The sequence below is a fragment of the Lissotriton vulgaris genome, chromosome 7 (assembly GCF_964263255.1).
Source record: "Lissotriton vulgaris chromosome 7, aLisVul1.2, whole genome shotgun sequence".
NCBI lineage: Eukaryota > Metazoa > Chordata > Amphibia > Caudata > Salamandridae > Lissotriton > Lissotriton vulgaris.
The window spans coordinates 1,035,129,819-1,035,201,907 of NC_141695.1; positions in this window are offsets into that span (position 1 = coordinate 1,035,129,819).

The window sequence follows — 72,089 nt, forward strand, 5'->3', positions numbered from 1 at the left end:
GAAATTGTTTTTAACAATATGTATTATCATATTCTCAGGATTGTTATTGATAACGTGTTTTCTTTGGTTTTGGTGAATTTTTAAAATAACGTCCCGTGTCAGGACGTGGATAATATTTTTAAGTCTTTAGGATGTAACATAAAATCTATGGTGGAAGGTAGATCTAGAGAGGTCGGCGTTATAAGGGCAGGAGATTTTAATTGTTCCTTGTGTGTAAGAGGAGAGAGAGGAACATGTGGTGTTATGTTTGATAAAGATACTAGTCTGAGCCATTTTGAGCATACCAAGTCTGGGGACTATCTAAATGAGGTCATCTTTGGAGGTGACATGGGTTTCGTGAATAGACTGGCTAGCCCTGAATGTCCTTTGCTCCCCACCTTTAGTGGCTGAGGGCTCACTTCAACAATTGATTTATAATTATGACTGCGAGACATGGGGGTATGATTCAGACATTTAACACCCTTGATAATTCATTGAGTGATCACTTCCCCCTTAGTTTAGTTCTTCAAGGTAGACCTAGGGCCTTACGTGGTAGAGATATGCCTAAAATACGAATAAATAATATCCCTCTGGCGAGTTAAAATGGGTACGCTTTAAAGTGGACAAAAATAGTCCCTGAAGATTTTCTCCAAAAACTAGTAAGGAGTACCATGCCCAAGTTTAATGCCTGTACGGATTCGAATACCGAAGATATCCATTTTATAAAATACTTCTTATTAATTGTCTCACAAATTAAGAAGTTACTATGGGTAGAAACAAAAGGTGTTAAGAAAACTCCAAAGAGTTGGTTTGACAGGGCCTGTATCAAGGCGTATTCAAACCTAAAACATGCTTTAAATGCCTGTTAAAGATAGTATCATAATTAAGGACTGCAGAAATGTCTATAAGCAGACCCAAACAAAGAGAAAAGATTTTTTTTAAAAAGAAGCTTGGGATACTTTGTGCGAAGCATCACTAAGTCGAGATACAGCAGCTTTCTAGAAAGCTGTAAATGCCCCTTTCCTGAATTGTAACGCCTCAGCTGCAATAGAAGTAGATATTGCTGAAAGAGAGTGGGTGAACACCTTTTCTGAATTATATTCCATTGAAAGACAAGTGGGAGCTTGCTTAATACAGGAAAATATAACTGGAGATTCTTGCCATTTAAAGAACAATTTGGTATTTGATGTCTCTGTAACCAAAGGGAATGCTAGTATTAATGCAAGCCTGGGGGTCAAGGCACCTGGCCCAGATGGGGTCCCGGTGGATCTTTATAAAGATAACTAGCAGCCTGTCCCAACCTTGTCCGGGAGCAATCAGGCTTCCCCGACCCCGCCTGCCCCGACATTGGCCATCAGCCCGGGCCCCCGTCCAACCCGACCCCCGCCTGCCCTGACATTGTCCTCCGGAGGCTTACCTCCCACAATTATGCCAGAGGCAGTGGTGGCCAGCAGCAGCGCCTGAGGCACTGGGGATCTTTCTGGGTAAGTGGGGCTCTGGTGCTCTGTTTGCAGGGAGGCGAGGATGAGCAGAGGTTGCATGGATAAGAGTAGGAGTTCACAGAGTATGGAGCGGCCGGCGGGAGTCGGGAGCTTGAGCACAATTATGCCAGAGGGTCCCCCACCTGTCCCGACCCCCGCCTGCCCTGACATTGTCCCCGGAGCCTTTTTGTTGTAACTCCCTGTCCCTCGCATGCCCCGACCCCTGCCTGCCCGGACATTGTCCCCCGGAGCCTTACCTCAGCCGCCGCTCCTCAGTTCAGTGCTCCTCGCAGCTCCACCTGTCCGCTGCTGCTCACCGCCTGTGTGCCGCTTGTCAGTGCTCCTACCCCGCGCCATGTCCACCGCTCAGCCGCCGCTCCTCTGTTCAGTGCTCCTCGCCGCTCCTCCGGTCTGCTGCTGCTCACCCCCTGTGTGCCGCTCATCAGTGCTCCTCCCCCGCGCCATGTCCGCCGCTCCTCCTCGCATTCCTCTGCGCTCCTGGACGACATCAGCACGCAGGTCGCGGCCGGCGCTACTTCGAGGGAACTATTTTTTTTGAAATGTAAATTTTTTAAATATAATGTATTTTATAAATTTATATAGCCTATGTCCATCTGCATACCCTGAGGATTCCAACGATGTATCCGGTGTGTGTATTGGCGCTGTGGTTCCCGAGTTTACCCGCCTCAAAGCCTCAAAGTTCTTCCTTTATAATAGTAGTATAGATATAAATCTCTGGGCCCCGATCCTCACCCGACTTTTTAATGCTACGTTCCGAAATGGTCTTTTCTCTTCCTGTTGCAAATCATTGATAGTTCCAATATTTAAGAAAGGGGACAGAGCTAGCTGTCAATGCTATCACACGATATCACTTCTTGACTCCATCATCAAAGTCTTTCGGCGGGTGATTTTAAATAGGCTTCAGACTTGGGCTGACGAAAATATGATAATCAGTGATTTACAATATGGTTTTATGAAAGGGCTCAGTACAATTGACAATTGTTTAAACTTGCATATTTTAATAGAAAAATACACAACAGCCAAGGAGGGTTGAATGTTTTTAACTGTTATAGATTTAACTTCGGCATTCGACTGTGTTTCACATAGTAAACTTTGTCTGGTTATGGATAAACTGGGGATAGATATATCAATTATTAGTTTCCTACGGGAACTTTATTTAGGTGAATCCGCTAGAGTTAGATTTGGAAAAAATGGTGAATGTACAGAATCCTTTGGCATTGCAAGGGGTGTACGACAAGGCTGCGTCTTGGCCCCATTCCTTTTCACACTTTATATCAACAATGTGGAGAATATACTATTGAAGGAGTGTAGGGATATGCCAATGGTGGGGAAAAGATCAGTCCCAGCATTGTTGTATGCCGACGACGCAGTCTTGATGGCCAGAACTCCACTGGCCATGCAAAGCTTAGTCACCTCCTTTGCAGACTTTATCTCAGGTTTAGACCTAAAGATACATTTTTCAAAGACTTTCACCATGACTTTTGGCTTGGGTGCACACAAAAAGAGAAAGGCGGTTTTTATTGGCTCTTCCCCAGTTGATTTTACCCTAACTTTTTCTTATTTAGGAGTTTTGTTCGATCACACTGGTCTAGGGAACACCACAATCAAGACAAGAAAGTTATTATACTGTAAATCCATAATGGCCTTAAAACATTTTTTGTCCGAAAATTGGCAGGAAACCTATCGGGGAAATGTTAACAGTGTATAAAGCTAGTTGTGTAACAATTGTGACATATGGCACAGGATTGTGGGGACATGCAAATGTATCATCATTACAGGTAGTCGAAAACCTTTTCATGAAGTACCTTCTAGCCGTTCCAAAAGTGTTTCCACATACGTCTGCCATGCAGAACTTGGGGAACCTTATTTGGAAGACACTATAAAGACAGCCCCGGTACTGCTGTGGCATAGAATTTGGACGACTGATGAATGTGGGTTAAACCGCTTGATTATGAATAACATGGTCGGCCTAGAAAAGAGCGGCAAAATTGGCTGGTTGTCCTACGTGAAGAGGTTCTTCACGGAATTAGGCACTTCAAATTATTTTAACGAACCATCCTCTTTGTGTAACATCTCTAGGAAAGCTTTGAAGGAAAAGTGTATGATCTACCTGTATGAGCGCAGAACGTTAATAGAAATGAAAAAAATAGCAGTGGTCGCCCATGAGGAAATTGTGATTTCTAGGAAAATGCAGCCATTTGTTAAATTGCAAATGAGTGACTACGAGAGGTTTTTATTAACTCGTTTTAGGTTTAATTTATTGTTTAGGTCACTTAGTTTCCCCGATATGAATGACTGGTCGAAAGTCCTGATTAAGTGCCCTTGTGATGATGTGGCAGAACAAACAGATATGCACATTCTTTTCCTTTGCAAATTTTATACAAAACCTAGACGAGGGTGGGTTGTTCCTTTATTGAAGACCATGGAAATATACCGCTGTCGCCCTGCCTTTTCAGCTGTACAGAAACTTGATAATATTTTAACTATCGTATTTCTTTCTACGTTTAAAAAAAATGTTTTTAAATCACGTAAATTGATTGTATCCTGAACTATGATGAACTGACTTTGGTGCATGGGATGAATTTGTTAAATTGTGATTTTTACTTGAACGTTTATTTTTATTCTGTTTTAATAACCGAATAAAGAAAGAATGGAATTGAATTGACTGTTTTTGCTGTGGTTCCTGCTGCGCTTGCAACCGTTGTTGCTGCTGTGGTCCCTTCTGTGCTGAAGAATGTTGTCACATCACTTTGATGATGTGTTTACAGCATTTGCAGCTGCTGTTGTCTCTTTTGCAGTATCAGAAAAAAGGGGAGATAGAGGGAAGGCTTAGGCTCACCCTCCAAGACCATATCAGTCACAAAAAATCTCTACAACAGAGACCAAGAGCCTAGCCGTTAACTGTTAACCTATTCACAACGCTCACTGGGGTTGGAATAGCATGTACAGTGGAAGAAACGGAGAAATTGCTCTTTTTCTTGGTGTCCCCTCACTCACCAGGGTTTCCCCACGGTGACATGCTTCATCATGGGAGTCCTCCCAGTCCTCTACGGACTGGACCGTGCTGCGACTTGCGGAGTTACGTAGGAGCACTTTAATTGATGACTATGTGTGGTGCAAAAGGTAGTGATGTGGTGGAGTGGATTATGTGTGATTAGTAAGCGCATGGACGAATTTTGCGAATTCGTGATTCGCGAATTTGCGTATTCATGAATTCGCAATCCGCAAAATCCACGAACTTTTGCAAATTTGCAGATTTTTTCTTTTTTTGTGTTCGCAAGGGTTTCTCCCAGTTCCCGAGGGTTTTGTACCAGTTCGCAAACACAAACTTACTTGTCGGGTCCCAACGGTCGCGACCATGTTGTTTCTACGTCTGGTTCATCACAGCACCCTCTGTTTCACCACTGCCACCCTCTGGTTCACCCATGCCACCCTCTGGTACATCACTGCCACCCTCTGGTTCATCACTGTAGATTATGGGGGGAAAAGCACACCTGGCCTGCTTCAACTGACATGAATTAATTTGGGGCTGATTAATGTGTCACTGAATTTGAGCTGGCACCTGCTTCCTTAGCTGTAAGTGTTTCCTGATTAATGATGAGCTTGAACTTTTGCACCTGCTAAGTGCTTTCAGTTTTGCAAAATTCTTTAGCACACCTGCCCTGCCTCAACTGACATGAATGAATTTGGGGTTGATTAATGTGTCACTGAATTTGAACTTCCAGTCTGGCACCTGCTTCCTTATCTGTAATTGCTTTCTGTTGCAGTGTAATTTTTTTTAACAGGACCTTTGTGGCATACTTGTAGCTATTTTCTGAGCCTGCTGTGAGGTTCAGAGCAGGGTCATAGAATAGTTGCAAGTAGGCAACTGAACTCTGGAGGGGGCCCTCAGGAAGCACTACAGGGAATGGTTACTAATGATGAGCTTGAACTTTTGCACCTGCTGAGTGCTTTCAGTTTTGAAAAAATCGTTTTTCTGCAATTTCGCGGGATTCGCGGGGCGCGAATTTGAGCGAGATCGAATTCCGAAGCCGCGAATTCGTGCGAATATGTGATTTGTTTTTTTGCGGCTTGTTAGTTCGCGTGGTTTTTTGCGTTTTCGCAAGCCGCTGGTAGCGCAACGACGCCAAGTTACCCTAGCGGTCGTACATGGGCGCAGCCATCTTGTTTGCGTGATATATTTCTGTTTCCGGGCGCTAAGTGTAATCTCGCAAAGTGTGTGGCTCGCTAGTACAAGTTTGCATGTGATAGTGGGGGAAATCTCGCGCGAACTTACCCAAGCGGTCGTGAACGGGCGCGTCCATCTTGTTTTTTATTTGCTGCTATGGTTCTGGGCATGCTTTCTGTATCCTCTCTCAATCTCTGCCATCCTTTGCTTGTTTAAAGTTTTTTTAAAATCTATTTTACTTATTATCTATCCCTCTATTATTTTAGCTCTATATTTTTGTGTTTTCTGCTACTTTTGGTTAATTTCAAACTACTTTTTTAAACTCTTTTCTTTTCTTCTTCTTCCCTATTCTATTTCTTATTTCTTATTTACCTTCCTTTCTGCTCAGACCATGGTAAAGGGAGCCAGGAAGCAGCCCGAGAAGGAGAAGCGTCCCGCACCCCGTGCCCGGCTCCTGTGCGGGCGTTAGAGGGGGAAGCTAGTGATGCCACAGGAGATCTTTAGCACGGAGGAGGTGGCCGCACTAGTGTTTTATGTACAGCGCCGCCTCCTCAGGACCATCATGGCAGGCGGCAAGATCGCAAGCGGCTACGGGCTCCGGGAGCGCCGAAAGCGGTGGGAGAAGGTGTGCCGGGCCATGTATTCTCACTCTCGGGTCCGGCGCACCTACAACCAGGCCACCCACTGTTGGACAGATCTCCTGGACTGGGAACGCGACTTGCTTGACCTGCTCGGCATCGAGATCCCCGGGCTTGGTGAGTAGTAGTAGCTATTTCATCACAACACTGTTTTCTCCTGCTCTGTGTGTTATTATATTGCAAATTTTTATTTTTTACCAAGAGCAATAATGATGCCGATTACATTGTAGGTAAATTATATTTCAAAATCTTCTGTGCATTTCAGGTGCACTGCTCTCCTTTTGAGTAGCGTTACTACTATGCTTATTTGTTTTCGATTTTGTGTTCATTTCATAGGCCTGAGAAATTATGTATGAGTGTAGTTTACAGAACTGCATAATGCTAGACACTAAGGGGCAGATTTGCAATTACCGGCGCATCCCTGTAAAGTAGCAGGGATGCGCCATGGGCCCAAAACGTCACCGAAGCGTTACGCATCTGTGTCGTAAAGGCGGCACATTGCTGGAGTTGCGTCGCAACGATTGCGCAGCTCCAGCAATGCTCTGGGGTGCCCTATCTCCCAATGCTGCGTCAAGCCGTACGTCTGCTTCAAGCAGGCGCAGGGCTTGAGTGACGCATCATTGTCCTAAAAGTGACTGATTGAAATCTTGTAGATTTCCCTCAGCCACTTTTAGAATGCGTTCCTGCGCAGTAACGCCCTCCATTGCGCCGGAACGCCCCCTGATGGCGCAGGGCTTTACAACGTGATGCATCTCCCATATGCGTCACGTTGTTAATATACGCCGCACCATGGCGCCTCTTTTGTTCTGCCGCTGCGTCACAAAAGTCACGCAACAACGGAGCAAAAGAGCCGCAAGGGGCTTGTAAATTTGCCCCTACAGACTCAAGTCCAGTCCTTCCTTTGTACACCTTGCAATTAGAAGAAATAGTGGTGATGGATTGATAGTTTGAGTGTTTTAATGACTGGTTAATGTAGTAGGAAACTTTTTAGTGTTGTCACTGATCTGCAATCACGATGGAGTTTGTCTGGCACTTCCCGTGCTGCGGACTGCTGCCTGCCAGTCCTAGGCAAACCTTTTTAGTAGTTTGTTTAGTGAGTTACATAACTTTCAAAGTCGACGGTCCGCAAATCAAGCAATACTAATATCGTAGTAGACCACATGATATAAGTCAATATATCCTGTGGAATAGTTGTCTATTTGCTATTTCGCCAAAATATTTTGTTATTGTTCTTTTGAAATGTTTCATTTGGTTGACAACAATCATCCATATTTTGGGGTCTTTCTTTCTTTCATTTATTTATTTATTTATTGGATTTATATGGCGCGTTATAACCACCGGGGTCTCTAAGCGCTGTCATGTTGTACATCAGCTCCCCTCAGGGGCAAGAGGACAGAGGAGGAGGCTGCTGCTGCTGTTCAAGGCCAGGATCGGTCAGGCGAGGGCTCCTTTGCAGGCCCCGGTAAGTTTTAATTTTAATATAGAGTACCTATTTTTTCCTAGCGTTCCTCATTCGTTTTTTTCTAAATCGTCTTTGATCTTCTTGTAGACTGTATCTAAATTCTTATCCTGCCTCTACTATGACTCCCTGTGGTATTACTAGATTATTCTAATTAGTCTGTATGTGTAGCTAACTAAGATTGCACATTTGGCAAAAGGTGTTAAACGAAACTCCCATTCTAGTCAGCAATAGCTCTATGCACTGAGTGCAGTCCTCTGGGATTGTCCATAATCTCTTTTCAAGTCTTCTAAATGTTTATGCTTTGACAATTACCAACAATAAAAAGGTGAATGACCACCAAGAAAGAATAAGATACTACTTTACTTTTGGTTTGGATAGGAGGACAATCCATACTTCTACTGTTGCAGGGACAAATCTGCACAAACAGAACTATGGCTCCTAAATAGTGCATTGTTTATCAATTATAATAGGCGCAGGTAGACTTTCCACATACCTCAGTGATATCACACTTTGAAGAACCCCCAATCTCCTTACTGACTAGATAGTGTGGCAGAGTCATTTAGCTCCCGAATTCATCGATGATTGATCCCCAATGATGATTATCCAATGCAGGACAAGAGTACGGAGTCAGAGTCCAGGAGTGTCAGAGGCACGGACTCATGCTTGCAAATTGCAAAACCTTTTGCTCGTTCACTCTTGACCAAAAACCACAGAGTCTATTTCAGTTTTAAAAATATTTATTAAAATCAAGCTTGTCATAAAACATAAACGGTTGATTAAAAATGGAAAAATGCTTAGTGATTTATTTCACACATTTATTGTGGGCGAGCCGAGCCCTCACCTGGTTTGAACTTTAATTTTTCTTTTTGGTGCTGAATCGTTAGTCACTCTGTCCTAGTGATGATGATTTGTTCTTAGAAGTGAAGCTTCTGTCTGTTATGAGAAAAATGGTGCGTGTTAAAAAGCAAGCATTCATCAGTTGTGCCAAAAAGTGCAGCAAGACAACACCCTTCCCTGGAAAAAGGGACATTTTTACTTTAAAGTAGACAGTCACAAATTATTAGATTGTTTTCTGTATTCACATTTCTTCATTCCTAGACAAAATACTAGTGAATGGTGTATGTCTATGACATCTAACATTCTTAAATGTACTTTGTAGGTGGAACATCTGGTGCTGGGCCCAGCGCGGAGGTGGAGTAGGACACTTCTGGGGAGGAGGTGGTGCAAGTGCTGGAGGAAACTGCTGTGCGGGTTGCCACGGTAGTGGCGTGCAGGGGAAAGCTCTTATATTCCTTACTTATTGAGATTGCAGACTGCAGAGTGTGCTCTCTGCACGGGTGTAGTATATATGTTCTACAGTTAAGTTACTATACTGTTAAGCAGACTTTCAAATTTAGAACAAAGTTTTTATCAATCAGGTAGTAGCCTCCTCTAAATTTACTTCAACTCAGCGGTGAATTTATTTTCGAGAATCCAAATCAGATCTGAGATGAACTTGATGGATGGGATGAACGAAAAGCGAAAGAAGGGTGTAAGTAAGTGTGGAAGGACAAGCAAGTTAAAAGTAATGATGACTGACAAAGAAGAATGATACATGTTTGATTGGTGCCCGAGGTGGCCTGGAAAGAATATGATGCATGGCTGGGTGAAGGATGAAGCAAGGATGGGTGGAAGGAGAAAAGCCTGGGTGGGTGAAACAGAAACTGTATGTGTGCGCAATATATGCTTTGGTTGAAATTCAAATGCAAGTCAAGCACGGATGTATGGCTTGCGGTTTCCCAAATAAAATGAAAAGGTTGTTTTCCCGTGAGAAAACGTAAGGTTTTGTCCAAATGAGAGACATGAAGAAGAATGATTGACATATAGTTTGAATGGATGGATGCCTGGATCATGGTACTATCTGACTCTTAGATAGCATATGTGTATCTAGAGAGAGTAGACGGTCACTGGATGAACAAAGTGTTACTTTGAAGAGCATGTAACACCGCACCCGCACGTCCGTCCCAGTGTAGGAACGGCAAGGAAAAGAAGTTGTTATTTTGTCCGAATACTACCATGAATAGTAGCAGTAGTTTGTATTGCAAGCACAGCATATATCCGGCAATTACGATGGCCACTCACTACCTCTGTTAATAAGTTTAGTAGAACTTGGTCATTCATGTGTGGATGTATCACTGTTCACTCAATAAAAAGAAAAGCACCTAAAGTCATCCCATATGTAAGCAAATAAATACCATGTGCAGTGATAGATAATCAGATTATTTATCTTCTTCATTTTCCTTTTCTAGTATTCATTGGCACTGTAGGGTGAAAGTTAAATTAATTAAGCAGTAGCCCTTGTAACAGAGTATTCTCAGTGCCACCTGTAATAGAAAAGTAAGAGCATCACCACCTGCATGTACTGGACTGGTACAGTAACGCAAGTCCGTCTCACTCATCATGGCGGGCGTCAGTTTTTCTCGGGTGCAAGTTGACTGCGCTGGCATTATGCTGGCTTGCAGAAGTTAACATACCAATTTTGGTAAAACAAGAGAGAAGAAGAAGAATAAGACTGGTGTACTGTCTTATTACTTATTACTACCGCTCTCCGAGTGTGGGGCCGTCCGTGCGAGCGGACCCGCCATCTCTGGAGGTAGCGGTCTAATCTTCCAACCTGGTGGGGCATAAAAAAGGGATGACGGCGCGAGCGCGCAGCGGATGTGCGCAGTGGACGTGCTCAGCGGGCGCACCAAAGGCAAGCCCGTCTGCGCCCGTCCGCGCTAAGGACGCGCTCAGCGCCATACATGCTGCCGCTTCCCGGGGAACTCTAGAAGATAATGGGGGCTCGTCCATCATAAGGTATACCTCGGCCGAGTTATGTGATATAGGAGTGTTGGGAAGAGGTAGGGGGTCCATTAGACTTGAGGCAACAGCCTCTACGACCTCAGACTTCTTTAGCAGCGACTTGTTATCTTGCGGGCTTTTGAACGTAAGATCCCTGCCTAAATATGGGGTGGAAACCCAATTGCTGCTGGAGCATCATGGGTTGGAAATCCTGTTCTTAACTGAAATGTGGACTCGTCTGGACTGTGATGTTGACCCGGGGGTGGCCTGTCCACCTGGGTTTAAATTTTGTCACAAGCCTAGACTTGATGGGAGAGGGGGGTATTGGAGTAATTTACAACGATACCTGGGATTTGGTTAATATTGATATTGGTGAGGCTGAAGGAATAGAGCTGCTAGGGTTTGCCATCAAAAATGCCCATGCCCACGTGTTGACCAGGATTATATGTTACAGGCCCCCGGGGGTCTTTACATGTCCCCAACAGCAGCAATTATTGGAGACGATAACAAATTTGATTGCCGGTCATCAGAGAATTGAGATATTAGGGGATTTCAACCTCTGGATGAATGGTCCCCTTAATTCAGGGTATTTGAATGTTTTGCAGTCATGTGAGGGCCTGGGTCTTGTTCAACAGGTGTCTGGAGCAACCCATAAGGGAGGCCATACACTTGACCTGATCTTTGCTGAAGAGAATCTTCTTACTATTAGTGAGTATCTACCTTTGGTCTGGTCAGACCACTTTGTAATTAAATTTGCAGTGAACACGGTCAAAAACAACCTCCGTTTAAATGGCGCTACTAAGACTTATGTGGGTTGTGATTAGAAGGGTATCTTACGCAAGCAAAGCTCTGTCTCGCTGTTTGCAGTAGACAGCTGTTTCTCAGCCTCCAAATCAGTAGATGAGAACTATTCTGCTCTGTGTGCAAAGATTATGGCAGACTTGGATGTTGTGGCTCCGATGAAAAAACATAGAACTAGAGGTAGGCCTTCAGAACCTTGGTTCAATGACAGTTTAAAAACTATGAAACAGGACTGCAAGCAGGCAGAGAAAAAGTGGAGAAGGAACTATACTGTGTAGGATAAATTAGTTTGGAAAACCAAGATTGCGAATTATAAAAAGGAGATAACTAGAGTCAAGGCAGAACACTTTGCAAGTTTGATTTTGAATGCCCCTAATGCTGCTAAAAGTATTTTTACTATTCTAAGAAATCTTACTAACCCGGAATGTACAATAAAACAGACACCCCCTTCTCAGGATCTTTGTAATAATCTGGCAATTTTTTTTTCATCTTAAGATCAAAGCAATTATCGACGAGTTAGGGGAGAAGAACGATCTTCTGATACCGGGTACCTCTGACTCGGTGGGTAGAAGATATTTGGAAAATGAGTCAGAGAACACTGTGGCTGACTATCTGGACAGTAATAGCGAAAATGAACTAACCGGGTTTGGAGCACTGTCTATGGAGGAATTTTGTAAAATAGCTAAAGGCATTTCATCCGGTTCTCCTCTTGACCCCGTTCCTCATAAAATTTGGAAGACCTTTGAGGCAGAGCTGTTTTTCACGCTTAGGTGTATCTGTAATCAGTCTCTTAATAGCGGGATAGTTCCGCTGCAGTGGAAACAAGCTTTGGTAACTCCCTTGCTGAAAACGGCCACCCTGGACCCAGAATGCCCTAACAACTACAGGCCGATTTCTCTACTACCCTTCCCGGCTAAGATCACGGAGAAAGTGGTTAGTGTAACCCTCTCTAGATACCTGGAGCAGCACAAACTGCTGGATGAGGTGCAATTCGGCTTTCGTCCTGCCCATGGTATAGAGCCGGCCCTGGTGGCCGTGTTGGACGAACTTCGGTCGCGTGCAGACAGGAATCAGGCAGCGGTTCTCATCCTGCTTGACCTGTCTGCCGTGTTTGATGAGCAGGCTGGAGGAGGTGGGAGTGAAGGGCTGTGCCCTGCAATGGGTGCATTCCTTTCTTACCGGTCGAACTCAGGCGGTGTCCCTTCCTCCATATCGGTCTGAACAGATTAACATCTCTCATGGGGTACCTCAGGGCTCGGCTATCAGCCCGATACTCTTCAATATTTACATGAAACCCTTGATTGCGGTTGTCAAAGAGCATGGTATTAACATCACTAACTATGCCGACGACACGCAGCTCATTTTTTCTCTGGAGGGTGAACACTCTGTGTCTATTGAGGAGTTTCATTGCTGCCTGCGTGACACGGCTCAATGGCTGAAAGATAATTCACTACAATTTAATGCTGGTAAGACGGAGGTCCTCTTCTGTCCTGTGGACAGGATTCCTTCAGCGCTGCCGAGCAATTTCTGGCCTAGTGATATGTCATTTGCAGTGAGACCAGTGCAGAAGGTTTGTAATTTAGGCATTATGTTTAATAATAAACTGACTATGGAGGCCCAAGTAACCAAAACGGTGGGAAACTGCATGGCGATTATTAGGTCTCTACTCAAAATTCTCCCCTTACTACCTCCTCAAGCACGGGCACTAGTTGTACAGAGTTCAGTCTTGAGTAGACTGGACTACTGTAATGCCCTTCTGCTTGAATCCCCCAAGGTCCTGCTGGACAGACTTTTGAGAATCCAGTCTGTCACAGCTAAGCTTGCTTTGGGTTGGCCGAGACGTTCCTCATCCTCTAGGGCCCTTGCAGAGCTTCACTGGCTGCCCGTGGGACAGAGAGTGAAGTTCAAGTCCCTTTGTCTTGTGTTTAAAGCTCTGCATGGGATGGGTCCGGCTGTGCTTCAGAGGAAATTTGTGTGGTACGTCCCAGGCAGGGACCTCCGCTCTGCATCAGCCAGATTGGTTAAGGTGGCCAGCTTTAGGAAAGTCAGAACTGGTGGCAGAACTTTTACGGTTGCTGCGGCCAGACTCTGGAACTGACTCCCCCTGGAATTAAGACAGATCAGCCAACTCCTACCATTTAGAAGAAGGTTAAAAACCTGGCTCTTTCCCAGAGTGTAACGGCTGCTGTTTTGTACCAGCTGCCCGTGCCTTTCCTGTCTTTTTTTCTCTTGCTACGTACCTTCGAGCTTCTCAGCGCCAGGATGCCATCAGGTGACAGAGCGCTTAATAAATGAAATCAATAAATATATACTGTCATAGTCGACTCTAATGGAGTGAGTCCATAGTGCTCGTAGAATTGATTCTTTAAACTCCCACTAATGTTAGAGCAAGGATGAATAAGTGGGAGGTTAGATAGATACTGGCCACAATAGTTATGTACTGTGCTTGCAAGTTGCTAGTTCTACTGTGACAGAACTTTCTGCTGAATCATTTTGTGTTATTCTTAAAGAGCATTGGTTACAGACTATGTCTTTCTTTCTTCATATAGATGCTCCTTCCAAACCAACACGGAAGGAGCTGGCTAAGAGGGCCCGGCAACTGAGGCTGGAGGCAACTGTTACTGAATATCGGCGGCTGGTGGCCCAGGAGGAGGAGGACACGCAGAGTACATCAACAACAACCACGGTGACACCTGCATCCTCCTCCGCGCTCCCTGGGTCAGCCAGTCAGCGCAGCAGGTCTCCAGCGGTATGGAGCCGGGGTACCGCAGCCACCCGCCACTTCCGAGCAGCAAAAAAATCAGCTGCCCCCCACTGCAGTACCAAACAAAGGTTGCACCGCCTTTCACTCAGGGTGTCCTACCTCGAGCAGGAGCTGTTAAACACCAAAACCCTGCTCGAGACCCTCCGCAAGGAGCATGCCGACCTGGCCCGAAAAGTGAACAGCAGCCAGCAGTAGGAGGCGACTGTCCCTTGCCCCTTTTTTAAAGACTTCGGGAGTTGGGAATTGAGAGTTGGGTTTTTTGGACTTTTCACGGACATTCGTTGGGGTTAGGGAGTGGGGGTGGGTTGGGTCTTGCGGGAGATTATTTATGTTAGGGATATAAATATACTTTAAACGTTATCTTATACGTGTTTTTTTACTGCTTTTGAGGCTGGTGGGTGGGGGTTTAACAGTAAGTTTGTTTTCCTGAAACTTTAGTGGCATCTTGATTCAAGTTGTGTAAGTAATTGCCCAAATGTTTTCAAAACTAAGTGCCTCTCACAGAGTAAGTGAATTCAATAGTCCTCTCACTTTACTAGTACTACCGTCAGTCTCTCGTCTCTCCTAATACTCCATTATACTACCTCCCCCAAAGCTTATCTTACCTGTAATTTTTTGTGTTTGGAAATAGGGCTAGGCACTGGGCTGGCTGCACGGGAAATGGCGATTTAAGGTTGGCAATCTTGGGCGGATGAAATGTCATCATTGCGGTGGTACTAGTGGTGTTACACAGTGGCAGTTGCAGCATATGAAAAAAAAGAAAATGAAACCTTGTTTTTCCTTACCGTAGCATTAGAACGGTACGATAGAGAATATAGCAGGTGACAGTACACTAGAACAGTGCCCCAATGTAGCTTAACAAATGGTAAAGTATTGAAAGTATAACTACTACTTGCGTTGAATTTCTTTGACATTGGCTACTACTACAAGAAATAGTACTGAAGGTGAAGGACACAGCAGCGTAATCATTCGTTTGCCACGTCTAGGAGGAGGATGTTCTTGATGATCAATCAAAATGATGACGCATATGAAAATCTGCTTTCATTTGCCAATAGTCATGAGTCTGTGTCAAGCTGAGTAAGAATATATCCTCGGATTCCTTCACCAGCCTGTTGCTATGACCTTATCCTCCCCAGCAAGTATGTGGAATTATTGCTGTCATTTAGTCACACATCAATCAAAACCACAAAACCCGGGGGGAAGAGGGTTAGGGTTTGGAAAATGGATGGGAATGGGGGTTTTTGGGAAAGTTTTGTTGAGGGAAGAAAAAAAAAGCACAGCATGGACAAACAATAATTGAAGATAAACAAATCTTTGGGTACAAAGCTATCCATAAATCTTTTAAGTGACATAAAGGAAGTGCATGCACTACTGCATGCATGGTTACTGAAAGTAAGTAGTACTTTCGACAACCGTGAATGAAAGAATGCGACAGTACAGGGCTGCAGTAATAATTGTGTGTTTTCACTTGCCTATCTCTGCACTCAGAGAAACACTTCGTACATTAAATTAGGTTTGAAAAATAGCAGAAGTAAAACCTATACAATGGCTGTAGGGATGAATTTAGAAGCAGAGATCAAAGAAATGCAGAGTGACACTCATAGAAGTTTACAGCAATAACATTACTTAAAAGGTAATTAGAAAAGAACGGATACTGTATCTGTATGTTGTTGTAGTTGTCCTGTTGAATTTGGTAAGTTGCATGCATCCAACCATTCGTCTTATTAGCGGGACTCCTCCATTCCATCTGACGCTCCGTCCATCAATGTTGGTGACCAGAAGACACCCTGTCCACTGCCTGCCTGGCGGATGCTGAATTGTGGCTCGCTAATGTGAAGCCTGACTTCATCCTTTTTTTCTCCCATTGCACAGGCTGAAACCCGGCCTGTAATTATTGATGGAAAAACAGGAAGTGATATTAGAACACCACTGACAAATAAATATAAGGTATGTTCGCTGTGTAGTGCAAAAAGTCACACTTTGAGTTTCCTTAATAGACAGTACAATATTTTTGAAAGTGCGTACTCTGTCTGAGTCTCTTTTTGAAGGATAAATAAGTATGGATGAATTAATTTAGCGGATCTTTCCCCTCAAGCTAGGTGTACTGTAAACTGTGTTTTAGAACAAAATTAGACCTTCCCAGCAGTGCTCCCAGACCATTACTAAACCCAGTCGCAAAAATGTAGAAGACCCCCAATCAGATCCCAAAAACGAGGCCTAGTAGAAAATGGTGACAAAACGTACTTTGCAAGTAAAGTAGGCCCAAATCCCCCCTTACCCACCATGGATTGTATTCAAACCACTTGCAAGAAAGGAAAAGTATCCATACCCAGCATTGCTCCAAGACTCGCAAACCCCCCCACAAACACCAGGAACCCCCACAAACAGCCCCCCGAAAAAACGGTAGAGTGAGCGAAATCTCAGAAAATGCACAAACCTTTTCCCCAGGGATTGTCTCCAAAACACTTTCTTTCGGGTACTAGACCTTCCCAGCAATGGCCCAAGAACTGTCAACCCGGGCGAAAACAAGTTTAACACCCCCAACAAGCCAAAAGGCAAAACCCGGGAAAAGCCACACTTAGAAAACTTTGGGCCTACCTGGAATTCAGTCCAAATGCGCTCTGCAGCTAGGCCCCAACTCCCCTTTTCCACCATGGATTTCCTGAAAAACAAATGCAATCAACATTAGACTGTGCCTGCAGTGCTCCCAGACCCCAAAATCCACCCACAAAAAGCTGGAAGCCCCCCAAAGACAGACAAGTGAGCAGAAACGCAAAAACTTTTTCACCATGGATTTGGTCCAAAACACTTGATTCCGATATTAGACCTTCCGAGCTATGCCCCCAGACCCCTGCAGCCACCCGCAAAAAAGCAGAACACCCCCAAACAGGCAAAAAGCAAAAATGGGCCTACCTTCAATTCAGTCCAAATATGCTGTGAAGCTAGGCCCTAACTCCCCTTTTCCACCATGGATTTCCTGTAAAACAAATGCAATCAACATTAGACTGTGCCAGCAGTGCTCCCAGACCCCAAAACTCACCCACAAAAACCTGGAAGCCCCCCAAAGACAGACATGTGAGCAAAAACGAAAAAACTTTTTCACCATGGATTTGGTCCAAAACACTTGATTCAGATATTAGACCTTCCGAGCTATGCCCCCAGACCCCTGCAGCCACCCGCAAAAAAGCAGAACACCCCCAAACAGGCAAAAAGAAAAATGGGCCTACCTTTAATTTAGTCCAAATACGCTGTGCAGCTAGGCCCTAACTCCCCTTTTCCACCATGGATTTCCTGTAAAACAAATGCAATCAACATTAGACTGTGCCAGCAGTGCTCCCAGACCCCAAAACCCACCCACAAAAACCTGGAAGCCCCCCAAAGACACACAAGTGAGCAAAAACGCAAAAACCTTTTCACCATGGATTTGGTCCAAAACACTTGTTTCCGATATTAGACCTTCCGAGCTATGCCCCAAGACCCCTGCAGCCACCCGCAAAAAAGCAGAAAACCCCCAAACAGGCAAAAAGCAAAAATGGGCCTACCTTCAATTCAGTCCAAATACGCTGTGCAGCTAGGCCCTAACTCCCCTTTTCCACCATGGATTTCCTGAAAAACAAATGCAATCAACATTAGACTGTGCCAGCAGTGCTCCCAACCCCCAAAACCCACCCAAATAAACCTGGAAGCCCCCCAAACAGCCCCCCAAAGACAGGCAAGTGATCAAAAGTGCAAAAACTTTTTCTGCTCCGATTTTCTCCAAACCACTTTTATCCGGTATTAGACCTTCACAGCAATGCCCCAGACCCGTCAACTCACCTGCAAAGAAGTAGAACACCCCCACAAGTGCAGAGTCTTTCTTCATTGGGCGTAATACAGCCATCTGCTTTGAGGGAAATAGGAGTCTGGAGGAGGATAGAGGAGCATGTTCTTGTGAACTTGTGAACCTGAGGAATGCAGACTGCGGCACCTTCAAATCAATAAGCAAATAAGTGAAGACAGTTCTGCTGATGTGCTTGTTTTTGTGATTAGGTGGTTAAAGTTTTTTTATATTGATTTTGCAAAACAAAGAAAGACAGACACACAGGAATAAAAGCGAAAAAGGAAGAAAAAGAAAGTTAGTGATTCATTGACTCATTTTCAGGGCTCGGTGTCAGGGAAGAAGAGCTCGTCGTCAAACTCTGCGAATTCAGACGGGAGTAGGTCAGTTAACAGAGAAGAACTTCCCTCATCTAAGTTGGTGTCCTCCTCATCTTCTTCCTGTGCGCATTTTCGTATTTTGTAATCTGGTGGTATGAGGTGCTGATTCATCTTGATCATTGTTAACCTCTCCACATTTTTGGGCGAGAGACGGGTCCTTTTGGAAGTTACAATGCCACCAGCAGCACTGAAAACACGCTCAGAAGACACGCTTGCAAGTGGGAAAGACAAGTAATTTATAGCCAGGTTGGTGATCTCTGGCCACACATCTATTTTCCCATGCCAATACACCAATGGGTCAGCATGAACATAGACCTCTGTTGAGTCATTCAGATAGTCCTGCACCATCGACTCAAGGTTCTCCAGGGTTCCTCCACTTTGCTTACTTTTTTCTGGGACCTTTTGAGAAGCAAACCCAAGCTGAGTTAGCCAATCCTCTTCTTCACACAATGTTACTGTTGTGTCTGATGTAGATGATACGGTTGCTGGTATCGTTAACGGCTGAGAGGGAAAATCACTCACTTCTGCCACAGCCACAGATGCAGAATTTGATTTTTTTGACGGTTGGCCTGCTGATGCTGATGTACTGCCTTTTCCTTCAATTTTCTGCCGTTCTCTTTCAAACCGACTGGCTGACACAGCTAGCCAATGTTTGTACTTTGTAACATCTGTGTCATCAAAAGGAAAGAATACTCTTCCTGCCACTGCCTTTTTTTTACCGTGAATCCAGAATAGAAGCAGAAATTTAATGCTGTTCTGTGTGGATCTTTTGAAGACATTCATCGTAAAGTAGGCGCTGTAATAACTTCTCCGCCAACTCAAATGCTTCTTGCTTTCCATCTTTTTGAAACGTAGAAGACACCGCCTTCAGTTGGTGCTCTAGCATGCGCAACAATGGGATAGCTTTTCCCAAATTACAGTCCTCCCTGCTGACTGCACGCATGAAGACCTCAAAAGGACGAAGCATGTCTGTCAGGCTTTTAACTAGCTGCCATTGTTCCACCTGGATCCTCAGGTCAATCATGCGTGTACCCAGTGTAAAGAAATTCTGATCGACTACCGCATACTGCTCATACAGACACTCAAGCATGTAGAAGGTTGAGTTCCAATGTGTTACCACCTCCTGGATGAGTGCTTTCACTGGCACTTTACGTTCATATTGCAGGCACCTCAGCTGCTTCCGGGACTTAAAAGAATGGTTGAAATGTGTGCACATTCTTCGGCAGGTGGTCAGTAACTCGCACACTGGACTTTCTTCACTCAAGAATTTTTTAACAACCAGGTTTATACAGTGCACCAAACACGGCACTCTGAAATAGTTACCCTTATCCATGGCCTTAACAACATTGGCGCCATTATCCGTGGAAACATAACCAATCATGCGTTTTCTTGGGGACAGCCATTGAAAGACCTTTGTGTTAAACTCATGCAAAATGTTTTCTCCTGTATGATTTTTCTCCATGGCAAACATGGCTAGTGTTGCATGTTTCCGAGCAGCTTTATAAACTTGGTCCGGGTCAACACCTGCGTTTACCTTTGCTGTAACCCCTGAAAAAGAGACCCAGTATGCAGTGATGCACATGTTATCAACGGCTTGGCAACTGGTCCACATGTCTGTTGTCAGATGTATAGTGTGAACAGCAGTCTTCCGCAAAGCTGCCCCAATTACCTCCAGCACATCTTCATGTAGTGCTGGAACCGCAACTCTGGCAAAATAGAACTTGCTAGGAACCTTCCTTTTAGGGCAGAGCGTTGCCACTAATTCAAGAAAACCCACCCCTTCCACAAAAGAAAAAGGGAGAAGGTCCAGAGCTAGCATTTTAGCCAGCTCAGTGTTATACAGACGCGCCGTTGGGTGGTTGCATTCAAATGGCGCATCTGAAAACAACATGCTTCTAATGGTGGGCTGGACCATTTTACGGGATGATGATGATGACTTCTTCGACCCAGTTACGCTCGGTGATGATGAAATTTTTCGCATTGGTGTCTCACTCTCTCCCACACTCTTAGTGTGGCTCATATATCTTGCAGGGGGTGTGCTGCTGACAGGGGTACTGGGTGAAAGTGAAGAAATGTTTGACGCTTCTTCCTCCTCGTCATCATCAGATGAAACATCAACGGATACAATTTGTTGAATTGCAATTTGGGCTGCCTTGATCTCCTTGAGGTGCGCATGCCATTTGACAGTGTGCTGTCTCTCAAGATGACCTCTCTGGCCTCCGGTACCATAGTTGGTACCAAGCTTACCACGACTAACTCGAACCTTACAAATGGTACAAATGTTTATGTTTTCCCTTGTTGGGCTAACACTAAAGAAGTCCCAAACTGCAGACTTCAAATGTCTGTGGGGGGCGGAGGAGGCGATACTGGGAATGCTAATGCCAGATGAAGTGGAAAATGTGTGTGACCGAAGTTTACTACGTTGTGTACTTACAGCACCACTAATTGAGGAAATGGAGGTCGAGGTGGATGGAGGTCCCTTCTGGCGAGAAAATATGGAAGCGGTAGGTGGTGATGTAGTAGTTAACTGCATTGGTGGTGGTCCCATTGCCACGTCGCCAACATCATGCTCAGCAGCATTTCGGGATAGGGTAAAAATGTCTGTTTGCTGCATGCCCGCTGAGCCTGGAGTGATGACTGCGTCGTCGTCGTGAGAGTCTTCATCAGCAGGAGTATACGCAACTTCTTGTTCAGCGTCATCATCACACTCCATAACTATGAGACTTTCGGGGACCTTCCTTTTACGCTTAGCTACCTTTGTCAGACTATGGTGTGCCTCACTCTCAGACAGTAGTGGTGGTTCCCAATTTTCATCCATATCATAAGAAGGAAGGGGGCTTCAAGAAGATGTAGACACCATCCCTGATCTTTCCCTTGCTGGGGATCTGGAAGACAATGAATCATCAGGAGGAGTGGCTCCCTCAGATGATACCTCGGCTTGAATTTTGATTTCCTGATGTACCCCTACTTCGGGAGGAACAACTATTGTGGGCACTTGGGCCGCTCCATGCACCTCTGCTTGCGCCTCTCCTTGCGCCGCCTCTCCTTCCACATATACTTGGGCTTGCACTTGCAGCACTTGTGGTTGTTGTTGCAGCTGTGGTTGTTGAACACTCATCAGATGAGTTGCAACAACCTGTGTTGATTGAGGGATGCTGCTACTTTCTTGCGATGAGCCAACATCACTTGTCGATGATGATTGAACAACTATACTGGCTGCCTCTGCAGCACTCAAGGGCTTGGACCTAAGTTGGCGTGATGGTGGTGGCACTGAGCCCAATGGAGCGGAGGTGCTGCTCCCAGCATGGTCCCCAGCAGACCCCGCTGATGCTGCTGGGGTACTTTTTTCCCCCAAAAAATGCGGCGGTCGGCACACCAGTCTCCTTTGTAAGTGGGGCCACTTGCTTCTTCTGCTCCTTACTGGAAACTTTCTTACTAGAGGAGGTACAGGCAACTTTTTTTGGGGCCATCTTCTTCAGATGTCAGAACAGCAGGCCGCAGTTGCACAAGTTGCAGAGTTGTCTGTGGTCACACGTGACGTTGTGCTGCACGCACCGCAGCAGGACTTGTTCCTGGCACTGATGAGGAACGATGAGGCTGATGATTCGTCTTTCTGCACCAAAAAGCAAACGAAGCCAGAGGAACATCAGTTAAATAAATGTTGCATATGTAGCGCATCAATTAATAGTTTGCAAGTAAGCGTTTTTATTATACCCACCCCCAAAAATGGAAAGACCAATAAAATGCACCACTGACAGAGTACCCCTGGGCATAATGGATGAAAGCATGGCAGACTGGGTGCAGGCCTATGGCACAACAAAGCACCCTGCCTGGCTTCAAAATGGCCCCTAGACCCCCACCCACATGGCCAGGCCCTGCCTGGACCAGGCCTCAAAATGGCCCCCACCCACATTGACAGGCCCACACAACAGCAAAAAAAATCGAAAAACACACAGAATTCACCACAATCCAATGCCATCCATGCCCTCCATGATGTTTCCATTCAAGAGACCCCTCAGAAAGACTCAGTCCATGCACCACTGAGTACCCCTGGGCAAAAGGCCCCAACAACAGCCAGAAAATCGAAATACACACAAAAATCACCACAATCCAATGCCATCCATAATGTTTACATTAAAGAGACCCCACAGAAAGACTCAGTCCATGCACCACTGAGTACCCCTGGGCAAAAGGCCCCAACAACAGCCAAAAAATCGAAAAACACACAAAAATCACCACAATCCAATGCCATCCATGCCCTCCATGATGTTTACATTCAAGAGACCCCACAGAAAGACTCAGTCCATGCACCACTGACTACCCCTGGGCAAAAGGCCTCAACAACAGCCCAAAAATCGAAAAACACACAAAAATCACCACAATCCAATGCCATCCATGCCCTCCATGATGTTTACATTGAAGAGACCCCACAGAAAGACTCAGTCCATGCACCACTGAGTACCCCTGGGCAAAAGGCCCCAACAACAGCCCAAAAGTAAAAAAAAAACATAAAAATCACCACAATCCAATGCCATCCATGCCCTCAATCATGTTGAAATTCAAGACACCCCACAGAAAGACTCGGTCCATGCCCCACTGAGTACCCCTGGGCATAATGGATGAAAGCATGGCAGACTGGGTACAGGCCTATGGCACAACAAAGCACACTGCCTGGCTTTAAAATGGCCCGTAGACCCCCACCCACATGCCCAGTACCAGGCCTCAAAATGGCCCCCACCCACATGGACAGGCCCCAACAACAGCCAAAAAAATGAAAAACACACAAAAATCACCACAATCCAATGCCATCCATGCCCTCCATGATGTTTACATTAAAGAGACCCCACAGAAAGACTTAGTCCATGCACCACTAAGTACCCCTGGGCAAAAGGCACCAACAACAGCCAAAAAATCGAAAAAACCCACAAAAATCACCACAATCCAATGTCATCCATGCCCTCAATCATTTTGAAATTCAAGACACCCCACAGAAAGACTCGGTCCATGCACCACTGAGTACCCCTGGGCATAATGGATGAAAGCATGGCAGACTGGGTGCAGGCCTATGGCACAACAAAGCACACTGCCTGGCTTCAAAATGGCCCCTAGACCCCCACCCACATGACCAGGCCCTGCCTGTGTGTGGGTGGGGGTGTGGGCCTCAAAATGGCCCCCACCCACATGGACAGGCCCCAACATCAGCCAAAAAATCGAAAAACACACAAAAATCACCACAATCCAATGACATCCATGCCCTCCATGATGTTTACATTAAAGAGACCCCACAGAAAGACTTAGTCCATGCACCACTGAGAACACCTGAGCAAAAGGCCGCAACAACAGCCAAAAAATCGAAAAACACACCAAGATCACCACAATCCAATGCCATCCATGCCCTCCATGATGTTTACATTGAAGACACCCCACAGAAAGACTCGGTCCATGCACCACTGAGTACCCCTGGGCATAATGGATGAAAGCATGGCAGACTGGGTGCAGGCCTATGGCACAACAAAGCACACTGCTTGGCTTCAAAATGGCCCCTAGACCCCCACCCACATGACCAGGCCCTGCCTGGACCAGGCCTCAAAATGGCCCCCACCCACATGGACAGGCCCCAACAACAGCCAAAAAATTGAAAAACACACAAAAATCACCACAATCCAATGCCATCCATGCCCTCCATGATGTTTACATTCAAGAGACACCACAGAAGGACTCAGTCAATGCACCACTGAGTACCCCTGGGCAAAAGGCCCCAACAACAGCCCAAAAATCGAAAAACACACAAATATCACCACAATCCAATGCCATCCATGCCCTCAATCATGTTGAAATTCAAGACACCCCACAGAAAGATTCGGTCCATGCACCACTGAGTACCCCTGGGCATAATGGATGAAAGCATGGCAGACTGGGTGCAGGCCTATGGCACAACAAAGCACACTGCTTGGCTTCAAAATGGCCCCTAGACCCCCACCCACATGACCAGGCCCTGCCTGGACCAGGCCTCAAAATGGCCCCCACCCACATGGACAGGCCCCAACAACAGCCAAAAAATTGAAAAACACACAAAAATCACCACAATCCAATGCCATCCTTGCCCTCCATGATGTTTACATTAAAGAGACCCCACAGAAAGACTCAGTCCATGCACCACTGAGTACCCCTGGGCAAAAGGCCCCAACAACAGCCAACAAATCGAAAAACACACAAAAATCACCACAATCCAATGCCAGACATGCCCTCCATGATGTTTACATTCAAGAGACCCCACAGAAAGACTCAGTCCATGCACCACTGACTACCCCTGGGCAAAAGGCCCCAACAACAGCCCAAAAATCGAAAAACACACAAAAATCACCACCATCCAATGCCATCCATGCCCTCCATGATGTTTACATTGAAGAGACCCCACAGAAAGACTCAGTCCATGCACCACTGAGTACCCCTGGGCAAAAGGCCCCAACAACAGCCCAAAAGTAAAAAAAAAACATAAAAATCACCACAATCCAATGCCATCCATGCCCTCAATCATGTTGAAATTCAAGACACCCCACAGAAAGACTCGGTCCATGCCCCACTGAGTACCCCTGGGCATAATGGATGAAAGCATGGCAGACTGGGTACAGGCCTATGGCACAACAAAGCACACTGCCTGGCTTCAAAATGGCCCGTAGACCCCCACCCACATGCCCAGTACCAGGCCTCAAAATGGCCCCCACCCACATGGACAGGCCCCAACAACAGCCAAAAAAATGAAAAACACACAAAAATCACCACAATCCAATGCCATCCATGCCCTCCATGATGTTTACATTAAAGAGACCCCACAGAAAGACTTAGTCCATGCACCACTAAGTACCCCTGGGCAAAAGGCACCAACAACAGCCAAAAAATCGAAAAAACCCACAAAAATCACCACAATCCAATGTCATCCATGCCCTCAATCATTTTGAAATTCAAGACACCCCACAGAAAGACTCGGTCCATGCACCACTGAGTACCCCTGGGCATAATGGATGAAAGCATGGCAGACTGGGTGCAGGCCTATGGCACAACAAAGCACACTGCCTGGCTTCAAAATGGCCCCTAGACCCCCACCCACATGACCAGGCCCTGCCTGTGTGTGGGTGGGGGTGTGGGCCTCAAAATGGCCCCCACCCACATGGACAGGCCCCAACATCAGCCAAAAAATCGAAAAACACACAAAAATCACCACAATCCAATGACATCCATGCCCTCCATGATGTTTACATTAAAGAGACCCCACAGAAAGACTTAGTCCATGCACCACTGAGAACACCTGAGCAAAAGGCCGCAACAACAGCCAAAAAATCGAAAAACACACCAAGATCACCACAATCCAATGCCATCCATGCCCTCCATGATGTTTACATTGAAGACACCCCACAGAAAGACTCGGTCCATGCACCACTGAGTACCCCTGGGCATAATGGATGAAAGCATGGCAGACTGGGTGCAGGCCTATGGCACAACAAAGCACACTGCTTGGCTTCAAAATGGCCCCTAGACCCCCACCCACATGACCAGGCCCTGCCTGGACCAGGCCTCAAAATGGCCCCCACCCACATGGACAGGCCCCAACAACAGCCAAAAAATTGAAAAACACACAAAAATCACCACAATCCAATGCCATCCATGCCCTCCATGATGTTTACATTCAAGAGACACCACAGAAGGACTCAGTCAATGCACCACTGAGTACCCCTGGGCAAAAGGCCCCAACAACAGCCCAAAAATCGAAAAACACACAAATATCACCACAATCCAATGCCATCCATGCCCTCAATCATGTTGAAATTCAAGACACCCCACAGAAAGATTCGGTCCATGCACCACTGAGTACCCCTGGGCATAATGGATGAAAGCATGGCAGACTGGGTGCAGGCCTATGGCACAACAAAGCACACTGCTTGGCTTCAAAATGGCCCCTAGACCCCCACCCACATGACCAGGCCCTGCCTGGACCAGGCCTCAAAATGGCCCCCACCCACATGGACAGGCCCCAACAACAGCCAAAAAATTGAAAAACACACAAAAATCACCACAATCCAATGCCATCCTTGCCCTCCATGATGTTTACATTAAAGAGACCCCACAGAAAGACTCAGTCCATGCACCACTGAGTACCCCTGGGCAAAAGGCCCCAACAACAGCCAACAAATCGAAAAACACACAAAAATCACCACAATCCAATGCCATCCATGCCCTCCATGATGTTTACATTCAAGAGACGCCACAGAAAGACTCAGTCCATGCACCACTGAGTACCTCTGGGCAAAAAGCCCCAACAACAGCTAAAAAATCGAAAAACACACAAAAATCACCACCATCCAATGCCATCCATGCCCTCCATGATGTTTACATTGAAGAGACCCCACAGAAAGACTCAGTCCATGCACCACTGAATAAATAAATAGTTAATGCTGCAAGTAATAAAGCATGCATATGATACCTCTGTAACAATTTATCACGTGGTTCCTGCAAGAAAAAACATAACATGCTGGTTATGGGGTCTCAAGAACCCCCACTGAGAGCACCAGCACTATACAAATGGCACACAAGCTGTACATGTTGTATTTCACAATATCCCAGGTATTATGTGCCTGTTTTAAAAGAACGTGGTTAGCACCCTGTGTAAAACACAATCAACACATGCACACCACACACATTAGGTTACATACATGAAAAGGGGTCTAGCTGTGCCCCATGATCTCGGAGGGTTAAGTATCCCGTCTCTCTGGTGGAAAGAAAACAGAGGTCATGTTTGATCTCCCCGGTATGGCTGCTTTGCCTGGAAAGGAAATGTCAAACGATGCGTGTTTGAGTAGGTAATGATCGGACTCTATTCAGGGAGCCGCGGCCCTTGCGGGAACTGCGATCGGCGAATGCACTTACTTGATTAGCAGAATAACTCCGGCAAATAGCACCTACACTGTACCCCTCCGGACCGAATGTTAGTGGTCCGGCGAGCTGCCAGTATGTATAGGATGGTTTCCGCATTGTCATTACGGTGCCTAGAGCGCGAAATGCTATGCATCCCATTTGGTGGCCATGTTGTGTGTAGCGCGAGGTTCTGTTTCTCTAAATGAAACGGGGGGCTAAAGTTCGTTATAACTTACGGCAATAATTTTATGGTGTACTACTCCTCTTGTGTTAACTAGTGATTCAATTTATAAAATTTTGGGAAAATTATAGTAAGCGTCGTATTTTGCCACAAGGTAGCATCTGTTTCAGACTACAAGTGCATATAATAAGAAGTATTACTGTCCCAGTCGTGACAAAAAACCACAAACACAAAAATCCTCTAGATCATCACAATTTGAGATGGCCACTGTGGTAGTGTAGGTCTTATTGGATTTATTTTGCTCCTAAGTGGTCTCGGGCTTATATTGACTGCTCTGTCATGTCGCCATTGTGAGTGGTTGGTCTTATTGAGTTGTGGGTTATTGCTGCCACAGAGTGCTAGTAATTATATGTGTAGTCTAGTGCAGTCATATTGCTGTAATGTTAACGGGCTGGAAAAAATGGGGTCCCACAAAACAGCAGGCATAGGAAAAATAAAGAAGTTAGTTGCTGCCCATCATTACACAGTTAATGGAGGAGTTGGTCATTGGGTTATTTCCCCCAAGGGATGTCATCATTCAAGCCATTGATGTGGGAACGCAGTTTGGAAACCCAACGTTGTTCTTTTTCAAACAGTTTCTTCTCCGAATCGGCATGTGTCTGTATAGATTCCAAAAGAACCCATCGCATGTCATTCGGGGTGTGGCTCTTCTCTAAGAAATGGGTAGTCATTTTGGTATTAGAGTGTTTGCACCTAAAATTGCTACGGTGCTCAACCATGCGTGTGCTGACCTTCCTAGTGGTCATGCCGATGTAGTGCAAATTGCAAGTACAGGTTATCATGTACACTACACCTGTAGTGTTACAATTTGTGAAGCTTCTTAGGTCCCACACTACCCCGTTGTTGCAAACCACCTGCTTTGTTGCTGTGGTCAAGTGGCAAACTCTGCAACTCGTGCATGGATAGTGTCCCAAAGGTAGTGGGTGTAGGAGGCGTTTCGGGCCTGCTGTTTCTTTTGGGCATGTATGGACCAATAGGTCCTTCAGGTTTTTTCCTTTTCTGTTGCTAAACATTGGTTGTGTCTGATTGAGACCACCACTGTTGAGAGTTTTCTAATGTTTTTTCACAATCTTCGTTACTCTATCGAAGGCAACATTGTAAGTTGTGATACAGATCGCTCTCCTATTTTCCTCCTGTGCAACCAGATCTTTTGATTTTGTCTCCAACAGGGCATCCCTGTTATTGTTGGATGCCCTCTTCTTAGCCTTTGATATTATATGTCGGGGGTAACTTCTTTGTAGTAGTTTGGTGCTAAGTTCCTTTGCTTGTGTCTCATAGTCCTGTTTCTCAGAGCAGTTACTTCTTAAGCGTAAAAACTGCCCGAAAGGCAAGTTTTCCCTCAATTGTCTGGGATGAAAACTGTCAAATTTCAACAAGCAATTCCTGGCCGTGGGCTTAAAGTGCGTGGTAGTGATCAGTTTTCCATCCTTGGCTTGTATGTTTAAGTCCAAGAATACCAATTTAGATCTACTCTGCGTGGATGTGAATTTTAGGAAGTGGTCTTGTGAGTTCAGCCAGATAGGGAACAAATCGAATTCACTCTCATCACCTTCCCATATGAGGAGGACGTCGTCAATATACCGTTTACATATGTGAATATGCCGTACGTGGGGGTTGTTGGGGTTGAGGATTTAGTTTTTTTCCAGTTGGTGTACATATAGCCCCAACAGGCACTCTGTGTTGGTTCCTCTTTGAATAAGGACTCCAATTCAATTTCTTTAACAATGTTTTTATTATTTCTTTTGTGATTATATTCATCACGATTGTCCTTCAAGCATTCTTATGAAACATATTTTTCTTTTTCAAACACATTTCCTTTTTGAGACAGATACATATCTATGAGCTCCAATGCATTTCGGGCATCTCTTGCCCTTCCTCAGGGAGCAGTGGCTGTTAAAAATACAAATGTAATCAAAATCACAACCCTCATTTCTGTACATGTGCATTGCTGTTATCAATGAATCGGGTTCACACCATGCAGGGATCTCAATAATGTGCCATTGTGTGGGTTCGGGATAAATGTGTCAGAACCAACACTATACAAATGGCACACAAGCTGTACATGTTGTGTTTCACAATATCCCAGGTATTATGTGCCTGTTTTAAAAGAACGTGGTTAGCACCCCGTGTAAAACACAATCAACACATGTGCACCACACACATTAGGTTACATACATGAAAAAGGGTCTAGTTGTGCCCCATGATCTTGGAGGGTTAAGTATCCCGTCTCTCTGGTGGAAAGAAAACAGAGGTCATGTTTGATCTCCCCGGTATGGCTGCTTTGCCTGGAAAGGAAATGTCAAACGATGCGTGTTTGAGTAGGTAATGATCGGACTCTATTCAGGGAGCGGCGGCCCTTGCGGGAACTGCGATCGGCGAATGCACTTACTTGATTAGCAGAATAACTCCGGCAAATAGCACCTACACTGTACCCCTCCGGACCGAATGTTAGTGGTCCGGCGAGCTGCCAGTATGTATAGGATGGTTTCCGCATTGTCATTACGGTGCCTAGAGCGCGAAATGCTATGCATCCCATTTGGTGGCCATGTTGTGTGTAGCGCGAGGTTCTGTTTCTCTAAATGAAACGGGGGGCTAAAGTTCGTTATAACTTACGGCAATAATTTTATGGTGTACTACTCCTCTTGTGTTAACTAGTGATTCAATTTATAAAATTTTGGGAAAATTATAGTAAGCGTCGTATTTTGCCACAAGGTAGCATCTGTTTCAGACTACAAGTGCATATAATAAGAAGTATTACTGTCCCAGTCGTGACAAAAAACCACAAACACAAAAATCCTCTAGATCATCACAATTTGAGATGGCCACTGTGGTAGTGTAGGTCTTATTGGATTTATTTTGCTCCTAAGTGGTCTCGGGCTTATATTGACTGCTCTGTCATGTCGCCATTGTGAGTGGTTGGTCTTATTGAGTTGTGGGTTATTGCTGCCACCGAGTGCTAGTAATTATATGTGTAATCTAGTGCAGTCATATTGCTGTAATGTTAACGGGCTGGCAAAAATGGGGTCCCACAAAACAGCAGGCATAGGAAAAATAAAGAAGTTAGTTGCTGCCCATCATTACACAGTTAATGGAGGAGTTGGTCATTGGGTTATTTCCCCCAAGGGATGTCATCATTCAAGCCATTGATGTGGGAACGCAGTTTGGAAACCCAACGTTGTTCTTTTTCAAACAGTTTCTTCTCCGAATCGGCATGTGTCTGTATAGATTCCAAAAGAACCCCTCGCATGTCATTCGGGGTGTGGCTCTTCTCTAAGAAATGGATAGTCATTTTGGTATTAGAGTGTTTGCACCTAAAATTGCTACGGTGCTCAACCATGCGTGTGCTGACCTTCCTAGTGGTCATGCCGATGTAGTGCAAATTGCAAGTACAAGTTATCATGTACACTACACCTGTAGTGTTACAATTTGTGAAGCTTCTTAGGTCCCACACTACCCCGTTGTTGCAAACCACCTGCTTTGTTGCTGTGGTCAAGTGGCAAACTCTGCAACTCGTGCATGGATAGTGTCCCAAAGGTAGTGGGTGTAGGAGGCGTTTCGGGCCTGCTGTTTCTTTTGGGCATGTATGGACCAATAGGTCCTTCAGGTGTTTTCCTTTTCTGTTGCTAAACATTGGTTGTGTCTGATTGAGACCACCACTGTTGAGAGTTTTCTAATGTTTTTTCACAATCTTCGTTACTCTATCGAAGGCAACATTGTAAGTTGTGATACAGATCGCTCTCCTATTTTCCTCCTGTGCAACCAGATCTTTTGATTTTGTCTCCAACAGGGCATCCCTGTTATTGTTGGATGCCCTCTTCTTAGCCTTTGATATTATATGTCGGGGGTAACTTCTCTGTAGTAGTTTGGTGCTAAGTTCCTTTGCTTGTGTCTCATAGTCCTGTTTCTCAGAGCAGTTACTTCTTAAGCGTAAAAACTGCCCGAAAGGCAAGTTTTCCCTCAATTGTCTGGGATGAAAACTGTCAAATTTCAACAAGCAATTCCTGGCCGTGGGCTTAAAGTGCGTGGTAGTGATCAGTTTTCCATCCTTGGCTTGTATGTTTAAGTCCAAGAATACCAATTTAGATCTACTCTGCGTGGATGTGAATTTTAGGAAGTGGTCTTGTGAGTTCAGCCAGATAAGGAACAAATCGAATTCACTCTCATCACCTTCCCATATGAGGAGGACGTCGTCAATATACCGTTTACATATGTGAATATGCCGTACGTGGGGGTTGTTGGGGTTGAGGATTTAGTTTTTTTCCAGTTGTTGTACATATAGCCCCAACAGGCACTCTGTGTTGGTTCCTCTTTGAATAAGGACTCCAATTCAATTTCTTTAGCAATGTTTTTATTATTTCTTTTGTGATTATATTCATCACGATTGTCCTTCAAGCATTCTTATGAAACATATTTTTCTTTTTCAAACACATTTCCTTTTTGAGACAGATACATATCTATGAGCTCCAATGCATTTCGGGCATCTCTTGCCCTTCCTCAGGGAGCAGTGGCTGTTAAAAATACAAATGTAATCAAAATCACAACCCTCATTTCTGTACATGTGCATTGCTGTTATCAATGAATCGGGTTCACACCATGCAGGGATCTCAATAATGTGCCATTGTGTGGGTTCGGGATAAATGTGTCAGCACCAACACTATACAAATGGCACACAAGCTGTACATGTTGTGTTTCACAATATCCCAGGTATTATGTGCCTGTTTTAAAAGAACGTGGTTAGCACCCCGTGTAAAACACAATCAACACATGCGCACCACACACATTAGGTTACATACATGAAAAAGGGTCTAGTTGTGCCCCATGATCTTGGAGGGTTAAGTATCCCGTCTCTCTTGTGGAAAGAAAACAGAGGTCATGTTTAATCTCCCCGGTATGGCCGCTTTGCCTGGAAAGGAAATGGCAAACGATGCGTGTTTGACTAGGTAATGATCGGACTCTATTCAGGGAGCCGCGGCCCGGGGAGATTAAACATGACCTCTGTTTTCTTTCCACCAGAGAGACGGGAAAACACAATCAACCTGGGATATTGTGAAACAAAACATGTACAGCTTGTGTGCCATTTGTATAGTGTTGGTGCTCACAGTGGGGGTTCTTGAGACCCAATAACCAGCATGTTATGTTTTTTCTTGCAGGAACCACGTGATAAATTGTTACGGAGGTATCACATGCATGCTTTATTACTTGTAGCATTAACTATTTATTTATTCAATTGTTCTTTCACTAGCTCATTGAAGCATCTATTAGGAGTGGTGAACACAGGGCTGGTCCCTGTGTAGTCATGAGGAAGTGCTAGGGGGACGCACAAAACTAGTTGACAGTTAGAAAAGGATAGGTACACCTGAATGCATTGGCTTTTAGGCACCCTATTCATTCTACCCCGTTTTTAACTATACCTCCTAGGAGCCGGAATAAAATTGTTTAGAGCTTACTAGGCAGGTAATTTTAAACTAATCACACATAATCCACTCCACCACATCACTACCTTTTGCACCACACAAAGGGCCAGATGTAGGTAAATGTAATATACCGGATCTAAAATACCGAGTCATACCGAATCAGTATTTCAGAATCGGAAAATGAGATGTAGATAAAAAAATCGGTAAAAATTACCAATTCGGAATCACCCGGTATCTGAAATCGGTATTTACCGAATCGGTATATATTCCGACTCGGTAAAATCCGAATCAGTAAAACCCATACATTCCAACGGACCCATGGCCCATAGTAATGAATGGGTAATACTGAATCGGTAGGTACCGATTCGGTAAATACCGAATCGGTAAATACTGAATCGGAAATTTGAAACTGACAAACATATGAGCCTGTGAACCAATCAGGAACACCAACCACACCCAATCCCAAAGGTACTGGGGAATCAACCAATCAGAATCAAGCACCCCTCCCCAGTACCTGGGACTGGCCACGCCCATGCAGGTGCAGAAACCAACAGTCAGGAGAGCAGGAGGACAGACTGAGGAGCAGGCTTCCCTGAGCTAACCTGTACAGCACCATGGAGAGTCAGGATGCACAGAGGGATGCTGCTGAGCGCAAAAGGAAGATGAAGTTTAGCCCTGAAGAACTGCAGGAGCTTGTTGCAGAGGTCGTCAGACATTATAGCAAGATATTTGGGAAGCAATCACTGCATGTAGCTGAGTCCATCAAGCGCACCACCTGGATTAATATACAAGGCAAGGTAAATGCCATTGGTGTCACCCACCATGAAATAGATGATTTGAAAAAACGGTGGTATGATATCCGCATCATCACCAAGAAGAAACTAGCTGCCCACCGCAAGGAATGTGCTGCAACAGGGGGAGGAAGAAACCGAGCCCCACGACTCACCGACATAGAGGAGCTGGTGGAATCCACCCTTGAGCCTGAATCCATCCACGGCATCGGGACGCTGACAGCTCTGCAAGAGCTGCAAAGAAACAAGGTAAGATGCAAGTACATTGTCATTAACCCATTTACCTATTCCCCTCACACACTCTGTGTGCCTACATCATACTCCAGAACAGGTTTTACCAATGTCCTGCAATGCATCATGGGAAATGTAGTCATGGGTAGATAGCTCTAAGCAGTCAGCATGCCATGCAGCAAGGGAAGCAACAGACTACTAGCATAGGCAAATGAGAGACAGGCAAATGTGCTATAGTACTGTGTTTAATCAGGAGACACAGGTGAACCACTCCACTGACACAATGTCCATGTCTGTCCACAGGAGAGTCAATGCGCAGCACAGCAAAGGATAGGGAGAAGAGGAGGGAAGAAGCTGGACCCAGCATATTACACGGAGGGAAGGACAAATAGCAGGCAGCCAAGTCACATGAGGAGCCAACACCACCACAGCCACAGTCCCCTCTGTTATTTGGGAGTCAGGAGTCAGGAGCGGCTGCACAGTCCCCCACCCCCACAACTCCATCCCCAGTGCTGGAAAGGGCAAGGCGCCTTGATGTGCCCCCTCGCCGCATACTGGAAACATCTGAGGAGGAAGAGGATGAGGGTGACATGGCCATCAACCCACTGGATTCAGCCAACACTGATCAGCTGCCCACTCCCAGAGCTGTGCGGGCCAGTGTCCGAGGACGAAGGCCACGGGAGGCAGATGATGTGCATCAGGATCAGGGGGTCTTCTGCGGACTGGAGGCCACCATGGTCAAAGTACAGCGCCTGCAGGCGAGAGCAATGATGGGGGTTCAGAGGCAGGCACGCACACCCAACAACAAGCTTGATAGGCAAGGGCATTGGAGACATATCCGAGAGCATGCAGTCAATGGCATCTGGCATTTCCGACATTACACAGTGCATGACTGTCCTGTGCGACAAGTTGGACAGGGACCATTTGGAGAGACGCAAGGCTCGTGTTGATGTGCGGCAGCAGACAAAAGCCCCGAACAGATTTGCAACTGCTACCACCGTGCTGTGCAGACGGTCAGTGGCGATGCAGGATGCCATTGTGCAGTGCTGTACCAATTTATCAGTGGGAATGGCCAGAATGACCTCTGCAATGGAGCTCTTGCTCGCACAACAGACTGCCACTTGAGGCGACACATGTGTGGGGGAAAGTGAGGAGTCCACCAGCAGGAGTGGCGCAAGCACTCCTGTACAAGAAGTACGTAGGAGCGGCAGGCGGCATGCAACTGAGACAGGCCACACCGAGAACATTGACACACAGCCACAGCAGTCCCGCCCTGTGGTCCGTGACCGTAAACATTGACTATGCCCTCCACCCAAGGAACAGGTCACAGTGGTGTTAACCCTGAGAACACAGCCATGGACATTTATATATCGTGTAACCAAAGTGTGCTATCATTGCACTTGCTTAGTGAAAATTAAACTACGTACGTCATGAACTTTGCCTGTCTGTGTCTCATTACTCCCTCAGAAATATTGCTGTGTGACCTCTGCCCGTCTCAGTCTCCCATCTGTAGCTGCTGCTGCTACTGTACCATAGGGCTCTGGCAGTTCTGTGTCATCATCAATGTCCTCATGATGTATGATCTCCACCTCTGTGCCTTCCTTGGTGGTGAGATTGTGTAACATTGCACAGGTCGCAATGATTTTTCAGCACTGGATTGGGGTGTATTGGCGTGCTCCTCCACTCTTGTGGAGGCAGCGAAACCTGCTCTTTAGGAGTCCAAATGTGCGCTCCACAACGTTGCGTGTAGATCTGTGAGCCACATTGTACTGCCTTTCACTCCTGGTGGATGGGTTGAGGTAGGGGGTGAGCACAAAGGACCGCAGGGCATATGCACTGTCACCTAGGGGGGAGAAAGAATGACATTAATTGCATGTACATGATACATTGATCTGCTGTGAGTGTCATGGTGTGTCAATTTCATTTACCTAGCAGGTATCCGTTTCCAAATTCTCCCGCAAGTAGGCGTGTGTATATTCCACTATTCTGACATATGTACGAATCATGGGTACTTCCAGGGAACTTTGCAACGATGTCTGTGATGATGTTCCCTGCGTTGCATATGACCTGTACGGTGATGGAGTGCGTTGACTTGCGGTTTCTGTATATGTGTTCTGTGGCTGCAGGTGGACAGAGTGGTTCGTGGGTGCCATCAATGCAGCCTATCACGTGAGGGAAGTGTGCCAGTTTATAGAAGTCAGTCTTGGTTTTTGCTAGTTCTGCTGGTGTATCAGGGAATGAAATGTAATGCTCCATCCTCTGCATCATGGCGTCAAGGAACCTCCTGAAGAAGTGGGACAGGCAGCTCTGGGACACACCACCCACTGCAGCTATCACACTCTGGTAGCTCCCGGAGGCAAGCAGGTGTAAGCTACACAGCACCTGCACATGGGGTGGGATGGCATGGGCCCTGGGTGTTGGGTGCTCCAGGAGTGGGTGTAGGTCCCTGATCAAGTCCTGGATGGTTTGGGGATGTAGCCTGTACCTCTGGAGTATTTCAGGCTCTGTCAGTTGGAACAGTGTTATCCTCTGCCTGTACACTTGTTCCTCCCTTTGCCATTCTCTCTCTTCTGCTGTCTGTAGTCTTTGCCGCCTTGCAATGACGTAGAAAGCCGCCATTATGGTTCCACAGGTGCATTTTGGGACTCTTTTTATGGCCTTCAACTGGTTACCACCTGCATTCAATCCATGGTAAATACCGACTCATAAATACCGAGCTTCCGTAAATTCGGTATTTTTGAGCTTTCCTACATCTCCATGACCATTTGTTACCGTTTCTTATTTACCGATTCGGAAAATAAGAAATCGGTAAATATGAATTCGGTATATTCCGCCTCGGTAAAAATACTGACTCATATTTACCGAGTCGGAATTTTACCTACTCATGTTTTCCGAATCGGTAAATAATATGCTCCTACATCTCATTTCATGGATACCGGTCGGTAACGGCCGAAATTACCGATTTTCGGCCGTTACCGACCGGTATTAGGCTACCTACATCTGGCCCATAGTCATCAATTGCACAGAATTACTTGTACTTGTATTTTAAAAGCGCCGTATTTGCACCACCCTTCCCACGCAGCAGACTGCATGCTGACGTAGGATAAGGATTCCCAGCTGTAACGACGGGATTGGCCTGTCGCCAGGACACGCCCACCGCCGTAGCCACGCCCCCTTTGACCCCTCCTCCCTCTGCTACAAAGCACGTGCCCCCATCGGAAGCGCAGCGGACGAGCGCAGCGGGCGCGATGATTGCGCGCCGAAGGCGTGCTTAAGGCAAGCTCGTCTGCGCTCGTCCGTGACGAGGCCGGGCCCAGGGCCCCCCCCTACCCGTTGCACACCAGCCCACGATGCACTCAGATATAGCAGGAGCACTCTCATGCTACTGAACACACAGGCAGGAAAAACTGAGTGCCCACGCTTAGCTCCCCAAGCAGTATATCAGGATGACAAAGCTTGCCCTCACTGTCAAGTTCGGCTTCCAAATATCAATCCCCTCCCCCCAAAATCAATCTTGAGGCCTTATCCTAGTCCTGACAACTTCAAGACCCATTCCCTATCAACCCAAGTAGGAGCCGAGCCCAGTATCAAAGGGGAATTAATCAACGGACTTCTAAATGTCCGATCCCTTCCGAAACACGCCACCGAAATACAGCTTCTGATCGAGACTAACAACCTCGACATCCTGTTTCTAACCGAGACATGGATGGCTGAAGGGATAGAATCAAAGCTAGGCCTAGTATGTCCAAACGGGTTCAAGATCATTCAGAAACCCAGACACTCAGGTCGAGGAGGAGGATTGGGGGTCATTTTTAAGGAACATCTAAACATCCCTACCCTGGAAGTTGACACCGTCTCCTCTGTTGAAATCCTCGGGATTTCCATAAAACATGATTCTGAACACTGCCTCACGGCCCTCGTATGTTACAGGTCTCCGGGGCACTTCAATGCCTCTCAACAGCAGGAACTAATCACGGTCATTAGTAATATGTCAATCTCCCACAACAGGCTGCTGATATTGGGTGACTTCAACATATGGGACAATGACCAACTACGTACAGCCCTGCACAACATTACCCAATCCTGCCACAATCTAGGGCTGAAACAGTGGATAAACACTCCCACACATATATTAGGAAACACACTAGACCTCATTTTTGCGGCAGAAGACCTACTGACCCTAGACACTATCCTCCCAGTAGACTGGTCAGACCACTACCTCCTCAGGTTCAAATCCCACATCCCGTCCCACACAGGATCCAAGAGATCGCAAGTCAAAACCTTCCTAGGTCGTGACTGGAAGAACCTGTTGAAGAGGAAAGAGGAGGGAAAGCTCGACCTACGCCAGGTTGGGGCCTCGTTCAAAATAGAGAATGATGTCACCACAAATTATCTCTCCTTCTGCCACGAGACTACAAAAAAACTCGACGCCATCGTCCCACTGAAAACAATCACAAAAAGGGGAAAACCCTCCGCCCCCTGGTATACAGATAAACTGAAAGATCTAAAAAATACCTGTAAAAAGGCGGAGAAACTCTGGAGGAAAAACTACTCAGACCAGGAGAAAGCACGTTGGAGGCTCACCATTTTACAATACAAGAAAGAAATAGTCACAGCCAAATCCAACTACTTTGCTGAGGTCATCCTCAAAAGCTCTAATAAAACCCGGGATACCTTTAGGATCATTAAAGAGCTCTCTCACCCCGCCTGTGCTAATAGCCAAATCAAGCCCTCACAAGAACTCTGCGATGGCCTAGCAGTGTTCTTTCAGGACAAAATCAGCAAAATCGTAGAGGGAATGAACAGCAATCCTATCTCCTCAATGCAAGATAACAGTTCTCAAACGAACAAAGACGAGAAGGAGGATCCTGACACTCACCCCCTTTCAAATGCCACCCTGTAAAACTTCATGATTCCTTCGGAACAGGAATTCCTAACAACAGCCCTCAATACGTCTTCAGGCTCACCTCTAGACCCTCTTCCCCACAGAATAGCTAAGAAATTCGAGGACGATATCCTACCAGCTCTGCATCAACTATGCAATCAATCTCTGCGTACAGGCTCCGTGCCCAAAGACTGGAAACTGGCAATCGTCACCCCGCTAATAAAAAAACCAAACCTGGACCCCAACTGCCAAAAGAACTACCGACCCATATCCCTCTTACAATACCCAATAAAGATCATAGAGAGGTGGGTCAGCAGATCTCTAGCCCTCTTCCTAGAAACCAACAACATCCTGGAAGAGGAGCAGTTTGGCTTCAGACCAGTACATGGAACGGAGTCAGCCCTGCTGACAGTCATGGATGACCTACGAATGAGGGCGGACAGGGGAGAATCAGCAACTCTGATTCTGCTTGACCTGTCCGCCGCGTTCGATACGGTGAACCACGGCATCCTGATAGAACGACTGAGGAACATCGGAGTTGGAGGGGTCGCGCTTGACTGGTTCCGCTCCTACCTGACAGATAGGTGGCAGGCAGTAGCTATCCCTCCCTATCAATCAGAGTTCACCAAAGTCCCGCACGGGGTCCCACAGGGGTCCGCTATTAGTCCCATACTCTTTAATATTTATATGCAACCCCTGATGCGGATCATTAAAAGCCATGGCATCAGCGTGACAAACTACGCAGACGATACCCAGCTGATAATCTCGCTTGACGGATCCCAAGCGAGCTCAATGGAAACTTTCCACACTTGTATGCTGGAAATGTCTCTTTGGCTCAATCAGAACTCAATAAAATTTAACAGTGAGAAAACTGAAATACTGCACTGCACGGTAGGAAAAATCCCCAAAAGTCTACCACCAGACTTCTGGCCTCAGTCGATAGGGGACTCACCCACCCCAGTGAGCTCAGTAAAAAATCTCGGAGTCACCTTCAACATCAAACTAAGCCTAGAGACAAACGTCAATAAGCAGGTCAGCTGCTGTTTCGCCCTATTGAGAGGACTTCGCAGACTGCTACCTCTCCTGCCCCCACAGACCAGAGCCGACATAGTCAGGAGCACCATACTCAGCCGCCTGGATTATTGCAATGCTCTCCTGCTGGAATCCCCTGCCTATCTCATTTCCAGACTCCAAAGTGTCCAGGCAGCTGCAGCCAAACTGGCACTTTCCCGTGAGCGAAGATCTTCTACCACTCTTGCCCTGGCTGACCTACACTGGCTGCCCATACACCAAAGGATCTGCTTTAAATCCCTATGTATCGTCTTCAGGGCAGTTCACGGACTAGGGCCCCGACCACTCCAGAACAAATTTAAGTGGTACGTGCCCACCAGGTCTCTCCGATCCTCGTCCTTAAACTTCATTAGCATTCCTAGGATCAAGAAAGCAACCTGCGGGGGACGAGCTTTCAGTATAGCTGCCGCCCATCTTTGGAACAACCTCCCCATCGACATCAGAAAAACCAACGACCTTCTGACCTTTCGAAAAAAGGTAAAAACCTGGTTCTTTCCAAGAAATCCTCCCAAAACCCATCACAATAAATAAATTCACTCTGCTCCTCATCTTTCCACGCTGCTGTCCCCACAAAGCTTTTAGCTATGCAACCAAGCGCCAGGATGCCTGCAGGGGTACAGAGCGCTCTATAAATGCTATAAATAAATACATTAAAGTGCTCCTACGTAACTCCGCAAGTCGCAGCACGCCCCAGTCCGTAGAGGACTGGGAGGACCCCCATGATGAAGCATGTCACCGTGGGGAAACCCAGGTGAGTGAGGGGACACTAAGAAAAAGAGCAATTTCTCCTTTTCTTCCACTGTACACGCTATTCCAACCCCAGTGAGCGTTGTGCATAGGTTAACAGTTAACGGCTAGGCTCTTGGTCTCTGTTGTAGAGATTTTTTGTCTCTTTTGCAGTGTCTTTTGTGATCTTTGCTGTAGTCTCTCCTCTTTCACACTAAGTATAGTGTGAAAGGGTGCCTTTCATGCATACAGCTGAGGTAGAAGCTGTCATTATTGCTTTGGTCCATATTGTGCTTGCAATTATTGTGCTTGCATATTTTATGCATCTGTTGGTGCTACTGTGCTAGTTGGTCTGGTCATAGCAGTTGTTGCTGCAATGTGGTAGAAGCTATTGATGCTGTGGCAAAGCTTTTTTGCTCTGTTTTTGCTATTTTATGGATGCTCCAGTTAATGCCTCGTTCTTACTTTAGTTACAGCTGTGATTACAGCTGTGGTCAGAAGTGTGGTCACAACTGTAGTCTCTGCTCTGATCCGTGCCATGGTGGCATCTGCTGTCTATGTTGTCATTGGAGCTGTGTTCATTGATGTGGTCACAGCTGTTGGTGCTGCTGTGGTTGCACTGTTTGTGGTGGTTGTAGCATCTGCCTTTGTTGCTGTCTCTGCTGTAGTCACAGATGTCATCATTGATTTGACTGTTTCTTGCTGGCAGCTGTTGTTGCTGCCTTTATCACTGCACAGTGGAAGCTGTGGTTGATGTTGTAATGAAAACTGTGGTAACTGCTGTTGCTGCTGTGGCAACCATGGTTTGGTGGTAGATGTGGGTTCTGCTGAAGTTGCCACTGCGGTTACAGTTCTTCTTTTCTCCCCTCAGTGAGGTCATAAGCTGGTTCCTGTTGTGGTACAGCAGTGGCTATTGCTGTTTGTAGATTTAGATGTTGGGTGATCCCTGCTGTTGCAGCAGTTGTTGCTGTGATCTCTGCTTTGAATACACACTGATGTCAATGGGTGCACTCGGGGAAGTGTTTGTGTCAGGGACACTTCGTTTGTGTCAGGGACACTTCACAGTGCTGGTGATAGGGGCTACTTTATTATCCTCTCACAAGTTCAAAAAGACTATGCAAAATGTGTAACTACTCGGGTCAAAACTGAAAGCCCACTCTGTGATCTTTGTTTTGCTATCACGTGAATATGGCAAAAAGCTGTCGCTGCCTCTAGTTACACCTAAAAAGAAGATTGTGTAAACTGTCCTTGGATTCAATAAGGTAAGCAATTTCAGAACCGTATTTTGCGTACATTTTGAAATGTAACACAACTCATGAGGTAAACAAGAAACCTAATATGTCATCTATAAATACAAATTGAACTCTTTGTTTTTCTACAGAGCAGTCGTTTTAGGACCCTAGAATTTCCCCCTGTAGATAAGCACGTGAGAATGGATGATAACATTCTTCAAGATGGCATAAAAGATAAGTCGGCTTCCAGAAAATCAAAACGGAAGTTATCATCAACATCTACCAAGGTACACACTATGCATTTTACCTTTCTAACTATGTCAAATGAGAGTGGTTTCACATTGATCAGCAGTGGGTCCTTATATGTTATTTCCACTGGGAGACTCAAAGTGAAGATGTCCCTATGGTAAAGTAAATGGAAAATTAGAAAACGTCATAAAAACTTTATAGCAAATTAGTAAAAATATTTTATGTTTTAAATGTAAATCCATTTTGTACATATATTTGAAATGCATAACAAAATAGAATATGCTACAGCACTATTAACCTAATTTTGAATTGCATTTTGAATTAATGTATTACAGGAAATAAAACTGATTTTTCTAATGTTTAAATTACTCATGAGCTCTATGACTTCCTAATTTTCCTGAGGTCTCTGGGTAGGCATATAAAAACCCACTAGCAATAGCATAAAAAACTCTGCAGCCATTGTCTTTTGGTTTTATAGGAAGTCATATAATAGTATATTAGTTGAAAAAATAGACCTATTGGGTAGCACTCTATTGAACAATAACAGACATCAAGTCCAGTATGCTTAATAAATAGAGATGAAACGCCTTGATGTCAGAAATGAGCCCTTTTTATTTCCATTCTAATCGTTGCATCCAAACAAACATCTTCAGGGCGGTATACAGACAAAATATCGAGTAGAAAATAACGAATTGCACAAATATCGACTTTAAAATATAGAATGGACAAAATATCGAATGGACAGAATATAGTCATCAAAAATATCGTTTTTAAGGTAAGTAATGTAATATCGAATTTTAAACATATAGAAAGTCAAAATATCGAAGTATATGATATAGGTTATTACAAATATCGAATTTTTAATAATATCGAATTTTTTTCAGTGTTTTTTATGTTAGTATATGTGTGAAAAGTGTGTATTTATGTTTTAATTTATTTTAAGTAATGAATTTTATGTTATTTCATTTTTGTGTAATTTAATTTTGTAAAGGCTTGTGGATTTATAGGGGAATAGGGTGGGAAGAAATGTCATTATAATTAACTAAATATGTAAATGTATTTATTGGTATTTATTTTGAATTAATTGTTAGTTAATTTTATTTGGTAATTAATTACATTTTAATTAGCAATTAATTTTACTTATTTGATTAATTGATAAATATGTTAATTTTACTAATTTATTTTCTGTAGCGGGTTGTGGGTTTATAGGGGAATAGGGTGGGAAGTAATTTAATTATAATTAACTAAATATGCACATTTATTTATTGGTATTTTTTTATTAATTGTTAATTATTTTTTTGGTAATTAATTGAACTTTAATTGGCAATTAATTTTACTTAATTGATTCATTGATAATTATGTTAATGTTACTAATTAATTTTCTGTAGTGGGTTGTGGGTTTATACGGGAATAGGGTGTGAAGTAATTTAATTATAATTAATTAAATAATTTAATTTATTTATTTGTATTTATTTTGAAATAATTGTTAATTAATTTTTTATTGCTAATTAATTAATTGTTAATTTGTAATTCATTTGTATTAATAGGTAACTAATTGTAATAATTCATTTTTATTTGTATTTTTAATTGATTAATTTTTATATTATATTAAATTGGTAATTACTTTTAATTAATTTTTTATAGCTATTAATATATATATATTTTTGAATAATATATGAAGTATTTACTTTCCCTACTGTTGCACTCACTGGAGTGGGAATAGTAAATTTTACCCCTACGCTATCAAACGTTTTCCCTACTGTTGCACTCTCTGGAGTAGGAATAGTAATTTTTACCCCTACGCTATCCAACGCTTTCCCTACTGTTGTACTCACTGGAGTGGGAATAGTAATTTTTACCCCTACGCTATCCAACGTTTTCCCTACTGTTGCACTCACTGGAGTGAGAATATTAATGTTTATCCCTACGCTATCCAACGATTTCCCCACTGTTGCACTCACTCAAGTGTGAATATTAATTTTTACCCCTACGCTATCCAACGCTTTCCCTACTGTTGCACTCACTGGAGTGGGAATAGTAAGTTTTAACCCTACGCTATTCAACCCTTTCCCTACTGTTGCACTCACTGGAGTGGGAATATTAATTTTTACCCCTACGCTATCCAACGCTTTCTCTACTGTTGCACTCTTTGGAGTAGGAATAGTAATTGTTACCCCTACTCTATCCAACGCTTTCCCTACTGTTGCACTCACTGGAGTGGGAATAGTAACTTGTACCCCTACGCTATCCAACGTTTTCCCTACTGTTGCACTCACTGGAGGGAGAATACTAATTTTTACCCCTACGCTATCCAACGCTTTTCCTATTGTTGCACTCTCTGGAGTGGGAATAGTAATTTTTACCCCTACGCTATCCAACGCTTTCCCTACTGTTGCACTCACTGGAGTGGGAATAGTAATTTTTACCCCTATGCTATCCAATGCTTTCCCTACTGTTGCACTCACTGGAGTGGGAATAGTAATTTTTACCCCTACGCTATCCAACGCTTTCCCCACTGTTGCACACACTGGAGTGGGAATAGTAATTTTTACCCCTACGCTATCCAACGCTTTCCCTACTGTTGCACTCACTCGAGTGGGAAAAGTAATTTTTACCTCTACGCTATCAACGCTTTCCCTACTGTTGCCCTCACTGGAGTGGGAATAGTAATTTTTACCCCTACGCTATCCAACGTTTTCCCTACTGTTGCACTCACTGGAGTGGGAAAATCAATGTTTACCCCTACGCTATCCAACGCTTTTCCTATTGTTGCACTATCTGGTGTGGGAATGGTAATTTTGACCCCTACGCTATCCAACGCTTTCCCTACCGTTGCACACACTGTCGTGGGAATAGTAATTTCTACCCCTTCGCTATCCAACGCTTTCCCTACTGTTGCACTCTCTGGAGTGGGAATAGTAATTTTAACCCCTACGCTATCCAACGCTTTCCCTACTGTTGCACTCACTGGAGTGGGAATAGTAATTTTTACCACTACGCTATCCAACGCTTTCCCTACTGTTGCACTCACTGGAGTGGGAATAGTAATTTTTACCCCTACGCTATCCAACGCTTTCTCTACTGTTGCACTCTTTTGTGTGGGAATAATTATTTTTACCCCTACGCTATCCAATGCTTTCCCTACTGTTGCACTCACTGGAGTGGGAATAGTAATGTTTACCCCTATGCTATCCAACGGGTTTCCTATTGTTGCACTCTCTTGAGTGGGAATAGTATTTTTTACCCCTATGATATCCAACGCTTTCCCTACCATTGCACTCACTGGAGTGGGAATAGTAAATTTTACCCCTACGCTATCCAACGCTTTCCCTACTGTTGCACTCTCTGGAGTGGGAATAGTAATTTTTACCCCTACGCTATCCAACGCTTGCCCTACTGTTGCACTCACTGGAGTGGGAATAGTAATTTTTACCCCTACGCTATCCAACTCTTTCCCTACTGTTGCACTCACTGGAGTGGGAATAGTAATTTTTACCCCTACGCTATCCAACGCTTTCCCTACTGTTGCTTTCTTTGGTGTGGGAATAGTAATTTTTACCCCTACGCTATCCAACTCTTTCCCTACTGTTGCACTCTCTGGAGTGGCAATAGTAATTTTTACCCCTACGCTATCCAACTCTTTCCCTACTGTTGCACTCACTGGAGTGGGAATAGTAATGTTTACCCCTACGCTATCCTACGGTAAAAATATTGTGTTTTTTTAATAATATCATGTGAATATATATATTTATTTTTTTAAAAATAAAATTGTTTTTTTTAACTTAAATAAATATTTTATAATTTTAAGGTTATTTAAGTATTTTTAAGTATGTTTTAGTTAATTATTTTTAATATTTCATTTACTTTAAATTACTTTTAAGACATTTACAAAAATTCTATATTATTGTTAAACGATATTTTTGATTCAATATTTTTGTACTTACCTGTTTGTAGATAGGACTTCGATATTTTTGTAGTCGATATTTTAAATGCCTACATTTTTGTATTCAATATTATGTCAGTGATCCCTTCAGGGCTGCACATAATAACACAAGCATAAGTATGTGCTTGCATAACTACAGCATATTCAAAACGTAAATAAACCACAATATCACAAATGACAAAGAAACCCTCAAAAGACTGCAAACTTAGTTAATTTGATTGGTTCAAAGAATCAAAAACCCAGAGTTAATGAGATTTAGGAACGCCAAATTGTTACCAATTTTGAGACAAATATTAGACTCACATGAATCCCTCATAAGCAGACACTGGTCAATGTATAATGAAGATTGTAAAATCCAAACTAGGATATATAAGCAAAGGAAAAAGTACAACAAATAACATTAAAAAAAGACCCCAATAAGTAAAATAAGAAATGTTTAAAAAACATCCGCTACGGTAGATAGATTTGGAAGGGCCTGGAGATAGTGTATCAGCCCAATATTTGTGTGATGGGCAAGTGTACATACAATGTTTTTGAAAAAGCTACTTCTTAGTTACTGTGGCTCTTTCTTATTAAATGAATTTTGGTCACCCTTGGTCCAAGTCCAAATAATCATTGGTCATGTGAGGGGTAATCAATACCTGATTAAATTAAAATCAAATCCAAAATTATAATTCTAGATGTTGAAAACCGGCATTTTATTGCACAGCAACAGTAAACACTATCTCAAGACAGGGGTGTATCCAATACATTTACTATATGTACTGTGTTGTATGTGTTTACTTTTGTAAATTATTTACTTTACTGTTGTGCTTGAGCTGCTGGGTGTGTCGGATACAGTAGTTATATTGCGTCAAACCCTGGTCCACGCTCCAACAGAGTTCTGATCACAGACCGCTCTCACTTACAAATGTTAATAGCTGGTGGTCCTAGGACCTGGTTGGATGTGGGTATCTTTGCTCGGGCCTCAAGAAGAATAAACGTAAATTGTCGAAATGTTTTACTGCTTCCTTGTCTTTCCCCTGACCCATCTCCCTTGCCCAGTAGACTCTCTTTAACACCCACAATGCTGCCGCTGAATGCAAATGCTGAGTCCCCTCTCTCAATTGATGATTCTGTAGGGAAGGAGGGGAGTGATGTCCCTTTAACTCCTGATCCTGTATTAATGGACAGGTCAAATGATGAAAACCCACATGTAATTACCAGAGGGCAAAAAGCTAAAAGTAAACAAAATCATACTAATAAAGAAGATTTGCCTGTAAATAAATCCAAAGGGAAGGGTAGCCGCAACCAACGTAAAGCGGTTTCAAACTTAATGGACGGAAAGGGAAAAAGGGTAAGTGTCAGATAGATAATGTTGATGCCCAAACTAGCATGGGTAAGATAAAGGATGGTGATGAAAGCTTCTGGGGAAGAATGGAGACCCTGTTATCAACTTTTCTAGGGCCTATTAGTTTAAAAATTACCAACATTGAATCCAGGGTAGGTAATATAGAGGAGCAGATAACTAAAATCCTCCAACCCATTCAGACAACCTACACTAAGACACTAGTGCCTTCATCTGTAGCTACTTTAAGAGGAAACCCTAAAGGTCTACCTAGGGGCTCGACCAACCCAGTACAGCATAAAATTAGGGTGGTCAATGATAGATCACAATCTACAAGCTTAGGGGGTAACACTGTGAACAGTGTAGTAGAACAAATATCCCTAAACAATCAAACTAATGATAAATGCAACACCAACTGTCACACAGGAAGTGGCCAGGATGGTCAAAGGGAGAACATCGCCAATTCATTACCTACTTTAAATCTGCCACCAGAAGCTACAACATACACGGTCTTGTTAACTAACGTACCAGCTTTACCTCCCAATGTGTTTGAACACTGGTCGGCCCTGAGGAACAAATCCCCTAATTTTTTAACTTCAAGGACGGGAATCAAAAATGTCTTGTCTTCCGAATTTAAAATGGCCAGAAGAGTGAGCAGGATAGGTAACTCTACTAAATCTCTTAACGGAGATTTTGTAATCTTAACATTTAGATCTACAAATTTGGTACGAAAAAACATTGAGGGGTCCTTTAATGGGGTGGTTAATACCCAACTCATTAACATTCAACCTTTGGGTTTCTTTCATAGCCCAACATATCCTGGAAGGCTCCCAGGACCCTACTCCTTAGAAGAAAATCACTCAGCAACAAACCAAGTAAGATACTGTGTTCCGACTTCAAATCCCTTTGAGACTCTAAGTGGTTTAGAGAGTAATGACTGACTGCAAACGGCGCCTATTACCAATTTATCTGGGGGAGCAGTCCACTATAACTCCCTACCAAACCAGGAGGATGTTATTAATGATCAGATAGAGTATGAATATAATACTGGGATGGAGGCCACTAATGAGGGTAAGGTGGCCTTGGAAGTTTATCTAGAGTTAGAGCACCCAAATGGGATTGGGTCCTTGCCGGAAGGTGTCAGGCCTCTATCCCCTGCTTTGATTCCTGTCGAATTTCCGATATGTAAAATTATATCTTGGAATATAGCAGGAATTAAATCAAAAATAGATAATTCACTTTGGGAGGACTTTATTCAGCATAAATATCTAATCTGTCTCCAGGAAACTTGGAGCAGGGAAGCAGTCAATTTGAATGGGTATAAGACCTATCATACTCCGGCTGTTGAGGTCATGCATGGGAGAGCCAAGGGAGGGGTGAGTGTCTATCTCTCAAATAAGCTGAATTTAAAGGAGGTCTTAGAGCCCATCAAAGACACTTATTTCCATTTGTTGTTACTTCTATTGGATTCCGATGCTGCGATTGCCCTGGTTAATTTTCATAATAATATTCCCCAGGGTGAAGTACCAACTGTTATTAATAATTTGTCTGAAGTATTGTCCTCTCAGGTTGTAAGCAATCGGAAAGATACGCTGGTCCTCTGGGTAGGAGATTTTAACTGCATTTTATGTAAGATGGCAGAAGATAACAAATGTGGTGTGGTACGGGAGGAGGGGTCGTGTCTATCCCATTTTACCCACTCTCCTTTGGGTGACCAACTTAATGTTGTACTTTGTAATTTTGATCTTGGTTTTGCAAATGAAATATGTGCATTGCCATTTTCCGTGGTAGGGGTTGTTGTTCCACGCTTAATTATGTTCTCACAACTAACAATCACGCCCATAGAATAAATTCCTTTAAAGTCTCAGATAATGCACTAAGTGATCACTTCCCGCTCTGTCTGGCTATTCTATTGCCCACGAAGAACATCTCTAAGAGTAACTTCAGAAAAGCCAGAGCCTTAGAAACTTTATCTATTGGTAGAATGAATGGATACTCGCTACGATGGGCTATGGCTAATCAAACAGAAATACTGAATACAGTAATTGGCCACTGTATGCCTGAGTTTGCGATATGCTTGGGCGAAGAGTCCACTCCTGATACGCTTCTTGCATCCTTTTCAACCATCACTAATGTAATAAGGAACTCTCTTTTGAGACAGCGAAAAACTAATTGAGATCAGGGAGGATGGTTCAATTCTAATTGTACTAAAGCCTATGCCCTTTTAAAGAACGAATTGCATAAAAACCCAAGAAGTATCACGGAGGTGAGGAGACTTAGTAAGGAATATAAGCTAGCTGTTAAAGATAGGAAGAATGCATTAAAAGGAGAGGCATGGGAAGCTTTGCACGAAGCTTTGGTAAGTAATGATAGTGCCGGCTTCTGGAAGATTATTAGAACCCCATTCTTAGTGGATGAAACCGGTCCAAAACTAGAGAAAGCAATCCCAGAGGCAGACTGGGTTGGGCATTTTTTTTAAGGTACACGAGGGAGAGGAAATATCGCCTTCCCTCAGTACACCTATACCATACTCCAGCTCAAGGAATCTGGTGTTCACTATGGACGAGGTGGAAAAAGCTCTTCACTCCAGTCAGGGTGATAAGGCTCCTGGCCCGGACGGTGTCCCCATAGATATTTTGAAGTCTATTATACCTCTGTGGGCTCCCCTTCTGGTCCAGGTGCTCAATGCAAGCTGTACCACAGGTTTCTTGTCTACCTAGGTGGAGCCTATAATTGTGCCCATTTATAAAAAAGGGGATAGACACGACCCAGGTTGTTACAGACCTATCTCCCTGTTGGATTATTTTACAAAGGAAGCTGGATGGATAATTTTGGACCGTCTTCTGTACTGGGCTGCTGATAATTCTATCCTATCACATTTGCAATATGGTTTCCGGTCTGGTCTGGGAACAGTAGAGCAGGGCCTAAACCTTCTGATGCTGGTGGGGAAGTACACAAGGGCCAAGAAAGGGAATTTATTCCTGGCCTTTGTGGACCTCTCTGTCGCATTTGATTGTGTAATTCATTCTAAATTGTGGTCCTTACTGGGACAAATAGGTGTTGATGAAAATATTATTTATTTTCCTAAACGTTTTTATAATGACGCATCAGCTCGCGTTCATTACGGCCTGACGGGGGAATGCACTGCCAAAATCCCAATTAGGATTGGAGTCAGGCAGGGTTGTGTACTGACTCTATTCCTTTTTAACTTGTATATAAATGGTTTGGAGGGAGTTTTGTGCAGAGATAGTTCAGATTCCCCAAGCGTAGACGGCCGTCCAATTCCGGCCCTTTTGTATGCAGACGATGCCGTGTTAATGTCCCGTACATAAGTGGGTCTTCAGCGCACAGTGGATAGTTTTACCCTTTTCATGAAAGATCTGGGGTTAAGGGCAAACTCCTCTAAAACATTCATCATGCGCTGTGGTAAGAACATTAAGACCAAAAGGGCCATTTTTATTGCCGGACAGAAGCTTGAGGTATCTAAGCAATTCTCATATTTAGGTATTTTATTTGCTCAGAATGAGTCATGGGTGCAAGCAGTAGCAGCCAAGAAATTGGCGATGGTACGTTCTACCGCGGCCCTTAAATCTTTTGTTCCAAAAATCTAGGTATAAGACCACCTGTTGAGTTAATTAAGATTTTCAAAGCTGAATGTGTATCCGCTGCAATTTATGGGAGCGGGGTGCAGCGTTTCACAGACCCGACTCCCATTCAGGTAGTTTAAATCTCTTTCCTGAAATACATACTTGCTGTACCTCAAGTTACATCTGCCATGCAGAATTAGGCCTTACATGTATCTCCGATTTGATTAAGCTTGAGCCTGTGCTTTTATGACACAGGCTGTGGACCAAAGATGAAGCCAAGCTGAATAGGGATATCATGACAGATATTTTGAAACTTGAGGGAGCTATGAGGATTCCATGGCTGAGCTACATGTTCAGGTTTTTCAAGGACCTTGGCAAACCAAATACTTTCTAAATCCTCTTACTATCTCAGCCATTTCTAGAAAGGATCTGAGGAGAGAGGGCTTGACTCTGTTAGACACTGTAAGAACAACAACGGAGATCTTAAAACCAACTGTCCTGCAACATCAACTGATATTAACTGTTTTTAATATTCAACCCTATTTGGTTTGTGTTCCTGGTAACTATGATAGATTCTTATTATCCCGCTTCAGGTTGGGAATCTTTCATAAATTGATTAGCTTCCTAACTGTAAATGACTGGTCGCGTGATTTGCAGCCTTGTCCCTGTGATGATGTGTCGCCCCAAAGCACCATGCATGTTTTCTTATTTTGCTAATTTTATGCATTTATCAGGCGTGGCCCTGCTTGAGACAGATGGGTTTGCGCCAATGTCGCCCGGCTTTGCTAAGTATACAATACTTGGACAATGAACGAGGGGTTCTAATAACTACAGTCTTCCTGAAAAAAGTGGTATCACACAGAAAGTCTATGATCATGCAGAGCACTTTATGAATAGTGTGGTCGCCTTGAATGGAAATTCTCCATTTCTGAATTGTTGTTTATGTTTTTATATTCAATTTTTCCCACTTTTTAACTTGATGACACTGTAAATCAATTGAAGTATGATTACTTTTTAATATGCATGCTTTTATGATGCTTTTTTAACAGTCAAATAAAGCTATTCTTGAACTTGAACTTGAGTCCAGATACATGAATGGCAAAGTACATACAATTGCACACAACATCATTGCCTGTCCACCCCTGCGCATCCAAGCAGATGCACCTCTGCCCCTCTCGCCGCCCAGCCATGCATGCCCGCCCCTGCACACCCAGGCAGATGCACCCCAGCACCCCCACCACCCAATGGTGCATGCCCACCCCTGCACACCCAGGGAGATGCACCCCAGTGTTGTAAATCAACTGCATTTAGGTTAAGCATTAGCAGAAGACATGCTGTATTTGACCATTATCGTAGCAAATGAACCGACTCCATTTTGTATTCGTAGCAGCCATTTTGTATGCCATACATTGCCATGTGCTCATCATGTGCTTTGTCCTACCTCCTTCTTAACTGCGCCTGAAGTCTGCCTGGCAACAGGCTATATTTAGCATCCCCCACTTTCAGCATGCCCAGAGATGCCCAGTAGAGTCTGCGGCTGTTACTAATTAGTTCCAGATAGGAATGTGTTTACTAGTTTCTGAAGACTGTTAACTCCGCCCACTTATCGATTGTGCTTTCCAAAATATCCTTGTATGGTCATAAAACTACTCTTGTAATCTGTACCCCCTTCTTTTGAGCCCCCTCATTGTGTATAAAAGGGGCCATGTGCTTTAGTTCGGTGTGCTACTCTATATGAAGGGTGTTGTGTGGACTGTAGTGCCACCTTTAAAGGTTTAATAAACTTTGCTTTTGTATTTTCCAGTTTCATTGCCAACTTCTTCCTATGGTCTTAGGACTCTGTGCAGAGAAGGGCGAGCCCCTTGCACTAGTAGGCCTACCTGAGGCTTTCTCACGTCACCAGCCCCTCCTGCCGCCCAGCGGTGCATGCCTGCCCCTGTGCACCCAGGCCTCAATGCTCACCTTCTGCCACCGGTGTGTAGAAATCAAGGCCCACCACATGCATCTACAAGCCACAAGCCCGAGGCCCTCGGACATGGCACCCTCCATATCATGCAGCCCCACTCCGCAGGCCACCAGGTCTCACTTTTGATTCTGGGTCTTGATTTCACCATGGCAGAGGACATACCAGTGCACCGGCATCATCGCAGGCTGCACACCTGCTCAGCCTTATAGGTGCAACTAACTCTGGGATCAAGGAGGAGACGCCACTTGGCGGTAGGCGGCCGCTATCCTCTGGCACAGGCCTACACAAAACCTGAGCAGTCCGGATCGCCGGGACGGGGCATCTTCGCAGGTTGCACACCCGCTCAGCACTTAAGGTGCCCCTACCTCAGTGCACCAAAAGTCACCGTCCCTTGGACGTGTGCCTGTGCCGGATGCAGTGTATCCGGTGCCACCAAGTCCATGTCCCGCACGTCATGGACCCTCTATGATTGAGTATCGTGGTGAGGACGCCATCATGTCACCTCCGGGCTGGCGGAATGTGATGTTGCAAGCCCCTGAGCCACCATGCCTACATGCACACCACACGGATACACCCCGAGAGAGGTTGGAAATAGCACCGAGCACGTGCACCCGGCCCTTTTTATTGGCAGGGTCACATGTCCTGTGACGCGTGTCTTGGATGGGTGCGGTGTGGGTGTATACCAGCTGTGAGGGAATGTCTGTGGCATGCTGAACACAAGACCTGTGATCAGCAGATTACTAAAGGGAAGACCTGGGACATGTAGCGTTGCCGTCCCCTCATGTAAGCGTAGGCGGAATAGGCTGGCCTGGTGTACGCCAGTCCAGCGTAAGGGTTTGAACAATGACCCCGGGGCTCAGGGTGTTGTTCCTTACGGGGCCGGACAAGGAAGTAATAAATGCGTGTGTCCTTGTTGTTGTGTCGGCGCCACCCGGACAACATTCGTCAATTTGTCACCCTGTGACCCAAGGCCAAAGAAATGAGCCACAGGGAAGTAAGAGGAATTCACTGACCCTACATTCATCCATACTTCTACACTTGAAAGACCACAGACATGACACATATGTGTGTTTCGGAATCTTTAATGCACATTCAGTGGAGTGTTGCATCTGGAGCAGTACATGGCCATACAAACCCCACTTTACAATGTTGGCCCATGGAGGGTCAGCTAGAGTCCTTCAGGGAATGACAAGTCCAAAGGAAGGGGGAGTGTTCAGTCCGCAGTCTGATTGTTGTGTCAGTGGCGATCAAACAGTATATGGCAGTCCATGTCTAGGTCCAAGGTGAGTGTCGCAGGGTGCATCGGTGGACAGTGGAAGGTGATGATGCAGAGGGCTGAATCAAGCAGAAACAGGCTATATGACGTAGATGAATGCTACTGCGTCCGTCTTAACATGAAGGTGGTTTCATCCGCATCTTCATCCTCGGCTGTTCCAAGTGGCTCACGTGTGGGTGGTACTGGGCTTTCTCCTGCACTTTATGGCAGTGACACCTCAGGGGCCGGAGGTGGAATGTCTGCCGCACTGTGTGGCACTGACACTTCAATGGGCGTAAATGTGGATGGAGTGGTAGCAGCAGCATGCATCAGCGCAAGGCCTTGTGACAGCAATGCCATCAGGATGGTTTTGAGGTCATTGAGGAACCCAGCTACCACTCGCTGGTGTGCAGCCGTGGCAGCCGCATTTGCCCGCTCCATGGTCTCCATTAATCTCTGCATGTTTCCCAACTCCCATGTGACATCGCTGGAAAAACTCTACCTGGACAGTAGTTCTATTCTCTGAGTCAGGGCTCCAGCGATGTCAGCCATAGTCCATTGGAGAGCATGGAGTAGACTGTGGGTGTCCGTTAGAGACCATGAGTGGTCCCTGATGAGACATAGACACCCACGTATGGCATCTAGTTTGTCTGCCATGTGGTTGATGCCCACCTGCACCTGTTAAGCCAGCTGCTCCAGGCACCCCAACACATGGTGTTAGAAGGCCATGTGTTCTTTATGGGGGTCCTGGGAGGCAGCCGCGGTGGGGGGGCTGCCTGCTGCCTGCTGTGTGGTCTGTGCATGGGTGGGGTATCCTAGTTGCAGCTGGGCTACCCGGCTCCAGGTGGTGGTGAAGTACCGGGTTTTTAAGAACCCAGCGGTGCCAGGGAGAACACCCAAAGACTTCGAGTCCTTCCTGTTTCAGACTACAGAAACACAGAGTCTTCTTGATGAAGTCAAAGGTCGTATTTATTGGCTGCAGCCAGTAACAGGTATCCTAGAAGTACAACAGCATGTATGTTCTCAGGAGACTGCTCAAAATTACAAAGCCAGACTTCTCCTTTTATACAAAATAATATGCTTCAGGCAAACATTCCTTATTTTACAGTTGACCATTCACATATTTTCATTACAAAGAAAAAGCAGAGTCATGATGACAAGCCTACATTTCAGTTTGTCCAGCCCATAATCGATTACCCGGCAAGGCCCAGAACTTTCATCAGATGTGGACGGACCCCCAATAAAAACGGGCACCTCCTCCTCATAAAGCAGGTCATAAAGAAGAAACAGGGACAGGTGTGAGTGAGATTAGACATGGTTTGTGTACGGTGAACGGTTTACGACATGTTGCGCCTTGATACTAATCTCATTCGGCCACTGGGAAAGAAGCTGGCCGAACAGGTTTGGCTTCAGGCAGTGGAGTCAGCTTGCCCAGGTCACAGAGGAGTCAGCAAAGTTGTACGTGTCCTTTCGGATCGAATTTAACCTTAGTTATTTGGCTATGTGAGGGCAATCACAAAATGGCTGCCGTTCACAAAATGGAACCTGAGGGTTTAGGACGAAAACTCCGATTTCAGGGTGATTTCGTCACCCGAACATGACGGAAATGTTTGTGCATAATATTCGAACCATTACCGGTCTGCTGATACCAAATCGTCATGATACGATAATGTTTATGACACGGGTCCAGAATTTTCAGTACCACACGAGGCTGAGGAGGCTGTCAATGAACTCTTGGAGGGTGTCGGAATCAAAGCTGTGGTGGTCTTCGTAATCAGAGTAGAGAGGTTTGGGCTGCTCTGCAGAAGGTGTTGATTCTCCCTCTGCAATGTTAAGGGGCGATGCAGTTTACCAATGTGTTCGGATGTATGTTGTCACATTGTACATGTTTACAAACAGACTGCATGACTATGTACATTGTTGCTGTTTGGGAGGAGCTGCTTATTTGATGGGGGACAGTGGACATTTCAACAACAGCCCTGTATGTGTTTGTACTTGTACATTATCAACTCACATTTCCCTGCAATGCCAATTGTGATTGGCCAGTGTCTACACCCAGGTGTGTCCTGTTGAGGAGGTGATGCAGTTTGTGCCTCATTGTTGTCAGTGTTGATGTGAATTTTGGGGCAGTGGCCCCTGCTGCTCCGATTTTGCTGTCCTTTATCCCTTTCCTGCGATGTGCCTTTGATTTCTGTGCTTATACAGTGCTGAGATGTTGCATACTTGGGTACATTGGTCTCTTGGTGGAAGTTGGGGCATGGTTTGTCCGCAGATGTGCGCAGCTCAATTGTGCATGTGTGCCATTGTGTAAGTAGACAATAAAATAAATAAAAAAAATTTTTTGCGTGCGCTGTATCGCCAAATGCGAGGCAGCGCACGCAACGAAATTCATTTTATTGATTTAATTGTCTACTCACCTGTATTCATCCGTATTCTGGTGTTTACCCAGACCCTCCCCCACGCCCCACGTCACCGCCCAGTAGTACGCCCACCAGGAGCCGCTACTACTGTGGACACCATTTCCTGCATATTGTCCAGTTTCTCCTGTGGCGCAGGGCTCCCACCTCCAGTCTGCATTGCTGCCTTCCGGATGTTGGTGAGTTTCAGCTTGGTTTTGCACTTCATGTTATTCCAGCACCTGTTAACCTCTTTCATTGTCCTCTTCAGCACTCCCACTGCAGTCCACGATGGACTGCCATAGTCCATATTTGCTTTCCAATGGCACAGTGGAGGTGACAAACAGTTGTTGATGGTGTTCTACCACCTCCGTTATCAGGATTCTGTTTTCCTGCGGACTGAACAGCTTCTTCCTACTCTTCTTCTCCTTGGCCTTCCCTGACCCGAGGTCCCAGGCAGGTCAACTGGGGGGCTTGTGGGGCTCTGCTTCTCCTCCGTACTTGCTCCGGCAACATCCATTGGGCTTTGCTGTTGTTTGGCATTTGTTTGTCTGTTTTTTTTTCTACTTTTATGGTGATTTTTCCCGCTTGGCGCATGTGAATTGTAGGCCTGTCGCTGGTTTTTGCTGATTTTTGTATCACGATTGGCCTAAACACAGCTTTTTTTGCATTCGTGTTTCGCATTTTTGCGGTGTGGCGTTTATTTTAACACGGCCATTTGACGCGTTATCTGGTGACTATTGCATGGTACTGCCGTGTTGTGAATACTTAGTTAACCCAACATTATTTTCCTGTGATAGACTGCGATGTTGAGAGTTTAGTTAAGTTACTTTTGCAATGGTTATCACACGATCTTGAGAATATGTCCTATTGTCAGTTCCCTGACCACATCATTTATATATAGGGTGAACAAGGTGGGAGCCAAAAGACACCCCTGGCATTCCCCTCTTGCTATTGGGTTATGCCCTGCAGCTTTTTTCATGCCACATAGTTAGTAACTCAGTTAACCCACCTGGAACTCTCATGCCTGCCAGTACTCCCATAGCCTCCACCAGGATATCAGATCACAGGCAGCATGCAGATCGACAAATGCCGCATAAAGTTTGTGGCAGCCTAACAGGACATATTTCCAATAAAGAAGACCCAATTTAAAAACCTGATTACAAGTACTAACTTTAACATGAAAGCCTGCCTGAAAGGGAGTTAAAATCCCCTGATCTTCCCTCCACTCCTGTGATCAATGTAAGACCTTTAGTCAAATAAGAGATTTCCCTTTGGGTGCAAGTCAAACTTGACACTTAATTTGCAGTTTCACTCAACATAAACATTCCAACCAAACAAACACTAGAACCAATGTAACCAAATCACCAGGATATTATTAAGTGGTATGCAAAATAAGTATTTTTATTATGATAGATAAGATTTATTTTAAAACCAATCAATGTTGTAATAAATGTGTGCAAAATAAAAATGTGAACAAAGTTATATAGTTCGAATCAGAAATTCTTCGATAAAAAACTTTTTTTATGTCCACAACACCATTTCCTTCCTTTTCGCAATTCATCAAAGCAAGCTTAATAGAATCATTGCATGATGCACTATAACATATCAAATTTTCTCATTTCCATCAATGTTAAAGTCTACTAGTGTTACAAAGGCTGCTTCAACGTGTTTCGGTGGGTTTATGTAGATCCAAGCCACCTCCTTCAAGAAACTATTAGATGTCTCCCACAAGAGTTTCAAGGTGGTGCTCAACATGCACTACTCCTATCTTGATGGGGCTCCAAGTATTTCGTATAGGTGGCTCCACAATGATCCGCTGGGTGTATATTCATCTATGCTTAAATTATAAAGTTGATTTTTCTTGTAATGCAAAGGCGAACTCAATAGTTTAACCTCAATGCACCTAATTCAAATGGAGTCTGTTTTGTAGACTTCTCATGGCCCGAAATGTTCCAGTGCCGGATATAGCACTCGATCTATCTCGCTAGCATTCATCGTAAAGGAGATAGATCGAGCGCGATTTGCGTCACCGGCACTTTTTTAAATAGGTGAGTCTACCTTCAATAGTTCATGAGTGCACAAAATATCCATCTTTACTAGTAATAATAAACCACCCACCACCCGCCCAGACTTCCTCGGTGGTTGAGCTTCCACGCTATATGAAGCAAATCCCTCAATGAAGTTTTTGTGCAGCGCTTGGTCAATCAGGGTAAGTATATAATCTATTCTGGGGAGACTATTATGTGCTCCCAAATGGGATGTAAAGTGTTGCGCTTCTGGGTTGTGAATAACCCAGGCAACCAGTCCCATGGCTCCAAGTAAAACAGAGAAATGTGAGTTTGTGCAGTGCACAACTCGAGGTGGGGGTAGGAGTCCAACCGGTCTTATAGAGTTGCGTTAAAATCTCATCCTATCAAGGGTTTCCCCTCTGGAAAGCTTAGGAGCACATCTTCCAGGTTTGGAAGGCTGTATTATGGAGCGTTGGGGCGGGACATACATTGTTAATATAGTGATAGTGACACCATCCCATGTCCCAACACTGCTCCATATCTGCTATGTTTATCTACCCAGGTGCGGTCAACAGCCAGGGGGAATGCTCCCCGCAGGAGTATCCCCACCCCTCTAGACCCAGAAGTGAATCCAGAATGAGCGACTAGATTGTATCCCCAACGGTTCCGGGCCCTACAGGTGTTGCCAACCAAGTGGGTCTCCTACAACAGGTCTACAGTGGAGCACTACCCCATGCTTAAGCTTATCCACCAGCCCATTAACGTTCCAGGAGAGAAGTCACAGTCCCAGGTCTTTGGTGGTGCCTGCTATAATCTGTATGGTGTTCTCTTAGGATTCTCTCTCCCCTCCTATGTCCAGTAGTGGGGTTGGTGTACCATGTGATGTATCAATTCTGGACTCTTACATGCTGTACTGCCTGTTATGACTTGTTAACTGTCTCTGTGCCAACCAATCTGTTCACACTAAAATCATGCTGCAGGGTGTGCCTTCCATTCCCTTTGTCACCCGTCATCCAAATAAGAAACATTAATAACAAAGAACAATGTACCCCCCTCCCTGCCTCCCGGGTTTGAAACAACCTGCTTCCCCAACTATGCAGAGTGCCTGTCACCCTATCCCAATCTGAATTGTGGGGGGCTGAGGCTTCGCCCCTTTGTCTACCGAATCCCTCTATATTTTCAGGGTGCCAGCAATCTTTAAACAACTGTACGATAAGAGTTATCCCTGCTGCTACAGTACCGTTTATTCAGCCTAGCGCTCATTGGGGCCCATGGGCATTGTTTTCAACTTCTCTTTCAACATACTTTCAACTTATTTGCAGCTGTGTATGCCAACTTAGTCCACTTTTTCTGTATCATCTGGATTCGCTTTACTGGCGTTATTTGGTTTCTGATCCTTGCGTTCCGAAGGTTTTTACAGGTTCTATCTCGTTGTGGTCTGGGGTTGTCCCTCCCACAATCCTCATCCCTCCAACCATTCCAAAGCCATCCTTAGAGTCTCGAAGAACCAGGTCTTTCCTTTGGCCTTGATCTGCAGTTTTGCAGGAATAGCATGGAGATTTTCACTCCTTTGTCAAGAAGCACCTTTTAATTTCCATAAACGATCTTCTTGCTTCTGAACTTTTATAGTAAAGCCGGGAAAGAAGGTAATGGTGCTGTTTCATAATTTACAGATGGGCCTCTCCAAGCTGTTTGTGGAATAGTATCTTGTCGTGGAGGTTGAACAATCTGGCTAACCTAGGCATGAATGGAACCCCAGGCTTCGGTCTTCTTCCCGGGACTTGATGAGCCCTCTAGACAGAAAAGAATTTAGAAAAGCACCAGTGGTTGTATATGAGTGTTCTTGTAGACTATTTTTCCAAGTGCATTCACTTTGATTTTACATCTGTTCCGAGCATTGATTTACCAGTTAAGTTCTTGAGGAGAATTGTTGATATAGAGGGTGCACCTTTAGAAATTGTCTCATACAATGGCACACATTTTACTTCAGCACAAATGAAGACATTCATGGATGACTTCAACTTCAAGCAGCTCTGTGTTGCATTATACTGTCCAGATTTAAATGGCTTGGTGGAGTGTATGAAAATATTCTTGGAAAAAGGTGTGCAAACAGCTCTAACCATGTGTTTTGATGTTGAAAAGTTTAAAAAACAATAAGCTTGGTCTTATTTCATTACACCTCATAGCACAACTGGTGTCGACCCCTTTCAAAAATAAGTAAATTAGGCCAATCAGTTCTAAGCCAGTTTTAATATGTTTTGAGGAGAGAGCACAAACACTTTAACACTGCTTAGCAAAGGTAAAGTTCACAGAGTTCTAAGGCAAGCAAGAACAAATTCAGAAAAATAGGAGGGCAAAGGCAAAATGTTTGGAGAAGACTACTGTTAAACCTGGGCCTCTCTGCAAGGTCACCACCAAATCTTTTACCTTTATCCTCCACTTTTTGCTGAATTTGTTAATTGAGATCTGTTCTTGAAAAGGTCGGGCAAACAGCACGATTCAACAGGGCAAGAATGGCTGAAACATGTAGACTGCTAGTTTTCTGTGTGTGTGCACGATGCAAGGGATCATTAGTTTGTCCCTATATACATCCCTCCTTTCTTTTAATCTTACCCCAACCCCAATAGCATATTAAAGAATTGATTTTGGAGTTGAAGGTAATTTTAATCATTTTCACAGATCCCACTAAATACTGTATCCAGAAGTGCTCCCTCCTAGTGGAGGCTTCACCTACCTGGGCATCTCACTTGTTCGGGTAGGGAATCTGTTGATACAGGTCACTCGGATAAACCAGTGATGTATACTCAATTGGCACACAGTAGTGGGTGAGGGTCTCCCAAAAACATTTTTGGGGAGCTTTTATATTAGAATGTCTTAGTTGGGTCTCGCTCTCCTTTGATCATTTTGAAAATAAACCTTGTGCCAGGCCCAAACCATTCTTAGAAGGCAAAAAAGTCACTCCTAGGGTAGGCCCTTGATCGCCCAAAGGGCAGGTTGCAGTGTATTTAAAAAGTTGGGCATGTACTTTTAAATTTTACATGTCTGAGTAGTGGAAAACTCTTACATTACATCTGTTGGATAACATTGGAATTACTTTATTACATTTAATAGGCTGCAATTTCCAAATGGGAGCAGGCAATCAGTTAATATTCGGGGTCTTTGGAAAAATCCTCTCTTTTTGTAAACTTGGATCTGACATTGCAATTTTCAAATTTTAGAAGGTTGGCATTTTCCTGCCTTAGCCATTTAGTACCTGTAGTCTGTCTCTGGGTCACATGACTGAGTGCAGCTGACAGTTGGGCTCTGTGTATTCCTTCTAGACTGCCACACACAATAGAGAGCTTAGGTGTACCTGTATGGGCCATCACTGGCAGGTCTACGCACAAAGTTGCAATACTCCCTGTAGTTAGTCTGGAGCCAGGACAGGGCAGGCAGCAGGCCTCTGGACCTCAAAAGGAAACCTCTAGAGGCTTTTCCAACTTCAAAGGCAGAACTTGATATAAATATCTGACACAAACTCTTCAGTACACTTCTGGACTTGTGGATACTCTACCAGGAAAAAGGACTGCTGTGTTGCTTAAACGAATGCCACTGAACTCGACTGCTTCCCTGAAGGATTCCTGCCCTGCTGTGCTAACCTGCTGCCTGCTGCCCTCTTTTCCTGGGTGAGAAGGACTGGACCTGCATCTGTTGAACCCAAGACCCTAAAGTGAATCCAAGGGTTTGTTGGCTGGCCTTATGACTAGTGCCTCAGGTACAGAAGGCCCCAAAAACTTTGAGTCCAGCAACTGGACTCTACCATCTGTGAGTCCTACGCCACCAAGTGGTGCCACCCCAGTCCTGGACACTTGGAAGATGGCCAGAGGGTGCCCTGCCAGCCCATCTGTGTTTTCAGCAGAACTGACACATCTCCTTTGCTGCACGGCACAAACCCGAGCATAACCGATGCATTGCCTCTGCCGCAAGGGTTCTCCCAGTGCAAGGACTTCACATTGGCCTCTCAGCCCTCATCGGATCTGCTGCCTTGACAGTGCAACGCATCCTCGATGCCAGACTTTGCATCGCAAGCCCTCAGAACTGATGCTTTACCTCGGTTTGTGTCACAGCCTCAGCAAAGGACCTCGCAACGCACCACAACCAGGATTTAAGGCACTCTTGTTCAGCGGGCCTAACTGGATTCCCATAGCCAGCCTTCTTCCTGAACTTGCGACTATGTCCCAGTCTGGCGCAGCCAGATATCCACATTTGGCACTTTGTGCTTTTTGGCACTATTTTTACTGAGTCTTTATAATCTCTAGTTCTACTGATTGGATTTTTGTTGTTATGGTCTTGTTTAATTTATTAAAGAATAATCTATTATTCTAGATCTGGTATGCTGTTCGAAGTGTTGCACAAATACTTTACACATTGCCTCTGAGTTAAGACCTAGGCCCCAATTAGGATGGCTGGCGGACTTTGCCCGCCCGCCACCCTTGCGGAAAACGGGACCGTCCGCCTTAAGGGCGGGGGTCCCGACGTTAACATTAAGATGCGTCTGCCTCAGTGGCGGGCGCATCCCTCATTTCTAACATTGTGGCGGGCGGTGCTCACTGCACCGCCCGCCACAATGTCAGAAATGCATGCATGCATTTGCATACACGAAGCAGCAGGCACCACGCGGTGCCTGCTGCTTCGTGTATGCAAATGTTGGGGGGTACCACAGGTACCACCTGTGTGCACCCCCCACCCCTCCTTCACGGCAGACAGTCTTTCCGTCCGCCGCGGTCACCCCCGCCATACTAATATGGCGGGGGGAATTCACTTGCGGATGTCGGGCGGATTTCCCCCGCCAGGCCGTTTGATTGTGACTTCACCCTGACAAAGATTGTGGTTCATGCTTGTGTAGGGGTTTCCCCTCATCACCCAGCAACCCAATTTCTCCATATCACCCTAAGGCTAAGTCTAACAGGCATGTTTGCCTTTGCACCCGCATCCGTAATAGGGTAAGAGTGCAGAGGTAAAATACTCCCTCATTTGTGTAAGGCCATGCTCCCAGGCAAATAAGGAATGCCTTCTCAGGATACCGATGGCACTACACGTGCAATCAGTATTACAATCAGTATTTCAGAAGCGGCCATACAAGTATCTATGGTCCCTTTTGAAATACCCTTGTTCCCAGTGGCGTAATATGCAGGTGCACACACCCAATGTGCCCCTAGTGCACTATGTGTAGTATGGCCCATTGTGTCAATTTGTCAATGCTCACATATCTAGTGTCCCTAAAATGCCTTTTTTCCCAACATGTTAAGGACACTGTTCTTCCTATTATGTGACAGAGTTTCAGTACGCTACCTCCAGTAGACAAGGAGTAGAGTTACTACTCTATATTGAGTGGCTGACCTGTTACCTTCTCATGTTGGTGCTAAATAGCTGACATAGAGGAGTTTCCTCAGGCGAGGTGTCCAGAACCCATACAATTAAACATTTCTTCAGAGATGGGAATGGTAGAGCTGTCCCTTTAGGCTTGTTTGAAAGTAAGGAGAAATTATGCGAATACATTTCGGGTGGCTGCAGTTTCCATTACCAACCGGAATTTCTACGCATAATTCTTATTACAAATTAAATCCCAGGTAACCCGTAATAACTGTGTAGAACCAGATATACTGGATGGAATTCTGCACTGTACTCCCAATTCAGTGGAGCTTGTCACAGACATTTTGGTGTAGGTAAGGCATAGTGAGGAGATTGGGAAGGGTAGGCGTGGGTTGGCGAGGATGCGAACTCACAGGTGAGGCATTTTATGCTCTCCCCATGCTTGGTAGAGTGTCAAATGGGAGGGGGGGGGGGGACAGGTCAGGTTGCACTGACTTTTTTTTCCAAAGCAATAACACTAGCCAAATTTCTACCCACTGAATTTGGTCCCAGTGCTCCCAATTGTGCAGCAGAATTCTACATGGGAATTTAGGTCGGCTCAATTCGTAATTGGGACCTTTGAGGCAATTTCCTATTATCGATTCATGTATCTTATCGCTCTGGTATAATATGCACCACCTGTACTTCCACGAGACAGACCACACATAATTCTGTTTCCTCCCTTCATACTGACAAAGGTAACTGTCCAAACAAGGTTAAGAGCATTAACGCCATGCCAGATGCTACTAGCACTGGCAGAGGCCCTGGTCCTACGTTTGGAATGTATTCAGTATTGGACTGAGCTGCCAAACACAAAGGTGCACTGTGGCTGAGTGATATTGTAATAATGTTGAAAATTACAAATAAACTCCCTTGGCAAAGTGGTGCAGTGAGCGTTTGCTGTAATTGACATGTTTGTTTGATTATGTGTATGATGAAGATAATCTGCATTGTATATACAGACTAACATGTGCATCTTTTTGTATTCCTTCAGCTATATGAATCTAAAACTCCAGAACACCTCACCACAGAGAGTAAAATAGCATTCAACAGACTTCAACAAGCCAGAAAAGCAAAATCACTTTCCCCAAGTTCTTTGCTGATGGAGCCATCAAACTCCACTGAGGTATACACTCTATAATGGACTGTGATTTGAAAGGTACCATTTCACAATAATCGTTTTACACATGGAACACCCAATATTGAAATATTGGACCACTTCTGAAAACATCAAAACGTACCTTACATTTCCGCTTGTTTTATGCATTAATGATCTTAACTGTTATTTGAAATTCGACTTCAATTTTACAGTTTAAGGGGTTATAAGTTTGTAGGTCTATGTTTTAAACAATTTCCTTCCTGACAGGTGCACGATAGTGGTTGCAAAATAGTGCTTAAACTCGATCATGACTTGTGTGAGGCTGAAGCATGACTTATCTGCATGATGTGCCTGCTAGCGGTTCACACTCAAGGTTCAGATGCTATGTGAGGTTAGGGAGAGAGGCTACCAGGCAAGCGAAGACAAAAGGATCAATTGATTACTGTCTTTGAACAGGAGGAGGACAATGATGCAGAGGTCCAGAAAAATCCTCTTCCTGACATCGATTGGGCTGTCCCTATTCTTTTTGCTACTTTCTTCTTAACCCTCGTGAACCATGGAGACTAGTGGTTCCCAAACTTTTTAGAACCACAATTTACTTTTCAATACAAACATTCACGACCCAGCTAGCGTTAACGGACAGGCCAAAAAGTAGTCAATCTTCCCCGTATCTAGGAGTACTTTGATGAATTTTTGACCTTATTTGTCAATGCGCCCCTCCTTTGACATGTCTCTTTTGAAAGGACCAGCACTAGGTATCGGCCCAGGGCCCTGCACCTGTTAACATGCAACAGGGGCCTCTCAGCAGTGCTTTTAAGAGACTCCTATGATGGTAGTGCAGTGCCGTGAGGCCCAAGGGAGAGGGCTCCTCCCCTGGTCCTCGCAGCCATAGGTCGAATGTGCTTCAACGGTAATCTAATCAGTGCTGTGTTAACACATGGGCACGCTGGACAGTTGCCCTGGGGGCCCACAAGCTCAGGGGACCCATGCAGACCAGAAATTAACTTTCATTTTCCATTAAACATTTGCATTACTTGTGATTGGTTGTTTAGGCAGGGCCCAGTGCTCTGCGTTGCTTGTAGGCCTATAATGCTGTTAAAACCGCTCTTAATCTAATTGCTGCATCTGCATGAGAACAGCGATTAGATGGGTATATAAAGTGCCCCTAGATGTGAAGTGAGCCCAGGCCCTGCATGGATGAAGCAGGGTATCCTGCAGGGCTCCCAATAAAAGATAGAAACACATTGCATCACAATGAACAGAGATCAATTTAGGGTTGCTAGCTTTCCAAGAGCAAAATGCCGGCCATTTTTTGGCGTTTTAAGAGTCTGCAAAGGTCCAGCCGTTATACTAAATAGGACTCTAAAATAATAGTATGTATTCATTTATATCATGATTTTTCTCTTTAACTTTTAGTCAGGCATTGTTAACGCATGCATTGAACACATTTAACCCCTTGCATGCTCGTGACGGAACCATTCCGTCACAAGCCACGGTGGTGCTGTGCTGGTGACGGAATGGTTCTGTCATGGCCAGGCTGCCGCGCCTGCGCGGCGCTGATTACGCGCCTGCGCTGAGCGTTCTATTAGGCGGGCGGGGCCGTGACGAAACCATTCCGTCACAAGCACAGCGCCACCGCGGCTCGTGACGGAACGGTTCCGTCACGAGCATGGTGGTGCCACGCGGCCCCCCCTGCCCCCTAGCGCCGCGGCAGAATTACCGCCGCGGCCAAGGGTTTAAAAGTATTTTCTATTTATACCTGCTGTTTGAAGTATGCACAGGTAAAGGCTAAAATACCAGCTTTTGGAAATGTTGCTTCTTTTTTTTGCTTCCGCCCAGGAAATGAATATAACAGTAGTGCCGGTAGAAAACCAGCCAGGTGGCAACCTTGTTCACCTAGGATAAAGTAAAAGGGGAATAGAGGCACAGAGAATTGAGGTGCACTGCATATGAAGTGGGTATGGCAAAGAAAAGAACTAAGATAAGAGGTGGAGGAGAGATGATTGTGTGAAAGTACAGCAGAGAGGTGAAAGCTGAAAGTATTGGGGGCAGAATGGCAACTAAGAGCAAGAAGCTTGAGGAAATAGAAAGAGGAAGAAGAACAGTGTATGTGATGGGCTGAATCAGTAAGAGAAGGCAAGAGTCTGGGCAGGGCCGGCTCTAAGCATGGGCGATGTGGGCAGCTGGCTAGGTTTTTTAATGGAAGTGGGGAACCAGGTTCAGGTCCTGGCATTGGCTCTCAATCATGTGATTCTGGGAAAATCATTAAACCTCTCCATGCCTAAAAAGAACCCTGATTCTTGCACAACGTGGCAGGCACCGCGCCGGCAAGCGTTGACCACCCCGAACCACGAATCATCGCACGGTGCGCACACGTTCTTCAGGTACCACTAACTCACTGCATCACAAATCATCTCCCCATGGCCTTATTAAGACAGAATTCACTCGGCAAAAAACATTCCTACCAGTTCAGCTGGCATCATCGCTGGCTATGTAGACCCTGAGAGCCACACCTACCACTAAGTCTATTCAGCTCAAGTCAATGCCACATGGCTGTGGGTTCCTCCTGACGTCTGCCTCTGGTCTATACTGTGAACAGTAGAGCTCACAATTAAAGATTAGTACCGATGCAAATTATGTAAGAGACTATAATCGGTTAAGGAAACCAAATGCTCCCAATCAACAATATCGCCACCAAACATACGTCCCCATTTTGAGAAAGTTAGAATGCAGTGCATGACGTGCAATCATTTATTTTGTTATGGGGAGCAATCAGAAGACCTAGTTTGCAGAACAATTGATAACGATTGATGGTAGGTTTTTTTTGCCCCTCAAAGTACATGCAATCCAGTATGCAACATTCAATGCTTTGAGTGCACCCCGTTCAGACCACGCATCATCGCAGGGTGAGCACACGCTAAACACCAGACGTACCACTAACTCAGTACACCATAAATAATCGCCTGAGGCTTTTTTAAGGGAAAATTCAGTAGTCAAAAACCATTACCCCAGTTCGGCCTGTCCGGAACACGCATCATCGCAGGTTATATACACGTTCAGTCCCAAAGGTACTACTAACTCAGTGCACCATAATTCATCGCCACATGGCCGTATTCAGGCAGAATTCAACTGACTCTTCATTCATTATTTGCAGAGTGCAATACCAATCTAAATAAAACGTCTATCAAACCCTATACAATATCCCTTTAGTAGCCTTCCTTCAAAAACGTCTTTTTTATCAGTTCTAGGTTTAGTTGAAAAACAAATTTCACGCTACATGTGCAAAGGCATGCTTTTACAGTATCATTTCATAATACTACTTTTACTGTACGCACTTTACTTTATGATAAGTATTGCAATTGTGGCAATTCATTTCTCTTGCATGAGAAAGAAGACTGCTCAATAAAATAACACCTTTTATTGAAAACGCCCGTCTCTCTATTTCTCTGCACTCTTGTGAAATTAAGCATGCACGATTGACTGACTCTAGAGATACACTCTTTGTTCTGAGGGAGCAAAGTTGTCATGTTTATGCGGTTGTCAGAAACTAATCCCTTCTTGTCTAATCAGGACGATTAACCCTTTCCTGAACATTCAAGAAAGTTTCTAGTGACCTCTGAGCTAGCTGGCAAAACTAATTAAGTCTAACATAGTTAGTAGAGACCTAGATGACCTCAGTCCTACGTCTACACTGCTGTTTATGTTATTTCAATGCGCAGAGCCTATTGGGAATATAGGAACTACATTACATGGCGCCCAACGTTTGGTAAGGCGATAATCTAACGCAAGACACTAGAGTAACTCAGTCGTGCTTTTCACAAAGACCCCTTTCTCCCGTAAAAACTCCAATAGACATCTGGAGTGGGTGAAAGGTTAATATCCGCCGGAACTTAGTAGGATGAGAATCCTATGTATTAGTTCTTGGTTTAGTCAACGTTGAAGGATACAGTGTTCCAAAATATTGTGCACCTAATCTTTGTTTCCTTGAAACTTGATCTGCAACAAAAAAACGTTCTTTCAGTAAAATGACGGAAAGTGAAGAAGAAAGAGAGAAAGAAGCATTAGCAGCTCAACTCTTAACGGAAGACACAAGTCTTCAGCAAGATGACCCGAATGCTATAATTATTCCGGTCAATATAAGAGGCACATGAGTATCGGCAGACAGAGGTATTCTATTCATGGATACATTTTCCAGCAGCACACGCTGTGACAAAAGATTTCCACTATTACAAAATAGAGGAACCTCCGTATGTATACACTCCTTTCGAGGACATTGAAATCCCACTAACTTACCAAGAGCACCTGCTCTGGTTTAATGGCGCCCTAAAACATCAAAATCACATCACCAGGCACGGTCCACTAGGTAGACCAGGAGCCACATGGCTGGTTCTGGCCAGCTACACAACACACCCAGACGTTGAAACAATGTCAAGCGAAGAACTCCTAGTTAAACTAAAAGAATTAACAAAGGCATATAGAGAATTAGTTCAAGTGGCAAAAAAATGAAGGAGACAGATATTACAGACCAACCGTTTGAACTTGCCAGAATCATAGAAAAATCCTATGAAGAGCTAGGAAGAGATAGTTTGGTTGGGAAACCAATAAAACCCCAACTAACTGAAAATCCTGAAAAAACATTTATTAAAAATAATCTAAATACTCCAAAAAAGAGTTGGGATGGTAATAAACAATCCACTCCCAAAGAAAAATGATTCCAGTCCAGAGGAAGGTCTCCTCAGGGGAGAGAAAGATCTCCTGGTCGAGGAGGCAAGTCTCCCCAAAGGGAACCCTCTGAAAAAAGATATAATCTTAGAGATAGGGATAGATTGAGAAAACCTGATAGATATCAAGATATTGATACACGTCCCTTTAGATATTTTCAGACTTCCTCACAGAAATCAGAAAGAAGAGGACGGTCAGAACACAAGGAAGAGCAAGTCAAGTCCAAAGACAAAGAACCTGCTCATCAAAGTAAAAAAATCACAATTTTACAGAAAGAAGGTAGCAAGTATTAAAATTAAACATGCCGAGGATTCTGAGGACACAACTGAAAAACAGGGAGTGGGCCCAAGACAATGCTAGACAGCGCAGCAGAATTGACCATAGCTCGCAAGATCCTGATGAATCTTCTGGAGACAGTGGACACGAATGAATACATTCAGGTGGAAATTGCAGACACACGAGTTAGCGTGCCCCATAAACTATATGAAATAACATTACGTATAGAGGGAGATAAAACTAGGAAAATAAAAGGTCTCTTTTGGGAGAATCTTTCTAAAGGCTATAACATCCTGTTAGCTGAAAAAGACTGGCCACCAGAGTTTGTCAGGGAGTGCCCTCATGGCGAAGAAATGATTATGCCTGCCTTCTCAAATCATATTCCAATTCATAAAAAATACACATTCTCAAGAAAATGGGCAGTGGCCCAAGCCCCTGCATTATATAAAAATCATGTAGGATGGGATGAGGACTCTCCTCCCCACAAAATCCAGTTGAAGAATCAACCCACTGCACAAAGGCAGTACCCAGTTAATCAGGAAGCAAAAAGGCAAGTCAGGGAGATCTTAGATCAACTTGAATACCAAGGAGTGATTGAAACATGCCCCTCACAAATGAACAATTCTGTGTTTCCTGTCTCCAAGCCAGACGATTCATATCGTCTAGTTTTGGACTACAGACATTTATACTCCTGCTGCAAAACTTTTGCGGTACAAAACTCACAGTGCAGCACTAATGAACAACATCGTGCGCAAAAAATTACAAAACGACATTAGATATCTCTAATTGATTCTTCTGTCAAAACATTGCACCTGAAATAGGTATTTCTATTTCTATCTAGGACCCTAATTCGATATTCCCGATTCATGCCCTTATGTGGTTATATTAAATAATATCCTTATAAAGGCTTAAGAATCATATCCATATTTAGTAATTGCCCATGCAGTCCAAAGCACGGCAAGGCTACTCCCATAGACTCCTAGAAAGCACAACACGTTATTTAAACAAACCAAGCCTCCAGCAGCCCGGGAATTCCCCCTGCTTTTGTTTTGATTTGCACAAGAACTCCTGGAGTCCAGAAAGAACCTAACTTAACTTAAAACTGCTACTTACTTACTCCTTCCCACGTATTAGGCTTAGGTCAGTGTAAAGGGGTCGGGGTCGGAGGCCTTGAGAACTGGTGGACCCCTGTCCCTAACTCCCCTTCTTCCCCGCAGACTGACTCTCCGAGGGCAGAATGGGAAAGCCTATCGGAACGGGACGGTGAATATGACCCTGGCGCCTTTAACTGGGCCTATGATGATCGGGACGAGACTCCGCCCCCTTCTGACGTCGGAGGTTCCAGACTGGTCAAAGGGAAGTCCTGTATGGGAGGTGTGTCATCACCCCGGAGGTCGGAGAAGGAAGTGGAGAAGCGGAACCGGAGACGAAGAAAGGCGAAAACGGAGAGGACGAGAGAAACGAGAGCGGAGGAGAGCCAGGAGGCCAACGACCCCGTGCTCCGCCGTGCCACACTCCCGAGGGAGGAGTGTGGCTTTCTCAGGTACGGCGGCGTTGGGCAACCTGGGTGGGGAAAAAGAGCGCCCCTTTGTAAATATTGTAGATATCCCAGTGCGTGCCTTTCCCGTGTCTGTTCCCATACCCTTCATCCCTCCTTACCCCTCCGGCGTTCCTCACACTCTTCCTCCCTGAGCACGAGCACGTTCATCCTGTACAAAGCACGGGTGCTCCCTCACAACCACTCGGTCCCAAGTCGGGTAAGCCGGTATCAGGCCACAAACTAACGACTTCCCTCTGTTGGTCTCTTTTTCCCTGGCGGTCCGGAGACGGCGTACAGGAGTAGAAGTAAAAGACATCCGACAGGAGATTCCTCACCTAGAAGACTCTGCCACCACGGACAACCTGGAGTTTGCACGAGAGAGACTCACCTTTCGAACCCGGCGCACCCTAAAAATAAAACCCAGTTTAAAGAGATACTCTGGTCCTCAGCCTCTTACTGTTTCCAAGCCCATTTCCACCTCCCCTCCCACG